This window comes from Gymnogyps californianus, chromosome 2 (assembly GCF_018139145.2).
Source record: "Gymnogyps californianus isolate 813 chromosome 2, ASM1813914v2, whole genome shotgun sequence".
NCBI lineage: Eukaryota > Metazoa > Chordata > Aves > Accipitriformes > Cathartidae > Gymnogyps > Gymnogyps californianus.
The window spans coordinates 96178785-96249101 of NC_059472.1; the positions used below are offsets into that span (position 1 = coordinate 96178785).

At 51.1% G+C, this 70317-nt stretch overlaps 2 protein-coding genes across 4 annotated transcripts; one reads left to right on the forward strand and one right to left on the reverse strand.

Annotated features, from left to right (window-relative positions):
* Nucleotides 1-23869: 23869 nt before the first annotated feature.
* On the reverse strand, nt 23870-44507 carry TFAP2A (transcription factor AP-2 alpha). 3 transcript variants are annotated; one of them, XM_050891072.1, is made up of 8 exons: nt 41087-41164; nt 37696-37722; nt 35954-36388; nt 32923-32974; nt 30709-30940; nt 29433-29551; nt 26978-27119; nt 23870-25402 (listed from the first exon to the last, which is right to left on the reverse strand). In XM_050891072.1, the coding sequence occupies exons 1-8, from the start codon at nt 41135-41137 to the stop codon at nt 25114-25116; spliced, it is 1347 nt and encodes a 448-aa protein (XP_050747029.1). In that variant the 5' UTR covers nt 41138-41164; the 3' UTR covers nt 23870-25113. The 3 variants fall into 3 exon arrangements, with proteins under 3 accessions (XP_050747029.1, XP_050747032.1, XP_050747031.1); XM_050891075.1 differs by lacking the exons at nt 37696-37722; nt 41087-41164 and adding an exon at nt 44475-44507; XM_050891074.1 differs by lacking the exon at nt 37696-37722.
* Nucleotides 44508-66089: 21582 nt separating this feature from the next.
* Nucleotides 66090-67124, forward strand: LOC127012660 (N-acetyllactosaminide beta-1,6-N-acetylglucosaminyl-transferase-like). Its single transcript, XM_050890893.1, has one exon. It carries the CDS (start codon nt 66090-66092, stop codon nt 67122-67124), a length of 1035 nt encoding a protein of 344 aa, XP_050746850.1.
* The last annotated feature ends 3193 nt before the right edge of the window (nt 67125-70317 follow it).

Here is a 70317-nt window from a genome sequence, read left to right on the forward strand (position 1 = left end):
CCCATGGTATTTGCTTTCACATGCGTGCACTGCTTGGGCCCCTTTTAACAAAAGGCACCCCCAAAGGATGAGTCCTTGGGCACACAGTACACGCCTGGTGGGAGCTGCCATCGTGTAGGCAGCTGAAAGGCAAAGCTTGACATCAAGGTGATCACAAAACACCTTCCTTCTCCTCACAGGGATTTAAGCTCAAGTCAGAGGCAATGGGACTATTATGGAGACGCAGTCCCTGAACTAAAACCCATAGTAATGCCATGGAGACTGTTCTCAATAGAAGCCCCATAGCGATGGCCAAGGAGGATACCTTTCCATCCCAGGTAGGAAAATGTAAAGCACGGTTCAGATATAAATGTCTGGTTGTATTGAGAGCAAGGACTGGGACCCTGGCTCCAATGAAGGGAAAGAGAAAACTTCCCTGGACTTCTGCAGGACCGGCATTTCACCTGAGTGGTTTCTCTCACCTCCAGCAATGTGGTGGTTCTCACATGCTCACGTGCACCTCGGGTGCCTCTTCCCTGCTGTCTCTCCCTTCCTTCCCTCCAGAACCAAGTCTCACTTCCCCCGTGGGTGCCCTCCATCCACCCCCACGCTCTTTCCCTGGCCGGGCACCCCCAGACATTGCTACCAAGCTGCCGGCTGATTGAAGCTTCAGGAATTGAGAGGGAGCAAGGAGGGCAGCAATTCTCTGTCCCTGCCTCTGCTACTCCTTTGCCAAGCAGGTTCAGTGTATTCAATCCTCCAGTTTCTCTAAAGAATCAAGAAGGTGGAATAGGTGCAATGTCAGAAATCAACATCTTGTTTTGGGTACAAGCGTGCCAATAATGACTTTTGTTAATAATTCCAGGGGAATCTGTATTTAGGAAATCTAGCACCCGATACCTTTCAGGAGTATGAGATAATGAGAGGTGAACTGGGTTGTGCAGCCACCAGTGAATGCCAATACCAGCGCACAGTGCCCTGGTCACTGGCCTTCATGACTACAGCTAGTGCAAAGACCAGCTCAGAGGGAACTGAGCCCGGTGAAACTCTGCTTCACTACTGAAGGCACCTGCACTGCACAGCGGTCAGAAATAATGACGTGGATTGCTCACAGAATATGCCTTGGGAGGTACTGATACTTGGTATTTAAGCATATCTAGGTTTCTGTAAGACTTTTTACAGCCAGAATTCTCCAACAAATTACATTTGTATGCTTTGGTTTTATATATGTGTGTCTGTGTCTATTCATTTATCTATTTGTGTATAATACTGCATCTTTGGGAATGACACACTGAATAGATCTAAATCTTGATAGAGATGTAGATACAGATATAGGTATAAGAAACATCTATGAAGAGGTTACCCAACACTGTGACAAGTGATGGCATGCATGCACATCCAGAATCCATGGGGCTGACCCCACAGTCAAACAGATAACTCCCAAGTTTAAAGCTAAGGACAAGTTTAAGTGTTTCTGCATAAAGAATTCAGCCATCACTGAGGCAATCACCTCCATCCCTTTGGAAATAGAGTCACTGAAGACGACAAGAAAAAAAAAAACACAAAGACTTGCACTCTTGCATCATTGGGAAGAAAACCAAGGATTATATCTAAGAAACTAACTAGTAATTTGCTAACATGCTCCCATACATGCGTGCACACACACCAAACTTATTGCTGTTTTACCATAGTTAAAAAAAAAAAAAAAAATTTATGTTCTTCTACTAGCTGTGAGTTACAGGCATTGCTAACTAAACTCATCACCAGCTCTTTGCCTGCTGAACTTTGTGGCTGCTGAGACACGTCACAGACTTGTGAGGGCTCAGCAGCTCAAGCCAGGCGTGAGAGCCACAGAGGCGTATCACACCCTGCAATCCACCCACCCTCTCACCCGCCTCGTGGGCAGCTCGTGCCTTGCCATAGGCGGGCTGAATGAACATTCAAAGCTGTGTTTGCTCCAGAGTGCCCACTATTACGTACCACATTCCCATGCTTCTGTCTAGGACTTCTGGATTCACTAGATTTTATGTAGGGGCACAAAGCTGCCAGTTTCATTGAAAATCCAAAAAGTTCTGCTCAGGCAACACTCCCATGGGGCACCTAGATGCCCAAGCATTTGAAAGTCTTGTGGCTGGGATCATGCTTGCAGGGTCTCCATCAACGCATCTGGTTTGAGGGGGATCCACAAGATGCAGCATAGATGCTGCCCAGTCCCTGCCCATAAAGAAAAATTCATTGATGAGTATCAAGGCATAAAAGAACTGCAGCAGTGCCAAATACCACAGTTTTCTTGCAAACAGCACGGTTAATACTTTCAAAAATAAATCTCAGGCTCAAAATTACGCTCTCAGACTCCAAGCATTTTTCTGTCAAGTCGGAGCTGCTGTGCACAGCTCAGCATTTTGTTAAACCAAGCCACGTACTCAGAGGTGTCTTGATATTTGCTCTCCTTATGGGCCCATTCTAGAAAGCCATGGCTCCCGAAACAGCAGAGGAGAAGGGGAGTGTTGACTCGCTGAAGCAGGGCTCATACTAATTGGATCTCCCAGTAGGTCCCATCCTGTCTGCAGTCTCAGCGTAGTACCTCTGAACAAGGCACTGCTTTAGGAGCCCCGCTTTGCTGAGGCTCCAAGTAGCACTGGTGGCTGCTGCTAACTTTGCTTTAAGCAGAAATTTCACAGAGATCACACATGGGCAAGCAAGTTTAAAAAACAAAACAAAACAAAACAAAAAAAACCCACAGGAGGTAGAACCTGAAAAATTAGGACATTATAGGCAAATAGGGAACACAGGCAGGAGTATTGCACACAAAGGGCAATAAACATATGGAATAAATTAGGGGAGTAGGCAATGGAAGCAAAGCATGTAAATGAGTTCCACAGACACCTAGGTTTGTCACTGGAGAAGGAGGGGATGGGGGAGGAGGATGGAAAAGCAGGAAGGTGGAATTAAAAGGGCCTTTTCCTGTTCCCATGGCCTTTTCTCATGGTTCTTAGACTCTCCGTATGCTTAGGTATTGCTGAAACCCCAGATCAATAAGCAAGTGATGTTTGTAGGTACCGTATGTACAAGCATACCTAGGCACACAGTTTCTCTTGGTTTACATCAAACGCCCAGCCCATCTTTGAAGAATAGTATTAGGGTCTCTGTCACGAATTAAAATGTAAGTGCCTTAATTTCCCTGAAACCTTGAACTCTCAGTTTTACAGTCCTCCTGAGAGGACAGGGGAGAGTATTGAGATATCCAAAAAAAGAGAAAGCAGAAGAGAAAGAAATTCACAAAAGCATGTTCTGACTTGAAAGGGCAAAATACAGTATGCCTATTCATGGGAGGGGAGCAACAGATTTTATAATAATAAAAATAGCTTGGTCACAAGCTGGAGCTGCCAGAGGTAATCTTATAGCACTGGTTTTACTGGCACTTTGATGTCTTACCCAGAATTTAACACTACATTATTCACTAAGAGGTTTGTTCCCACCATGGGACATACAAACATCGCTGCTATTAGCACGAACAGGAGAGCCACATAAACGCAACAGAGAGAATAGCCCCTTGTGCACGTATACTTTTTACGATAATGCTGCGGAGTTAACTCTTGGGTTTTTTTTTTCCCCTTGAGCCCCACTGGGTTCACTTGCGGTGATGGGGTCGTAGCTGCGGCCGGTTTTGGCTCCTGGCCCCGGGCTCCTGCGCCGGGACCGAGGGGACGTCGCCCCATAGGCAGGGCAGAGCAGAGGCGAGACAGAGCTGCCTGCTGCAGCGGAGGAGACGCTAAATATAGGCGGGCTTTCTCCTGGGTTGTGCAGGCATTTTAATTTATCCTGGTGCTAATAAAGCATTTACTGTAGCCCAGGCAGCAGACAGGGCTGGGGAACGGTGGTGGCGGCTGCTGCAGACAGAAAGAGTCGGCCCAGGCTGTGTAAATTGAAGGTTTCACGTGCTCTGCAAAGAGTTTTGTTTGAGTGATATAGAGAGGTAGGACGCCATCACAGACAACCTAATCTGTGGCTCGCACAAGGGGGCCGAGGCTGCCGAACGCCAGGCGAGCCCTTTGCAAAGGGAGCAGCACTTCGGCGTGCAGGACGCTCCTCACCTGCGGCCCTCGCAGGGGCAGCGCTGGCACTGACCGCAAGGCTGGGCCCGTGCCTTCTGCAACGCAGCTGACCGGCGCTTCACACGCTTCAGTTAATGCAAGCCTCGCAGGTGGTACCTGTTTCCACGCATATTCTTACTTTCTTTTGCTACTAGGTGAATTGGGGATAAAACACAGGAGATTTTACAATCCCATTTGAATTGCATCTTTAAAAAGCAAACAGTGCAAAAGTAACACCCACCACCACCACCTTTTAGGCACTGCAAATTCACACATCAAGCGGGAATTAAAGTTGAATAGGAAACCTCTATTCTCACCTTTTGCATTTGCAATATCCTTATATTTGACTTCTGCATGTCTTGAGCAGTGAGTTTATAACTATAGTCTACCTCCTGATATCAGCAGTACGAGCACACAAGACAGGCACGTTGGTGGGATTTAGTTAGAGCAAATTTTATTCATGAGTCCATCCATGGATACAGGCCAAACCTTCTTTGCACCCAATAATCTAAAAGAACAATTACAAGGCACTTGTAGTTTGCTTCCTGAAAATTCACACTCTAGTGCAAACTCTTTCATATCTTCCTTTTATTCTGTATGTCTATACCATGCTTATTTCCCCCAGTGCACTGGAAATCCTGTACCACTCTACAGCAGGGAGCAGAGAAAAGTGGTTTACACCAGAGTTTGCAAGGCAAGAGGCTTGCATTTCTTTCCAGCTCTGTGTGGGGCAGGATGTTTGGCCTTTAACAACTCCTTCAACAACTCGGTGCTTTGATTCCCCTCTCACTAAAGGACTAACATCGGCACTGTCCTGCAAGCCTGAGACGGAGGTGTCGTGCGCTCTAAATGCACACCGCTCATATGGCTTTCGTTCCTGCTGGAACTGCTCTGCTGACGAGTAAAACAGCAAAAGCTCCTGCTTCCTCCGTTCAAGGCTGCTCCTCGCCCCAGATCCCAGATGGCCTGAGATCCCAAGGCCTTTTCCTGCTAACAAGAACTGCCCAAATAGAGGCTAATTTAGGGGTGAGCTGTCTGAGTGGGGTCTGCAAGCCATACATTTCCCAGGGAAATTGCTTCTCTCTTTGTAAGCCCCAGCACTGGTGAAGTTTATCAGCTCTCCTGTCTAACGTATTATTACAGTGGAAGGAGGAGGAGGAGTAGCATGCTGAGCTGTGGTTGGGGTTAATCAAGTATCTCGGTGGACACGTAACCACCTAAAACCTCTGCCCAATCACTATGCAAAATGCCGAGCTAGAGGATCTTTGTTTAGGAGAGGAGAGGATATGTGTGCCTTCTGCTGCCTCAAAAGTAAATAATCATGGAAAACACCATCCTTTTTTCCCTGTCTTCATTTCACACATTATCCTGTCCTGTACTTAACAGTGGATAAGCCCCATCTTAACAGGATTCCTGTTGAAAAATTAATGGATTGACTGTAATACCAAGTAACAATGGAAAGAGAAATTACTTTTTTAGAATAAAAACTCCTTCCTCCTTGGTGGCCACTTCATGATAATTGGCAGAGGAGTCACTTCTGGATATCGTCATACTATTACTAACACATCGCTGTATCTCCAGGTATTGACACTGTTGCAGAAGGTACAGTTAGATGCAACCACAGCTCTACTTTTACAGTCAAGGGACCCATGAAAATCACTAAATTCAGAGCCTGCCAATCTCCTAGCCCCAAGATGTCAAAAGTCCTGGGACCAGGGATACCAGAAAATAACCATAGACCAACACGGAGAGATACAGATTGACACGTTTCAAAGAGGACAGATGTTTGTGTCACCCACTCTACCATCAGTTTTAGGCAAAACCAAAAAGTAGCAAAGTCTCCTGGTAGGGAGACCCCCGTGACATCAGTGGGGCCGTCTAGCTAATTTCCTGGGAGACACACTGGAAAGGAAACAGGAGCAGTTACGGAGCTTGGCCACCTTATGCTCCACAAGTTACGGCCTCAGGTGCCAGGGTGTTGGCAATACCCCCCTGCACCCCAGAAGCACAGAGGGTCCCAGGTGCATGGCTCCAGAAGCAATTTTCTCTCTCCAAGCAGGGCTGTAAGGGGCACGTAAACACTGCAAGCCACCGCTCTCCCCTGACTTGCAGAGTGTCTCCTTGCCTAGCTGACTTATCTGACTCACTCAGAACAAAACTTGGAGAAGAAGGACTCATCATGCCCTCACTTGCCTGGGAGGCTTGCTGAACCATCATCTGAAATGGCCTGATTGCTATGAACAAGGGGAAGCACATTTTGAAGAGGCCTAGGCAGGGATGCCAAGACATATCACGCTGCTCAGCTATGTTCAGAGTCCTTTTGTGGAAGTTCACAGGAGGCGCTTAGGGACAGGACGAAGGGCAACGGTTGAGGAGCCACAGGTCTGTCCATCACTCAGAGGACCCTACAGAAAAGGCCGCCAGGATGCATTCTGCCAGCAAGAATCATGTTGAATACCAGAGACTGGGTCTGGGGGAGGCCATTGAGTTTAGGGACAAACAACCCCTTTGAGGAGCAGCCAGAGAAATGTGACACAGCGGCGGAAGAAATGCAGCAGTAGATGCATGCAACCATTCCCACCCTGGACACTGCCAGGGCGACAGCAAGGAGGGAATCTGAAGTGACAGTACTGCTTTCTCGCTCAACAGGGTGAATCCAGGACACAGGCACAGCTTAAAATGTGACTTCCCCGTCACTTCGGGTTCAAACCTTGGCGTTATTTATAAGCAGAGTTGTGGGGTTTGCTTCCTTTCCTTGAGAATTTTTCCTTGTCATGAATTTTATTGGTAAAACCAGAAGAGAAAGATCTGTTGGTAAGCGTGCAAGGGATGACACGATGCCTCGGCAGCTCAACCTCTTTGTCCAGATCTCCAAATGCCGAGTCCGGGAGCGGCTTTCCTAAAGTGAGGAGTACCCCCTGAACTCAATGGGTGCAGACTGTCCCGTGTATCATCATCTGCAGGATCCAGCTCTCTGCCTAGCATTATTAGATGCTTCCCTGACAAACGTAAGCTTGAACAGCATAGACTCAAAGTACCCTTTTTGTCTTTATTTTCTAACTTATACTTAGAAACAGGCCAGCGAGTATTTTTGGTAAAATTTTCACCTGCTTCCAAGTCAGTTAGGCTGATCTTAAGATAAGGACATAGACACACAGGGATCACATTTTTGAAGCACTGAAGTACCTGAAAGTGCAGAGAGACACCTAGCTGTTTCCCACTGCTCTCAGCGCAGAAGAACTGGGCACAGAGTAGTAAATTTAATCCCAGTACCTCTATACTGGAAAAATATGAAGAACAAACTGTAGATTACAGAAGGGACATGGTGCCTTTCATTTCTCTGAAGTGTCAACAGCTTGCAAATCATGTTTTGCAACTTAATCCACACCAGACAGCCACGTGTGTTGGGGACAATCCTAGTACAGGAGCCTGTACTAATCAGTTGTAATCAATTATATTCCTCAAAGAGACAACAAAAGCATGGTACTTGTGTACCGTGTTATGATCCCATCTCCTCCTACCTATTCCCTATGACAGAAGTAACAGAAGAGAGTGTAGGTCTCCCAGGTCCCAGTCTGGTTCCCAGTCTCCCCACCACCATCACCTCCATCCCCATCCCAGCACACCCATCAAGCCATCAAGCTGGCCAAGAGGTGAATGAGCAGCCCCACTAAAAATGTGCCCATGCAGAACATGCCATGAGTGGTCACACTAATGGAAGTGAAATGTTGACCAGTTTGGGCCCTAAATATGTCAGCATTTATTCTTATGGCTTAACTAATCATTGTGTATAATGTTGGTTATGAAAATTTACACTTCCCAGTGAGTAATGTATAAACCAAGACTCACATGAGGGCAAATTTTTACAAAAAAACAGTAAAATGCTTCAAAATTATACTGGCAGCAGAACTGCAACCAGCATGGCAATTAGACACAATGTTAATCAGATATGAGCAAAATGAACCAGAAGATTATTTTATTAGCCTGGGAAAGATGGTCAAGCTCCTTCCAGCTCTCATCTACCATTTTGTTTAAGGTGATGATGACGATAATTTTATTATTAGATTCAAATTCTTCCTGTTGTTTTTATCTCGAGAGTCCAACTGGCTTTATAATAGGGTAGTTACTTAAGTCACTCTCTCAAGGAATCAACTGTGTACAAAGCTGCTGCTGCACGGAATCGCTTTTATTTTCAAATCCATCTGTCCGTCGCTATTTTTAATGTACTCATCCCGATGAGAACTGCACCCACACCGCCACACCATGCCTCACGCAAAGGGGACTAAGGAAACACACCTCAGCTTCTCCAAAATCAGCATTCTAGGCTGTGAGCTTCACTTAAAGCCTGTTTTCAGGAGACAGGCAGGGCACTGTGGGCACCCTCATAGCTTCCTGCTCAGCTCCTAAATCTCTTGGGCACCCACCACAAAGAAAGCCATCACGGTGTCGGGGCTGCCTCGCAGCACACGGGATGCTTGAAGCCCTGTCTGAAGTAGGGCTTCTCCCCTTGCGAGACCTGATAGCTTATCTTCAATCAGCCCAGTGCAGGAGCCTGCACGCCCTGGAGGGATGCAGAGCAGCGTCCACTCCAGGTGGGGAGCACCCCTGCGATGCCAAATATCGGGGTTCAGCTCCCCCGGGTGCGCTAGCCAAAGACCACAGAGGGATTAAGTAGTGCGAAGCTACACCTGCAAGTGGGAAAACGAGCTACGGCGTCCCTCCCTCTCCCGTCCTGCCAGCGCTCCCTGCAAAGGGCAGTGGGATCGCTCTGCAGGTGTTCACTGAAAGCAGCACATAAATGTTTCAAACGCCGCTGCATAGGTGTCACTCCAAAGCCATAAAGAAAACAGAAGGTGGAGAGCCCCAGCTCAAGCCCTCAAATATCAGATATTCTTCTCCCCCCTATACGATTTTACAGGCTGAGGAGTGATGTTAGCTGAAACCTCCATTTGACAGCTTTTCCTCAAAAACTCAGCATAAAACCAGCCTCAGAAGTGTTAGTGATGGTGCCTGGAGAAGACCTCTTGGATTTACAGGCAGTAATTAATACTTAACCCTTAGCTCCAGTGAGGCAGCTGTGCTGTGGGGTGAGTAGGAGTCACTGTGTTGGTAAACAATAATTGCACTGCACATACAGCCCTGAGCTGAGCACCCTACAATTATGGGGGAAGGTTTCCTGGGCCTCTTGCAAAGGCCCTCAGGTTAGCAAGGTCTCACCAGGCAAGCTGGAAAGACCCTCCTTCTCCCTGCGAGACGCACTCTAAGGCCAGGGCGGCCTGGGCAGCTGAAGACTCTGAGGACAAGGCACAGACAGCACCTAAGAAAGAAGGATCCCTCAGGCCACCCATGTCCTGCTGGTAGCAAGAGTGGGGCTTGCTCTCTGCTATGTCTTTATACACTGAAGTATATATTCAATACCTCGAGGCACTCTGAGTTGGTCCATCAGACCAGTTGAGAGGGGATAAATGGGACATTGAGCTCGGGTGTACTTTACTCCCTGATTGCCATGGGAGGAGAGAAACACTGCTCCCCCCCCCCCGTTTTGACTTCCACCCCAATTAGTACCATCTGTTGGTGTCCTCAACTGCTTTGGCTGAAGGAACTCCACATCACTTGCCACACTGGTGGATGGGAATACCTTGGGTGCAGCCCGAGATGCCTGCAGGCACCCAGTAAGTCTCCTGCAAAGATGGAAAAGGGTCTATGGAGAGCAGCGACACTGGTGAATCTTCACAGAAGACCTGTCTTCTTGACACCTGGCCAAGTCTGGCTCCTCTGGAAATAAAATAAACAAGCGTTAAAAGAGGCTGTCTTCCAAATGAGCCAAGGAAAAGACAGTTTGCCTACTGTTAAATATCAGTAGTACCAGCCAAACACCAACACCAGCAAAACACCACTATGGATATTTATAAGGGGCCAAATCACAAAGTCTTGAAGTCATTCATGAGTCATGGCTGCGAGGGCTTCATCTGACCTCTCTCATACTGCAGGCTGTCGTGTTTTACCACATTACCTCTATATTGAGCCCAGTCACTTGGATTAAACTCAGTCACGTGTTCTGTGCGGGCATCCACTCCTCTGCCAAAATACAGCGAGGAACGGGACCTGCTGCTGCCCTCAGTAGCTTATTCAAGTGGTTAATCGTCTGCATGTGCCTTATCTCGCATTTGAATTTGTCTGGCTCCAGCTTCTGGCCTCCAGTTTTGGAGAAGGTCCCTTCTGTGCGAGGTATTTTCTCCCCGGGGAGGTATTGTCATGCAGGGCACTTGTTGCTCACTGCAGGCTTCCCCTCCCAGCCGGCGGCACCAGCCCCAAAGGCAGAAGCCGAGTCACAACCTGACACTAAGTAAACACCCCGGCTCCATTTGAATGGAAGGGCTCTCCAAGTGGCCTCCAAAAAAAAAAAAAAAATCAAAATAAATAAATAAATAAAAAAGGCTTGCGGGGCTCTGCCGTATTTTTTTTAGTCCCCCTTTGCTGTCTGGGGGACAGAAGGGGAAAGGAGAGGACAAGGGCCCCTCAGCCCCCTTCTCCCAGCCCTTCCAGCCCCGGCCGGGCGCGCGTCCGTCCCACCCGCGACCCTGCGCCGGCTTTCGGCTCCCCTGGGGCTGACGAGCGAATAAGACCTCTGGGGTCTGGCCTCTAAGCTGATAATTGCAGCCCCTTCACTGGCACAAGGCGGCTCTCATGCCATTTTGACCCAAACTATGTCTTCTTTCTGTATATTTTTAATTAGACTCAAGAATGCAGAAAAACCAGCGTGAGATCCTTTCATTCGCCTTTGTTTAATATCTGTTATTATGACATTAAGTGTAGGGTTTTGTTGTGGTGGGGAGTTCAAAATCCCCCTCGGTTCTGCTGCTGTAGCCATGGGTTCGTGTACATTAAAGTGGTCATTTTCGGATTAGCTCTTGCTTTCCCTTTGATGCATATGAAACGCTGAGCCAGTTAGTTGGAGAAGGCATTTTACCTTTTTTTGTTGCCCTTCTTTGCAACCAACGGCAGGGAGAGGACGAAAGCCCCCTGGCTCTCTTAAATCAGAAAGGAATTTCCAAAGGGTTTAAAGCTTTAGTTGCCACTTCTGTCTGGGGTTGCCTGACCAAAAATAGAGCGGGTTTGTTTTCAAAGGAGCAGGCGACGAGGAGCCTCGTATTTGCTGCCGTTGTCGCCGCCGCTTGTGCACCTATTCCCTGGGAATTCAGGAGTCCCGACAGCAGAACCAGAGCTGAGGAGCGGCACAGCTCAAAACTTTTCTCTGGCATACGCATGTTTTAGTGGAGGGAATCAGCATTTTGGGGCAATCAAAGTTGGGGTTTTTTTCCTCGTCTCTTCCTTTTTTTTTTTTTTTTCCTTTTCTTTTTGATTTGGCAGTTAATGGGAAGCAGAATGAAGGTTTGATTGAACAAATGCTAGATTTCACGTACGCTTCACATTACACCGACAGCCCTATGATTTCTTTCCATCTGCGTAAGACCTACACTCTGCACGGTTATTTCTTCGGGATGTCTGATATTTTCTTCCGAGGAGAGAGCATTTTCCAGCCTTCAGCCCTTCGCACCTTAACCATTCATATCATTACAACTAATCCTAAGGGCTCTCGATTAAAATAAAATTGAGTCAATTGGAAAAAAATAGGGGGGAAATGGTTAATTAGAAAAAAAATAAATACACACGCACAGCTTTTCTGCCACCCTAGAGATCATCCCAAATATTCGTGTGAAAGTCGGGCAAGCCGGGGGGAGGGGAGGGATAGAAGGTCGGGGGGGAGGGGGTGTTTATGTCAACACCGCTCGGTGATGGAATAATGCGCCCCAACGTGAAGTCACAGCCGCGGGGCATGTGAAGTCACAGCTTCTCCAGGTGACAGGTGCTGCAGCAATTCAGATGCGAGGGAGCCGCTCCCGCTCCCCTCCCGCCCCCGCCAAAGGCATCAATAACCGGGGAGCGGGGGCTGCCGGGCTGCCCCAGCAAACGCGGCTCCTCTGCTTTACATACAAATAGGGAAGCAGGGCTCATGAAATATTCCTGATCCACCAGAATTATTTTTACCTTGGGAAACCTGCTGCCTTCTTTTTCTTTTTCTTTTTTTTTTTTTAGGCGCTAATACGTGCCTAATCAGCGAGATATGTTTTAATTTAAAAGCCAATAGACTGCAGCTGAACTACGCTACAGAAATCCGATGTAAGGATAATTTGGAGTATTCAAAACCGCTGAGTCAGCGGCGGAGCCCATCTCCATGGCTAGAATATTGTTTCTAACTCCCGCTGCTGTGTTTCGCTTACTGTTATACCGATTGTATCGTGTAATTATTGTTTGTTTTCCAAAAATGTAATTACTTTTTTTTCTTTGTTTCCTTTGCAACGTTAAATCTGCCAAATGCCTGACTAAGGCAGCTCCAGAAAATAAAAATAAAAAAAAAAAAAAAAAGCTAACGAAAGAGGAGGAGGTCTCTTTCTCGCTCTTTAGCCCAAGATTTTCTCTCTCAGGCACCTTCTTGCATCGACGATTTAATAAAAATACCGGCACGTGTAGAACAAAACCTTTGGAAACGCCCAGCCCGGTTTGAGGAAGGCACCGGCTCCCGGGCAACCCCACGCGTTTCTCGGGTGGCTTTCCCTCCTCGCCGCCGGCACGGCGGACGGCGATTCCGCACAGAGCAATCTGCGAGGGAGTTAATAGTAGTAGTAATAATAATAACAACAACAACAACAATAAAGCTGTTGAGCTGTTTCCAGCCTGGCGCTGGGGCCAGGCTGCACGGCGGGACCGGGTGGCCCGGGGCCGGTGGGGTTGGTCTGGGGGAGCCGGGGGGAGGTGGGGGTCCCCTGCGCGCCCGCCTCCCCTCGCCGCAGGCGCATGGCGGGGCACGGAGCCGCTGCCCGCCGGCGGCCGCCGTCCCCCAGGCGGGACGCGGCGGGGATGGGCGGGGATGCCGCCCCGCAGCCAGGAAAACGGGTCCCCGCCCCGGCACCGGCTGCTCGGCGGCAAGTTTGGCTCCCGGGCCGAGGATGAAGGGAGGGTGGAGGATGCTGACCTCCCGCTGAAACGTCGCGTTGCTCTTCTTGGGGCAACTTTAAAGGGTCGGCCCGGCGGAGGGGGGGGGGCGCAGCCCGGGCGCAGAGAGGGTAAGGGGCTGGCGTGCTGAAATGCAGGGCATCCTTCGGCTCTCACAACGCCGGAGACGTCCCGGCGAGAGTCGGAGGAGTAAAATGCCTGGGCTGATGTTCAGCATCGCGCCAGGAGAGGTTACTCGCCTTTCCCTCTTCTTTAATGTAGGATCCGGGAAAAGCGAAACCGTGTGAGATCAGCTCTCCCCATAAATTATATCTGCTTTAGTCAAAACGGTGCAGAAGGGTCAAATCCCCCCCACACCAGCAAACCTCCCCTTGGCTTCCCCGGCGACTTCCCCTGAGCAAGGGCTTGCGGAAAGCACCGGGGGACCGGGCAGCTGAAGGCACTTCTCACCGCACCATCGCCGGATATTGCTGCCGGGCTGATTGTGAAAAGGGGATGGAAAGGGTGGGAAATCTCGCCCTCGCCTTGCCTGGGTAGCAGCATCAGCCGCGGTAACTCCTGTCCTCAGGAGCGTGGGTCTGGGGTTCCTCAGCACAGAGAAACGGATGGTCCCTGAAACCGCAGATTTTATTTCTGGCAAACAATGCTCCCCCAGCCAGCGTTTGTGTGCGAGACAAGTAATTGTGCTCCCTTGCTTAAATAAATCATTGATGGGTGAAATTACACATGCTCACTTAAAATGTAATGTGATTAAGAGATTATGGGATCGCAGTTAATATGTTGCCTCACAGCTTCTGGACCCAATTCCTGACACCAGAAATCTATCAGCTACAACTGTCCCTCCGTGAGGGGAGGCGGCTCCTCCTGCCGCCGGCAGCCGTGAGGGCTGGCCGGGGGGGTGGGGGGGTGTCTCCCGCCTCTGCTCCCCGCGGGGGCCAGAGAAGGTGAGAGGGAGCGTCAGGTTTGCGTTCAAATAAATAAATAACTTGTTGTTGTTGTTGTTGTTGTACGGGGGGGAGGAGGGGGAAAAAAGTTAAATGGAAGGGCAAGAGACGGGGTGGGGGGGAAGCGAGGGGCTGGGGCTGCGCCTGCAAGCTGATTACCTCTCATCTGAAAGCTGCTCCATTTCCTCACACATCGGGTAAGTCCTTTATCATGAGGTGGCACAAGCCCTGCCGGGGGCTATTGGTCGCCCCGAGGAAGGAGCCGGGATGGCAAGCGGGATCCTATCATCAGGCTGCATAATAACCCCGGGCTCGCCACAGCTGCGCTGTGACCCTTTGTGATGGAGCCGATAGCGCTCCCGTGAAATAATGTCCTTCTTTTGGGTGTGAAATCACCATGTTTATTAATTGAGCTAGACATGAGGGTTACCTTTTTCTTTCCAAGCCATGAAAATTTGTGATTCAGGGCAAATGGTTCCCCCTTCCCCCCCCAAGTTGTGTTGCCAAGGGGTTGAGAGAGCAGGACCAGCTGGGGAGAGGAGCTATTTTGGAGGGTCGAGCGGGACCGGGCTCCACGGCAAGTTCAGAGCAGATTCACGCACAGACACCCCACACCTCGCTCAGCCGCAAAAGCAGCCCCCTACTCCGGACAAGCACCGCGGGGAAATGCAAAACGCACCCCAAAAGAAGGGAGGCCGGGTTGGGGAGGAATGCGCACCGCGCAGCCTGCCCGAGCCGCCCCGCGTGGGGATGCGCGGCACCCCGCGCCACGGCCGCGGCGCAGGGTGCGCGCAACCCCACGCAAGCACTGCGGGAGGTGGGTCGTGCCGAAAGAGTACGGCTCTTCTTCTCTCTCCCCACGCACTCTTTTTTCTTTTTTCTTTTTTTTTTTTGCGTTGCAATTAGGCTTGTAACGAGCTTATTGCAGTATGCGTTTCTGGGCCAATAATACTTGTATTTAACCTAATTAAAGCTGACCTTTTAAAAGATCTGAAATATAAACACGCCTTTTTTTTTTTTTTTTCTCCCCCCTCCTTTCCTACTCTGGTTTAGCAATTTAACGTTTGAATCTCTGGGCTGGAACATGCAACCTTTCACCAGAGCACGGAGGGAGGGAAGGAGGGTGGAAAGTAGCAAAAACCTGCAGATGAGGCAGAGGGACTGGGTTTGCCCGAGCATCCGCGACAGGCTTCCAGGTAGGCAGCTACCCCCACCCTCCCCCGCCTCCTGGGGCGAGATTCCCCCCCCTTCCTCATCCTCCTCCGGTGGGCAGGGGGCAGCACGCAGGGAGCAAGCCGGGTGCCCCCCAGGAGTCGAGGTGGGCAACGCTCCCCTGCCCGGGACCCACGCGGGGACACCCAGCTCCCAGGGGGGTGTGGGGAAAGGGAAGCGCTTCTCCCTGCGCGCCGAGCAGCCGCGCGATTTTCAGCCGAGCGCTGCCTTCCGGGGGGCGGGCGCAGCTGCGTGGGGCCCGACACGAGCCTCCCACTGGAGGCAGCGGCACTTCTGCCTGCCTTCCTGCCGCTTCCCAGCCGAGGTGAGGCTGAGGCAAAGCCCCTGAAGTAAGTCGGTAACGAGTGTGTGCATTAATGCCTTTGATACCCATCACACAGGAACTGAACGAGCCTATTTCCCGTGAAAGCCCACCCTCGCAAAATTTCAGAGAGGTTTTTTCCGATCAATGGGAAATTTAAACTTTTTTTTTTTTTAGGGCAAACCCGAATATGCTAATTTTGAAAATTTTTTTATTTTACTTTTTTTTTACTGGGTAATCAAAATTATCCTTGGATATTTTTTTTTCCCGCTGAATGACATTACAAAGAATTTTGTTAAAGCAAGCCAGACTAATTGCTGCCAGAAGAGTCTTTTCATAGAAAAGTCTGGTTTTCATAAGGCAGTTTCTGTGGGTGTTGCGGTTAAATCCAAACCTAGGGGAAAGGGGATTTTTTTTTTTTTTTAAAGGCGATTTTTCTCAGCAGCAGGAAAGACCCACGCTTTAGTTAAAAACTATGCAGGGACTCACGGGGCAAACATTGCGAGGAGAAAACGCCGGCGCACTCCCGAGCCGTCGCATGTTTGCCGGGCGGCTCTCCCCTCTCCCCCCCGCAGCAGCTTCCCCGGTGCTCTCGCCCCCCGCCCCGGTCGGTGTGTCCCGGCAAAGCCCCTCGCAGCTCCCGCCGCAGTTTCGCCCGGGTCGGAGCTCTGCGGGCTCCCTCGGAGCCTGGGGCGGGGAGGATGGAGAGGCGGCGGAGGTGTGAAGTGCGGGCATCCCGGCGGTGCCCCGACACCCCACTCTCTTGGGAAAGCCTCAGTCCTCACCTGCGGCGACCCCAAAGAGTTGATGGGGGAGGCAGGACCCCCCCCCGACCCCCCTACCCGGCCCGCCTGGCAGCCAGCCCAGCTCCCCAGCAGCAGCAAGGCGGGCAGGTTAGCAGGCAGCCCCCCGCCTTAGGGAGCGCAGCGGCCTTCACGGGAAAGGTGGGCCCGGGGTCGGCAGCGGGGCCAGCCCGGGGGGGGGGGCTGGCCCTCATCAGCCATCCCAGGCAGCTGCGCAAAAACAAGAGGTGAGAAAGAGCTAAACAGTCCCGCAAGGATGTAAAGATCGCGCACATCTTTCTCTCCCCCCCCCCCCCCCCCCCCCGCCCCCGAAATTTAAATCTCCCTCGGATAACCATCCTGCCTTCCTCTCCTTTCACTCCCTCGGCTCGGGGCTCCTAGGAGGAATTTTTAACCCCCTTCGCAACATCCACGACCCCGTCGCCTGAAGGCGAAGGGAGGAAAAATAAATAAATAAAAGACGGAGCCCTTCCCTGCCGCGGGGCAGAGCCTGCCCCACGCTGCCCCTCCGAGGGTCCCGAGCCAGCCGGGGAGGGTAGGAGCATCCCCGTCCCTCTCCCGTGCCCAGCGGCTCTGTCCCGCCGGGTTGGGGCTGTCTCCGCCGGGCGAGGGGGGAAAGCCGGGGTGAGGGCAGATTCCTGCAACCCCCCCCCCCCCCCTTCCCCCGGCCACGGAGAGTCGCGGGAGTTTTCCAGCCGCTAATTCCCAGCCCTTGCCCTGTCACCAGCAGCACAACTACCGAGAGGTGAAGGTTTCACACACACCCTCCCAGCCCCGGCGTGCACGGTTTGGCTGGCCGGGCTGGCTACTGGAGCTGCCCCTCTTCACCGCATCAGGGGAAAGAGCTCAGCCACCCGGCGGGATGGCTTTTCTTTTTTTTTTTCTTCCCAGCAACAACAACAACAACATACTCAAACGCCTTTGCAGGCAGAGCAAACTCAGCCCGGTGCTGCTCGGTAGCCCTTTTGTTCCCGATGGGGGGACGGGGGACCCGGCCCGGCCCCGCGGGGCTGCGGGGAGCCCGGTCCTCCCCTCCCTCCTCTCGCCGGAGCGGGGACGTGATAAAAGGAGACAGGGCTCTGAAAGGATTTGATTGAAATGGCGTGTGCCAAGCTGATGGGAGCCAGCGAGGGACAAAGCGCCGAGGAGCCATGGACACTCGAGCAATTATTCCTCCACGCTGAAGGTGGATTAGTGCAATGGAAAGAAGCATATGTTCGGCCTGGGGCGACACTCCCCCTGGCTGGGTTTAGAGAATGAGAGCGGAGAAAGAGGCTGAACCTGGAATATCAACTATCCGGGAGACAGCCCACCCCACCCCCTCTTCTCCCAGCCTCTCCAAAAGTCTCAGGGATGGAGAGATAAATACACACGCCCATAAAGATAAATAGATAGATATGCACATACGCATGAACACCCATAAAGATAGATGTACGCACACCTCCACATACAGCCACATCTCTACACACCCGGCACACAGATAGGCAGGGAGAAAGAGGCTCCCTAGGTGAAAAACCTTCCCGGGTATGACAATGCAAACAAATAAACAGCCGGCCTCCGAGAGGGTCGTAGCAGCAGCCAGTTCTGCTGGAGGCTCCAGTTTCCCCAGCCCTTTCCTAGGAAACTTTCCAAAAGCAGCTGCAGCAAGGGACGGGGTCATCTCCATCCCCCCTACCAGGGGGGACGGTCCAGGCCCTCCTGGAGACACAAGGCAAAAACCTCAACTGCCCCTTTTCCATCTGATTTTCTTCTAAGCGACATCCACCTCCTGCTTTCTCGCCCTTTCCCCAGCTCCCTGAAAAACCCCATCCTTTCCAGCAGGATGGCTGCAAGCTCTCACAAGGGTGCAGGGATGGGGGGAAGCCCCAGCAGCCAGTCTGCCAGCCCCCACCCCAAACACTGTCACCCCAGGAGCAGCCTGCAACCAGGCTTTGTGGCAATAAGACACCCATCAGCTTCTGACCTGGGTCATCTACACCCACACTAAGAGCCACAGGCCCCAAAACCTGGGCATGGATTGCAGGAGCACCTTTTTAGCACTATTACAGTGTAGCTCGTTAGGCCTAATGAGGAAAGGAGTGCTGAGGCCAGGCACAGACCCTGCCTTCCCCCCAGCGCTGCCCCACTGCTCTGCCCCTGCCTGGGCACATCAGCATATGCCCAGTAGCGTGGGGTGTCTGCCCAGCTAGCGTCCAAGCTGCCCTGCTGGCAGGGCAGAGAGAGAACCTCTGTCACAGGAGAGGAATGGCCACAGCATCAGAGGGGAGACAGGACAAGCACAGTCAGCAGCATCCAAGCAGCAAGGGAGAGGGCAAGGAGGACGTGCTGGAGGGAGGGGAGCCTGCCAGCAGGCTTAAAAGGGAGGGAGGGAGAAAGAGAGAAGGAAAGGGAGCACAGCTCTCCCTTTCTCCTGGGAGCTCCGAAAAATGCTCTGCTCTACAACCAGAAACGTGCCCCAAATATTTCACACCTCTGCTTCTTTATCCTCAGCTTTGGGGATCAGGGTGGATCATACACAGAGAGGAGGGGGCTGGCTGTGCCCAAAGCAGCGCCGAGGCAGGAAGTTTTGCAGGATGAACAAGCGGGTAGGAACATAACCAAAAACATCGTGTAGAAGCAATATACATCCCTCAGCCTGCGAGTGTAACTGTACAGCCCACACTCCTGCTAGAAAACAACTCTCTATTCAGAGCCCCTGCATCTGCTTTCAATAGAGTATTACAAAGGGAATTAACTATACCACAGGCAACAACAGCAATGGGGCTTGAGAGCATCTCTGGACGGTGAAGGTCTTCATGTAGATACTGCAGATCTCCTATAGAAACTGGCGGGGGGTGGGGGGTATGCACAGCACACTCGAGCAATGACATGGTGAAATAGCTCGCACTTCACACCCGGCAGTCCTCCACCTTCCTGCTCCAAACACAAGACGATTTCTTCCTCACCTAGGCTATGCTTTTCCAGTTTACCCTCCTCACCCTGGTTTGACGGTGTCTGCGCAAACGAGCTCTCTGACTACGAACACGACAATAACCATGGCGCTTAGAGTAACCTCAGGGCCCTCATTTCGAGAGGGAGGGACTCACATACTTGCACGGAGAAACCACAGGCTTTGGGTGCTGGCACCTGCCTTGCAAAATCAGGGCCTAAAAGAAAAGCACCACTGGGAACCAACGGGTCGCTCCTACCCTGCCAGAAAGCTCTCGGTTAGTCTTAGTCTGATTTCCACACTGCATTCACTCAGTGAAGGTGGTCTAACCACTCCATTGGCTCGATAAGAAATTTTGGCCCCTTGGGCCACCGAAGTTGAACTCAGCATCAGAGAGACATGACCACAGTGGTTGTAAGAGGGAATAAAAGACCACAGATCTGTCACCTTTGTATCTGCAGCACCAGGCACCAGAACGGAGGAGTAACAGTTCAAGGACACAAATCTTTACCGCCATCATAAGCTATATTTCTGTTTACCCTGCCTGAAATACCAGCTGTTTCAGCCACCCACGAAAGCCTAGAAACGTCAACTAGAAGAAGAGAAACAAGGCTATTTTGCTATTCTGAAGCCAGTAAGGCTCCGCTAGTAATGGGTCATGAAAGACTTTTACTTTTCCTCTGTTTCCAATCGCTTGCTTTAAACTACTTATTTGGGGGATTGTGAGGTTACTAAACTAAATATTGCAAATAGAGAGGCTGCAACGTATGCAGAATAAATGATTTAAGAACCGGGCTTGGCTGATTTCTTTTTTCCTCCATATTGGAGATAAAAAGAAGGAACACATTCTAGTAATCCCTGCTCATTTTCATGGCCATTCTTGCACCTGTAACTCAAATAATGAAGCCATTTGTTATTTATATTGCACTTTCCCCTCCATTCTAGATTTCTAATGATCTGACCCTGTTTTATGGCCCTGACAAAGCCTGAAACCGGTGTGGACTTCCAATAATTGAACGATATAGGGAAAAATCTTTAGCTGGAATGAAGCAGATGTTAGCTTCATGCAGTCCCCTAACTTGATTATTCTTTGGACACGTTAGACAAGCATTAGTGATTGATAATGACGCTAATTAACCCCTTTCCTTTCCAAAACAGCAAACCAACGCCAGCAGGATTCTGCAAACACCACGCACAAAGTACGGCGTATATCAGTATCCGTTCAAAGTGGATCAGTGACACAACTTCGTTGCCCAGTGCTCGACAAAAATCTTCTCCCGCCGACACAGAGCGGCCCCAAATCTGCTCTAAGAGTTAACCGCTCCCGCCGCTTGCAGGGGAGGGAGCAGAGACAGAGCCCTTCGATTCAGAAAAGGTGCACGGGACAGAATCAGAGGCACCATTTATTTTTTACACTCCCGACCTTTCGCATTTGATTATCGAGCCGGTTTAAATCACTCTGCCCTGACTAGCTGGGACGGGCTTCATGATGTTGCTCCCCGTCGGAAGGGCGCTTGTTATTTTAGCTACACTTTGCGAATGAGAGGGCTGACGCTCTGGGAATCTGGTCTGGGCTGAGACATGTACGTACCGAGGAGGGAAAGGGAAGTGCACATTCTGGAATTTAAATGCGAGGCAGAAGACGAGTAAACAAACAAGGAGCTGATCTGATTACGCAGCTGAATTTATCATGGACAATAAAGAAATCGCCTTTAAATGTAAGGGTTTGGATAAATGAATACTCCTAGCAAGTGAATAAAATGTATTCAATTAACTAAAAACCTCGTGCACTTCTGAACTGAAGTGGAATCGACTGTAATTGATTTATTTGAAACCAGAGGTTAAGGACTGAATTAGCTAAGTACAACTGGGTATTTCAAGCCACTGACTTCTCAAATGTCAAATCCCTTCTATTTTAAATATTATTTCAGCTGCGGGGCATTGCTGTCCTGATGGCTGTTCCACCAGTTAAATCTCAAATTATATTAATATTCGATTTTTGGAGGGTGGGGTAAATTACGGTACAAAGAGGAGGGCTGTCCTTGTTCACGGTGAAAGAGCACCGAGCTGTATTTTGGTTCACATGTAGGAACTAGCTTAGCATGGCAGCAACGGTCTAATATTCAGCCACCGCTCACCCTCATTTCAGCCAATCTAGGGGAAAAAAATAACAGCAGATTTTTGTTTAGTGTATAAAAGCGTGACCTAGAATTTCACTTGCTGCGCCTTGATCACAACGTTAAAAACGCATCCAAAGAACGCTGAAGTAATTAGCACGTTTTAGTAACTGCATATTGGTCACAGCAGAAGAGGCTGAACCGAAGCTGGTCTGATTTCCATTATCGCCTGTAAAATCCTTCCTTAGAAATAATAGTAATAAAGAAATCTATGCAAGGTCATCTCATTTCTGTTTTCTGGTGGCTTGCTAATGCAGCAGCAGGATACTTAAAATGCGCTCTCCTAGCATAAAGTAGCTAATTATATCTTTAAAACAGTATTTATTATGACCTTATAACGTTCTAGCATAAGACTGCTTTATACATTGCCCAGTACAAAACGATTATATGGGGTACAGGTTTCAAAAAGTAACAAGCATCTGTAAATCCAGATATGAATGAATGGTATTTAATAAGATTGTTTTCGTTTAAAAATGAGTATTTATGTGTTGCTGTAGAAAGAGCAGCAATGTATTGCTGTTTATGAATGCTATTGTGCCTGAGGTTAGGATCCCACACACAATCTGAGATGCAGCCAAGAAAAACAGCCCTGATAGACAATGCTTCACTTCACCTGCTACAATACTGTGCATTTCATTTATGTCAAGAATATGTACAGTTAGGGTTCATTCACCTCATTATTTTGTTACATCTACTTTACAGTTAACCAGTCTCTCTTGGAAATAATAAATAACTGTTTTTAAAGCAATTGCAGCTTTGCATTCAGAAGATCCACTTTCAATTTATAGGAAAAAAATATTCACCATTTTTATAAACTGGCTGGCTCTCGAAAATAGAATTTAGACTCCACCAACTCTCTTTCTGCTTGGCAAGATTGATTTTACACTGCCTTCCATAAGTAGATTACCAAAGCAAAATGAAACATCTTGGGCTTTATCTAATGCTTTGCTTCACCAGCCCTACCAAACGTCAAAATATATGAGCAAATGTTAATTCTCTTTGCAGCTTTATTGTAAATACCTCCCTCTTAACCTCCTCACTTTCTGCCTGAGCAAAAAGGGAAAAAAAAGCAGGGGGGAGAGAGAGACAGAGGCAGGGAGGGAAGGAAAGAGAAAGAGAAAAATCAGCCACCACCACCAAAATATCATCAGCACTTAAAGGAGACCATCTCTTTAAAATGCCTTTACATTCTAAACTGCATTAGCTTCCCTTCCTATGATATCATATAATCCAGCCCGATCCTGACTTCACCTACCCCCTGGGCCAAAGAAAATAGATTCAAAGTCTGAATTCTCACACGTTTTTACAGCCCATCTTCAAGACGAACACTCTGTTGGTTTTTTTTTTAAAGCAAACTTCCCTATTTTACAACTGGTTTCCACGAGAAGAAACTCAAGATAAAAATTTCAGTCCCTTATAAACTGACACAACCATCTCAAAATGTCAATCTGTGCATTCCACTAAAACACGAACCATCAATCAGAAATAATCTGTCTCCTGCAAGATTTCACTAAAGTTCACAACCGTGAGATGATTTTGTTGGCATCGACAACGGAGCTTTTCTTTTTCTTGAGGGGGAGGGAGCACCCGGCTCTGATTCACCAGTATATAATTTTTTTTCATAGCACCTAATTTTCGGTATTTGTTCGGTAATGGTTCTTTTTAAAATGTCCTTCTCGAGATAATGTTTTTTTTAATCTCCGCTCTCCGTTAGGACAACTACATGTACAAAATTTTATAGGCTTATAATTCTGCATGCTACATATAAACATAAATAAAAACCTAGAGGTCAACATAAATAAAATAAAACTTTATTTTTTAAATAAAATTATGTTTTGGTTAAAGAAAAGATAGTGTGTCATTTTGTTAGTAGTACAGACAATTTTTTATCCAAAAGAATACATTGTGCTTTATTGTGTCATTTGTCTGAATACAGACTCAGTGGAATATCTAAATGATACCCTGCTCTGAACTCCAAGTTGAAAGTAAGTTTTTATTATACTTGAGGGAAACAATGGGTTCAGCTGCTTATTGCAAGGAGCAATTGTCAAGGGAGAGTTAAACTCAATTACTGTAACCATACTGAATAAAAAATACTGCCAAGAACAAAAATACGCCTGGGTAAAGACAGCCACTGAATAAAAAAATCGACATAAAGCGTATCAAATATTTATTTATCTGGGCAACAAAGGACTATGATACATTGATAGGCATGGAAACTACTGCCGGCACAACTCAATACAATACAACTATAACTGCTTCCAATATGGCCAGTGGAAATACAGGATACCAGGTGGTCCCGAATGTTTGAAGTTCTTTGGAAAAAAAAAAGAAAAAAAGGAGAAAAAGAAAAACAAAAGAAAGGGGGGGGGGGGAAGGAAAGAAAAGCTAAATCTTGTTTTAAAAGACAATCTTAATTTATTGCTCTGATGGTGCTTTCGGGAGGAGGACAGTGGACGAAAATAACTTCTTCTTTCATTTTCCACAACACATAAGGGTTGTAAAACCACTAACATGTTTAAAAACCTTGCCAGGGTCCAACATCACTTTATTTTATCTTCAATGAGAAACTAAATGTCATACTAATTATATATAAAAATTCATGTTTTTTTATTTGTTCAGCTGCTTCATTGTCGCCTTTAACATGCTACAACAGGGCTAAAAATGATGAATCCCAGAGAAAAACCCCCAAAAAACCTCTGATATCTAAATAAGTACCATGAACCACATGATGAACTAAGAGGGGAAGTTTTAAAACCCACTAAACAAGAGGTAAACGAGATCACCAGATAAATAAAAAAGGCTTAAAACAGACTCACCATATTTACAATTCCCATTAAATTACACATAAATAAATATATACATACATGAACACTGATTCCCTTATATAATAACCGTGAATCGTGTTGCAATAGAAAGTTCAAGTTGGTCGCTTTACCTTGGACAGGAAAAAGTTCTACAACTGAAGATATGACATGGAACTGCTTGTGTTTTGTGTTCAAGTTTATTCACAATACTGATAAAATGTCATCAGTCCTTTTTGCCTTTTGTTTGCTGTTGCTGCTGTACTTTTTTCGCTTTTTTTCATTTTTAATATGGCTACAATCTTAACTGAAGTTTATGTAAGGGAAGGTGGTGATTCAGTCCGGTGAAGCTCATAGAATTTTTTAAGTATTGTTTATTTCTTTTTGGTTTTTTTTTTATTTTTTTTAATATATTTTTAGAAAAAAAAGTCCTTTTCTTTTTTTGTTTTGTTTTTGTTTTTTTTTTTTCCTCCTTTTGTTTTATTTAAAAAAAAGTTCACAAACTCAAGACAGAACTTTTTTTCTTGGCTGGCTCCGTCCCCCTGTTCTGTTCTCTTAGGCTCCAAACCGGGGTAAAACGATGGTGGCAGCGGGGAGAGGGGGGGAAGTTAAGAGGGAGCAAATGGAAATGTGGACGCTGGGAAGGGGTGTGGGGAGAGGGCAGAGCAGTCCTGCAGAGTCAGAGAACAGGACTGGCAGAAGGACGCTCATTCTGTTGCTGTAGCCTGGGGTGCTGGGTGCAGGGGAGAGGGAGGAGGGAGATGAATGGATCGATGGGCTATGAGGGGGAAGGGAGAGGAGTGGGGCGGGCGGGGCGGGGGTGTGGGGGGATCCTCACTTTCGGTGCTTCTCCTCTTTGTCGCCGCCTTTGGTGCTGTTGTCTGTGTGGCTGTTGGGATTGTTGCTGAGGTACATTTTGTCCATGGCCTTGAGCGCCTCGGTGAGATAGTTCTGCAGGGCGGTGACGGCAGCGCACACCGCCGGGCTCCCAAAGCCGTGCGAGATGAGGTTGAAGTGGGTCAGGCAGCTCTGGATGCCCGGCTCCAAAATGGGGTTGGGCCGCGAGTTCCCCAGGGGAGATCGGTCCTGAGCCAGCAGGTCGGTGAACTCTTTACAGATCTGTCTGTAGCACAAATGGAGCAGAGAGACAGAGGGAGGGAGGCAGGGAGGGAGGGGAAGAGAGAGGGAGAGAAATGAACCATCACCGGCGGCAGCAAAGCCTGTGCGTGCTCCCTGGTAGATTACACAAGCCCCTGGATCAAGGGGGCTGCTGCCCGCCAGCGCACACGCGCTCTCTCGCCTCTCCCTCTCCTCTCTACACATCCTTCCCTCTAATTCTCACCCTTCCCCAGCACGCACAAACCTCTTCCCTTCACCTTGCATGCGCACACGACTGCGCGCACACATCATGCCCCGGCCCCAACCAACGCACAGCCAAATAACAGGCACGCAGATACACGCACCTCCCGCCTACCCCCGCTGATCCCCGTATTGCAGCCCCCCACACCCTCCCCACAAACACACATCCCTGCCCAGCTGGGTTTTGGAGCAGGCACGCAGTTTAAAGTTCCCCAGCAGGGCGGAAGGGAATAGATGGGGTGCAATATCCAAAGGGAGGCTCAGGGATTTATCCACATCTTGGAAGATGCTTTTTTTTTTTGGAACTGGAGAGAGGCGCGGGCCTCTTCCTTCACAAGGCTAAAACACGCCTTGTGTGTCGGGAAGAAAGAGCGAGGGCAGAGAGGGGAATCGAGGCTTTAAATTAGGGTATTCTGAAACATTTATATATGTACATCTGTATCTCCAAATCCAAAGGGACCTTCCCACAGAGGGGAAGGCTGACGCTAACTGGGGTCTGGAAATTTCCTTCCAGGGAGGTGGGAAGAGAGGATACGAGGGCACGGTGCAGAAGTTAAGTTATATCATCCACTCGCTGCACAAATGGTTGGGGAAATAACACACCTTATAGCAAGAGAGCTCAGAGGCGTGTTGAAACAGTTTGTATTCTAAAATCCGCGTTAATGTCTTCCAGCCATAAAGCAGCTCCCATCTTCTGCCTGCGCCCTCTGGCACTGTGCCCTTTGGTGACACCTCCATTGGTAATTAAGGGCTACTAAACAACCCTTTTAATTTCCAGCAAACATATCAAAACAATCATTTTCTTTTCACGCACCACCTGGAAGTCTAGGCAGTCCCACCAATGATAAACTCCGCTAGCGTTTTAACTGCGTACAGATTGTCATTTAAAATATATTTTTAATATCCCTATATTCACTAAGTAACAGAGCTGCTTAGGCAGAAAGAACCATTGCCGATTTTAATGAACTGAAATCAGTTTAATGTGCCAGTTTTATTTTACTGTCAATGGGAAGCCTTCCCCTTCTACCTAAATTGATAAGCTAAGTGAAAAGGCCCGGAAAATGTTTTGCTCTGAAGAATTACTGCTTTTTCTTTAACTAAACATCCACCCACAATTTTCATGACTCGCTTTCAAGGTAATCTGCACAAACTGACTTGATGGAAACCAAGCTGGGTTACAGAGTTCTCCTATAGCAGGAGGGCAAATACACCCCCTCACAATTTGCAAAACCATCAGCCACTGGCTATGTGGCAAACGCTCACAAATAAAAGCCCCAAACCCGCGTTTGTCACCCTCCCCTCACTTCTGAGCAACACGCCAGAAAGGTAAATGTCTTACTTTGTAGCTAGAAGCATGTTTTTTCTTGTGACTTGCTCGTTTGGATCGGAATGTTGTCGGTTGAGAAATTCAGCTACTGCTTTGGCAGGAAATTCTGTCTCACAAACGTACCCAAAATCTCTAGCGAGATGTACTGCTTCTCCTGAAAAGGGAGGCACGAGTGGCGATGGGAGGGAAACACACAGCTCATCAGTACACATCGCACGGGAGGCAAAAATCCATTAGAAAAAAAAGCACTACATTCTACTTGGGCTTTTCTTCTAAAAGGCTTGGACTTTTTTTTTTTTTTTTTTAAAAGGTAGGGTAAGAAATGCTAATCACATCTTATCTTGCAGGAGTTTTCTTTGCTTCAGTCGAGGGCAATGCAAATGTGTATTTTCATGACAATCGTTACAAGTGAAATCTCGCATAAGAATTTTTTAAAGTTTACATTGACTAACAGATACTTTTAGACAGGCAGGCTCCATCCACCTAGAATGTGTGCTTAGATTTACATATCCATACCTATCCACAGCCATTTACGTGCATTTCATTCACAGCTATTTACTCTGGAAATGTTTGTTTGCCTCAGCCTCGTCTCTATATTCTTTTGCAATGCATCAATGATTAATATTGATCATAATTACTCCTAGAGCTCTTCTAAATAAAATGCATTAAACAGCTAAGTGTTTAAAATTTAACTTGATCGCATATAATTATATGTTCACCCCCAAACGATTAACCATGAGAATTTTAGGGTCGTTCCACCGAGTCTGTCTGTTTTGTTGATTTTCAAATCTTTGGTTTTAATTTCCTGAACCAGTTGGTTTTTACTGCAGGGCTTCCTGCCATTAGCTCTAGCTCCGGAAGAACGCATGCGCCAATTAGAGCTTCAAAGCCTCAGTCCAGTGAGCTTGTTTCCATAAAATGGAGCGGATCATAAACAATAACAGTACTCTAGAAACTGCCTCATCACTACAGGACTCAAAGCCCCAGCAATGTTTATACTATCATCCCCCCAAAATTAGCCACCATCGCTAAGTTATCTGGAGATCCGGCCTCTGGTTTTGTTTTTTTTTTTAAAAATCATTCTTTTAAAGCCACTGTATGTGAAAGCCAAACAGAACAATAGATTACCATAAAACCTTCTCCATATTCATTAACATCACAAATAATGTTAAGTATCTACCAAATCTAGACTTTTTACAAGTTTTCCCCTTGTGATTTTTTACTACAGCGCATCGATGCAATTGCAAAGTCTTTTCAAAAACATGAAGACGCAGTAATTTTCACCCAGTGTAAATATAGCGCTGCCACTAATCCTGATGTTTAAAAAAATGAAGCCTGGCATTGCACAGCGCTTCCTTCCCCGTCCCTTTGAACATGAAACATTTCTCACAGAATGCGAAGCGACAACAAAACAGAGCAACAAATTCCCTCCTACACAACCAAACTTAAGCTAAACCTGCACAGTCTGGGCTGAGCTTAAAAGCATTTTGCAGACTGAACCGGTCTAAAATGCAGTCGAACCCATAAGTGAGGGCAAGGGAGAAGGATCTATTTGCTGGCCTTGAGCTTACTTTGTGCCAGTCAGCGTGACACAGCAACTGCTTCAAAGCTAAATGACTGCAACCTCTTGAGCTTCCCACCTCCCGGTTCTGACAGCGCAGGGCATCCCAAGGTGTTAAAAGTAAGTTGCACCTTTTCTGGCCAGAGCAAAATAGAGGAGAACGATATAGCCAAGGGAACATATGTTCTGAAAATGAGAACCAAAAGGGAGTCGGGAGGGTGGGGGTGCAACTCTTGAGGCTTTCAGGACACCATTAATTCATGGCTGAGGTCAAGGATTCCCAAATTAATTCAGGAAGTAATGGTCACGCATTTCTCAAATGCAGATGTCAGAAGACTTAAATGATTTACTGTTATGTGGCTGTGGGCTGGGAGGGAGAACAAACTTAAAGTAGCTGCAGTTTCTGACATTTAAAATTGCTTGGTTGTCCACCTGTGGCAGAAGGACGCCAGTGAAGCATTAGAGGCTCTGCTCCCCGTAACTTCCAACTCTACACTCAGGGGTCTGTTACGGGGCTGAGCGCACAGCCCCCTTTTGCAGGGATCCTTCCCATGCTGCTCCCAATGAGATCTGCTTACTCTGGGGAGGGATTACTCACTTGAACAAGAGAGCAAGATGGGGCCCTGAAAACGTCTAGCTCAGAGACTTAAAAGCAAATAAATGGTAGAATGCAATGCTGAGTCTGCAGGACTCACGCAAGCCCGTTTCAGGTTAAAACAAAAAGCAAAAGCACACAATTAACTTTTTTTTCCTGAGGCATAGAAAATAACGCCCTTCCAATTTCCAACAAGCAGCACTGACTTGGGGGGGGGGGGGAACCCAACCCAAGACCAAGTCTTCTCCCATTAGGCAAAAGCAACAGGCACATTTTCCAAACAAGCCCTCCCGGCTCTTTGAGTCACTTACCCTCCACGAGCGACGTGAGCAAGGTAACGTTAGCAGCTTTACGCCTCCCGGCTGGCAGGTTTAATCCTATTTTGTCCAGTTTCTCCCTCAGAGATCTCCCTCCGTTTTTAGACTTTGCCCTGCTCCGCACAGAAAGGCATTGAGAAACAAAGCTGCTGAGGGACACCCAGTCCCGCTTTGGCTCCTGCCTACAGATCGCCCCGATACATTGCCTTCCCGTGGAGGGTAGTAAAGGGTTTGGGGGGGGGGGACAGACATGGTTGGGGGGGGCTGAAGAGCAAGTGCTGCTGAAAGCTGAGTCTCAGACATAGGGATGGGGCTTTGGATGGCTCCACGTCTAGTGAACGGGGGCCCTCACTAAGGTCTGGATCAGCCCCCAGGCTGGTGGGGAGCTCCAGGCATGTCATGGCCAGGGCTGGACCCCTGAGGCAGCCACCTGAGCTCCCAAGGCACCATGGACCCAGGGGCAGTTTCTCCCCACAGCCCACGGGCAGCAGCCCAGGCGTTATGGGAGGAGGCCGATTTGTAATGTCAGCAGCCCCCGTTACCACCATGGAGCACCGCTGCCCTCACACTAATCCCTACGTGGCCCATCAGCGGCTTTTCGGCAGAGCCGGACCGAGGAGGTGGGAGCTGGCTTAATTAATCCTGGATGTTATTCCCTGCCCGGGCGCTGCCTAATTGCCTGGGTGAGGTCGCAGGCCCAGGGCGGCGGGCGGCAGGGTGGGTGCCCGCGGCGGGGCGCCCGCCAGTAACCTCCTGGCTCCCGGGGGGGATGGTGGGGAGGGTGGGGGAAGTCATCGCCCTGAGGGGACAGCGTGGCCCGGGGACACACACACACACACACACACACACACACGTGCGCTCTGTTGGGCCCCCTGCCCTCGGCACAGGCCGCCCGAAGCGGGGCGCGGGGGCCATGCAAGGCCGCGCGTTGCCATGGCTACAGCGCCTCCCCCCCCCCCCCCCCCCCCCGCCTCGCAGCGCTGCCCCGACGGCCGCGCGCGCCCCGACCCCTAGCGGCGGGCGCCGCGCGCCCCCGCCGCCCCGCTTCGGCTCCCCCCCCCCCCCCCCCCCCCCCCCCCCCCCCCCCCCCCCCCCCCCCCCCCCCCCCTCCTCCTCCTCCTCCTCTTCTCTTCCTCCTCCTTCCTTCCTCCTTCCCTCCCTCCCGCCCGCCCGGCACGGCACGGCCGGCACGGCCCGGCGCGGCCCGGCAGCAGCGGGCGTTATTCGCCGCCGCCGCCACCCCGCCTCCTGCGTTCCCCCCGCCCCTCACCTCCGGAGCACTCCGCCCAGCAGGGAGGCGTTGAGGCACTCGGGCGGCGAGAGGCGTCTCTGCACTTCCGCCACCGTGACCTTGTACTTGGAGGTGGAGCTGAGCAGCGAGAGGCGGCCCGGCACCGAGCAGAAGACCTCGTTGGGGTTCACCACCCCGCCGAAGAGCGTGTCCTTGTTGATGGGGATGGAGGAGACGGCGTTGTTGTTAGACTTGGAGAGGGACACGGGGCCTGCAGGGAGGGAGGAGCAGGGAGGTGAGGGTGAGGAGCGGGCGGGGAGCCGGGGCAGGGGGAGGCCACCGCCGCCGCCGCCGCCGCCGGCGGGCACCCGAGCCGCTCGCTGCGGCCGGCCCCGGCCCCGCACCGCCTACGGGGCAGCGGGGGCAGGCGAGGGCGGGGCTGCGGCGGGGGCACCCCTCCGCTCGCCGGGAGGAGCAGGGAGAGAGCGGGGCAACCCTCGACCCGCAGCAAAGAAATCGAAAAATAAACCCGGCGGCCCCCCGCGGTTCCCGCCCGCCCCCCTCCCACCCCCCCCCCACCAGCCCGCACGCCGTCGGGGGGCCGATGGCTGTTCGTTGAAGCACGTCAGTGCCGGCCGTGTTAGACGTCACGGGCCAGGCCGGCCCGCAACCGGCGCCGCCGGCTGCCTTGCCCGCGGAGGGCAGGCAGTGCCCGGGGGAGCGACACCGCCGGCGGGCCGGGCGTCGGCGCAGCGCAGAGATAACGCGCTCGGGTGCCGGCAGGCTCCCCCGGGGACGGCGCCGTCAGCCGCCGGTCAGCCCGCCCCGCTGCCGCTCCAGCGCACAACTTTCGACGTGGGAAAACCGTAACGCGGCGAGGAGCCGGCAGCCGTGTGTCCCGGCGGCCAGCGCCGGTCGCTCCCCGAAATAACGCCTGGTGCCTCCCCGGGCGGGCCGCCCCCTGCCCGGCGGCGGCTGGCGGGGAGGCGCCGGGCCGGGGCGCCGTTCGGCATGCGGTGCCCGCCGGCTTCGGGTCCCGGCCGGGTCCGCCGCGGGCGTGCGGTCGCCTTCCCTTTCTCCTCCGCCCTACCCCGCTACTCTTCGCGGGCGCAGTCCAACCGAGCGGGGGGCTCTCTCCGTTTTGGATAGATCACTTGTGACATTAATAGCTCAGGGAAGGCTAATAGATACAACAGGAGTTAAACGAACTCTTGAGATTACTAATAAAAGAGCCAATTATCATGTCGACTTGGAAAGAGCATCTCTTAAGATTTATCCCTTGCACATCTAATTTGACGTGACAAAGGCTTTACAGAAGACGGGGGCGGGGGGGGGAATGAAACTTTGAGCTCGCTGGCTGTACAGCGTTTAGGGTTAGAGAGGAGAGCAGCTCTGTTCAGCACCTTGCTCCGGTGGCAGCCGGGGTACCCAAATTCCGGGCGGCTGCAAAGCCGTGGCACCCCTCAGAGCAGGCAGGAGCTAGCTACGCCTTCAGCCCCGCGAGTTTTACTCCAACAGCAGCTCCCTGCACAGGATCCAAACGCAAACCGATCGCTTTCCACCGAGAACCTCCTTTGCCAACTGCCCTGTGCCACCTCTCCCAATCCTTCGGCCGTCCGAAGAAAGACGGGAGAAGAAAACTGAGTGAAAAACGCGCCATAAATATTTTGCACGGTTTGGGGACCAGCTTCCAAGCAATTCAATTCCAAGTGAAGCAAGCGCACAAAGCCGACGAAAACCAAAACGCCCTGACGGACAGACATCGGTTTCCAGAAACTCGCCCCTTCTTCTCCAACAGCCCACCTCATCACCGCCGTGAATTTAAATAAGAAAACCCGAAGAAGGAGGAACAACGCTTTCTCTTTCACAGCCCAGTTTACCAACAACGATTAAGCCCCGCCGCTCAGCCAGATGCATGGGGCAAACCATGAAACCGAATTGTTCGCTAATGCACTAAATTACCGGCTCGGATTTTCTAGATCATCTGCTAACATTTTTCCTCGTTAACGACAACAATAATTAAAATACCCGGCAAACGTGGCCATTTAAGAGGGCGGATTTCAACGCGCATCGCCCGTTTTCTTTCTCTGCCTCCAACCTTTTGGCCAACAGTACGTGCCGGAGGAAGGAGCCCGGGGCCGGGGGACCGGGGGGGGGGGGGAAGGGGGGGCGGGGGGAGGCCGGGTAAGTCCTCCCTGCGAGCAGTCCCCAGCCTGTGACGACATGTTTGGTATGCGCAAGGAAACGGCTTACCTTTCTTAATTACAGTTTGATCTGGGATGTTAATACCGGGGTCTTCTACGTGCTGCAACAAAAGGAACAGGCAGGGATGTAAATGCACGACCACAACAAAAGGCAGGGAGGGCTGGAGTGGGATGGGGTGCGGGAGAAGTTGTGTGTCCCCCCCCTCCCCGGGCACGGTGCGGGGAAGGAGGGAAACGGTGCGGGGAGGGAAACAACAGATCCCGCGGGGGGGGGGGAAGACGGGATTTGGGGGGCATTTCCTTTACCGGGAAGAATCCTGCATCCCTCCCCGCTCTTCCCCCGTTCCCCAAGAAACAGCAAAAAATAATAAATCACCCCCACACCCCCGGGGCTTGCCCGGCCGAGCCCGATACCCGAGTGGCCTCCAGCTTCTGCCGGGCTCCCTCCTCCCTTCCCTTCCTTTCCCTTCCCTCCCCTCCCGGGAAGCAGCCCCGGCCCGGCCCGGCCCGGCCCTTCCCCGCCGCTGCGCCCGCTCCCGCGCCCGCGGGAGGGAAAGCACAAAGGAGCGGGGACCGGTGCGGTGCCGGGGGGGGGCCCCACGCACCCCGCGCGGCCCCGGACTCCCCCACTATTGTCCCCTCGCAGGTTCCGCGGTCGCGGCTACAGCTGGGGTTCGCACAGTGGAGTCACGACGTGATTAGAAAGTCAAATGAAATCATGTTTTCTAATTCCAAAAACTGACAGGCAATATAATGTCTGGCTGTGTTTACAAATTAACACCAGTGCTGCTGAGATAGAAGATTTCGCAATCGTTACAAAACCCAGGCATTACCATTTAAAAAACTATTACTTCCTTCTCTAGTCTTTGTCCAACAATAATACTGATTCTAACATTTTCCATTCTGTCTTGGATTTATGCTCCTGTTAATTGTGCCTGATCTCAATGATTCCGGGTGGATGGTACTAAGTTGCTTTATTACAGGTTTTATTATACTCAATGCTCTCATTTGTAACTTGCCTAAAGTGCTTCTGGATTTAAGTATAATTAAATTGAGAAATGTTCAGAAATGACTACTGCTGCAGTTCTTGTGTTTTAACTATATGGGGAAATATGATCCCTTTATGCATGCACCCTAAACCCATAAAGTAAATGTAGTGTGGCATAATACTTTTATTTGTGTTATTTCTACACATATTCCATACAGGGAGGACTGTTAAGTTTAAAATCCCACAGAGATATTTATGATTAAATAATTTTCACCGTCTACTTGATTTTCTTAAATATTTAGCGGTCGTTTTTATTAAAGGTTAACTGTTGCAGCAATGGAAAAATTTAAAAACGACCTTTTCCCGACCCAGATTTCTGTAAAGGATTTTTTTTTTTTTTTTGCATAACTAGATAAAATACTCTTAAAAGATACATCCTCTTATTTTTACGCTTTCCTTCATGCAGCCTGCTGATTCAGTTTTACAGAGGGAAAAAAAAAATTGGCTGGGCTGGTTTAAGGATTTAAACCAGATGGCATTTGGTTTTCACGAAGTATAGCAATGCTATTAATTCATAGATCTGCAGAGAAGGCTTCCCGAATCAGCCCACTGCCATGGAGCACAATTGAGGAGAGGCAGAATTCAAGAGAACATTTTAGGTCATGTTCCTCCTGCAGCAGTCAGGGGCTTGCAGTCAACAAATTAGTTTATGCTTACTATTGCCTCCATGTTATTTTATATCAAGTTTAAAGAATCGACCTGCTTTTAACGGATCCAAATTGCTTACTAAATCCTCCACTTTGGGAAACGTATGCGTTTATTGCGAAACTGCTAAACATAACCAGCAATTTTCTGTGGCTAATTTAGCCAGATGAGGGCTGTAATAAATTCACTATTTTCCCTGAGTATAATTTACAAAAGATTTCAAAATGACCCCCCAAAATAGGTAAGTTCATCTGAACATTATCCTTGCAACACGAAACTGTACTCATTAAACTGTCAGCGAATATATTGTTGTAATATTTGATCCTGTAATTTGGGATGGCATTTCAGCAAAAATCACATCCAGATACCACAGTTCCCTCCTCCTCTTTCCTCCTGCAAGTCAGGCAGCTTCAGTCCCTCAGCACGAGCTCTGTGAGCTTTAATAAATTTATTGCCATGTTCTAATTCCATTTTCGGGGAGAAACCCCGAAAGATGAACTTTGATCACGACCTATCACATTGCATAAGGCCACTTCCCTAACTGAACAATAGCCCTGGCTTGCTTTGTAAATAGCCCGTGCGCTAATGTCATGCTTAATTAGAAATCATTTTTTAAATCTGTATTTATCGATAACAGAATTAGGTCCCCCAAATAATGCATCCTCCAATAGGCTCCCAACATTTAATTTAATATAGGGTGTAGCAGGTCTGGCTCGAATTTGATAACCTATAGCTAATGATTTATGAGGTCATCCCTTTGCACCGCTGCTAAAAGAAGGCGGCAGCGTTTCAGTATACCTCTTCCCTGATTTGTCAATTAATTCCTTTGGAGAAGAGGATCTGCCCATACCGTCTTACAACTTTCGATGTCGTTATCCCATATGCCAATTCTGTAATCACGGGAAACAGATTTTTCCTTCTGAGGCCACTTTCACCCACTTTTTTTTTTTTTTTTCCTTCCCCCTTTACGTTTGCCTGGGAGGACATTTAATGAGATCTCGCGTTTCAGACTCATGTTTTTCCCAAGGCAGCGAGAAATCCCCAAATGCACGGCCCTGTGGTGATATTATATATTCTTCCAATCGTAACAGCTTATTGTCATTGAGAAGGAAAGATATTGTTAACGATGACAGTAATTTGATTTATTTATATTTTAGCGGGCGCGTTAGCGGGGAGGCGTCGCGCAGGGACGAGCTGCGAGAACCTATTGTTCTAGGTGGGGGCTTCGCCTTTCCCGGGGGGGTGTGTTTGTCATCTTCCCTTCCCCCCCTCCCCCCTTTTTTTTGGGGGGGGGGTGTCCCCCTCCCTCCCCCCGAAGTTCGGCTCCCACGGGGAGGCGGACGGGGGAGAGGGGCGAGCGGGCCCCGGGGCGGCCCCCTTTGCTTACCGGCACGTCCTCGATGGCGTGGGGGATGGAGTGGAGGGGCAGGTCGGCCAGCCCCGAGCCCAGCCCGTGCGGGGCGTGCAGCAGGTCGTCGTGCCGCCGGTAGTCCCTGCGTGGGTCGAGCCCCGAGAGCTGGTGGGGCAAACCCCGGTGCGTGTGGAGTAGCCCCGTCTCCTGGCTCTGCCTCTGTCCCGGCCATCCTGGGTGCTGGGGCTGCGGCTGGGCATGGAGGGGGTTGAGGCTGTAGGGGTCGTTCACGTGGGAGTAGGGGTCCTGAGACTGGGGGTAGATGGGCTGGTAAGGGGGGGGGAAGTAGGGGGGCTGGAAGTCGGCGTTGGGGGTGTGGGAGAGCGGCGGGGCGCTGGTGTAGGGAGACTGACCCACGGTCCCCAACTGGGGTAGCCGGGCTGTCCCGTTGCTGGTACTGTCGTGGCGCTCCTGAGGTGGGGAGGAGGGGGGGGGGGAGCGGCGGGGGGGGGGGGGGGGGGGGGGGGAGGGGGGAGGAGGGGGAAGGGGAAGGAGGGGGGAGAAAAGAAAAACAAAGATAAAATCAAACTGTTTCTCCTCAAAATCGGCTTGCGAATTTCACCTATCGGGCAAAGATGGGCAATTCGTCCGCTCCGAGGCGGAGAAGAGCAGATCTGGGGATTTCTCTGCCTCTGATTTCCCTTCGCACACAATTAAGAGGCAGTCTCGCTTTTTAAATAATAATAATAACGCCAATAATGATAACAGCAATAATAGCAATAATTATAACAGGACTGCTTATAATAATTAATAAAACATTGCGGCGATACAGCGTGGATTCCCAACAGATCGCGCCCCGGCATTTCAGGAGCAGGTATTTCCCGCAAATAAAAAGAATAATTCATAATCGGGCATTATTAAAATAATAATTCTACCACGACCCAAAATCTTCCCACTGGCCCTGGACAGAACCGAGACAAAATACTGTCGCTGGGATTACCGATAACGCATCCCAAGAAAACCCTGGAAAATCCAAGCCCACTGCCATTTTGTTAGCAGAAGACGCCGAAACAGGCTCTAAACAAACCCGTCGTTCCCCCCGCGAGTTTTACAAATGTTTCAAGGCGAAGGCACTGCCACGGTCCCCCACCTACGGGGAGAGCCGCCCCGGTGCCCGGCCCAGCTCCCCGCTCGCCAGCGGGCGATTTCGGAGCGGAGGGGGGGGGGGGGGGCGCGGCGGCGGCGGCCAGGGCGCCGGGGAAGCGGAGGAATGTGCCGGGCAGCCGGGGGGAGCGCCGCCCCGAGCCCCGCCGCCCCGACGGGCGAGCGGCACCGAAATGCGCCCGAGCGTTTCGGTAAGGCTCTGCCGGCTCCCGCAGCCGGGCAGAACAGCCGACAGGTATGTCCGGGGAAAAAGGCATGGCCTCCACGGAGGAGGAGGATTCAAGGGAAAGAGCCACGATCCCGAAAAAGGGAAACGAGAAAGCTGAAAATATCCCGTTTGCAGGTGGCAAGGTGAAGAAATCGAAGCGGTAGGTCCAAGCAAAGCCTTTTGCCGTTCGCTCGAAGCAGACACAAAAAAAAAAAGGGGGGGGGGGGAGGGAGAAAGAGAGAAGGGCGGGGGGGGAAGGTAAACCACCGAATTTATAAAAATGAAGGAAAGGAAAAAAAGCCCTCTCCGGAAAGCTGGGTGCGAAACCCCGACCGCCACCGCCGACAACAATAGCAACACCCGGCACACACCAGACCCCCTCCAAGAGAAACGTGAAGCAACTCACCATAGCCGAAAAACTGTGTACTAACATCTGCGAAGAGTCGGGGGTTACAAGTCAAGGCAGAAATAAAAAAAAGGCAGAGGAAAGGGACCGGCGAAGCGCGCAGCCCCCGGCGGAGCCCCGCGGGTGCGGGCGCGGCGCGGGCGCGGAGGGAGCGCGGCCGGAGCCCGGTGCTAGGCGCGGGCGGCGGGACCGGGGCGCCGGGGCTGCTCCTGCACCGCGGGCGCGCCACTATAATCCATCAGAACTTGCACCGATCTCTGCTGCCCTTCATCGGGTGTTGCCAAGGCGAGCTCTCTATCCTGGCGTGGTGTGAGGAGTCAAAGTTGGTTGCTTTTTTTTTTTTTTTTCTTTTTTTTGTTTTGCGCTTTTTTTTTGCCTTTTTTTTGGTTTTGTTTTTAGCGTGTGTGTGTTTGTTTCTTAATCCTTTTTTTTTTTCCTCTGTCTCTTTCTTTCTTTTTCTCCTTTGACTTAGCTGCTGCTTCACTTGAGCTCCTAATAACAGATCTGCTGCCTTCCTGGAGACTCCTAATAGCAGATATTCATGACTATTAATATTACACGAACACTTAATAAGGGAAGAATGGCTGGAAATCGAGCGTGAAGCGAGAAGGCAACTCAAGGCAGAGCCTGTTCTAAATGACGTCCATTGAATGAAGAATCAGTGTATCTAATCAGAGATGGGGGAGAGGGAGAGGGAGAGAGAGACAAAAAGGGAGAGAGAGGGAGCGGGAGAGAGAGAGGGGGGACATGCTGCTGCGTCTGACGAATCACAGGAAAGGGGCAACATTTTAAAAGGTTGCAGGGCATGCAAAAGTGAAAGAGAAAGAGATCCGGAGAGAGGGAGAGGGTGGGAGCCAGGAGGGGGGTGCGGAGGAGGGGGGGGGGGAGGTGGGAGAGACGGGCAGAAGGAGAGAGGGGAGGGGGCGCGGGATCCCCCCTTCCTCCCCTTCCCTTCCCTTCGCTTCCCTTCCCCTCCCTTCCCCCCTGCCGCCGCCTCCCCCTGCCCCCAGCCCCGCGGTCCTTCGCGGGCGCACCTCGGGCTGCGGCTGCTGCGCGTAGCCGGCCTCAAAGCCCAGGGAGAAGAGCGGCTGCTGGCTCCCCGCTTGGCTCTTGCCGCCCTCGGCCGCGCCGCTGCCGCCGCCTTTGCGCGGGGTGGGCTCCGCGGGGCCGCCCGCCGCCGCCGCCCCGTCCATGCCTCGACGGCGCCCCGCCGAGGGGCTCCCCGCGCCGCTGCCCCCGCGGCGGCCGCCCCGCGCCGCCGAGCCGGCTCGCCTCCGTGCCCCGCGTCCCGGAAACCGGCTGGGAAAGTTTTTTTGGGTGTCTCCCCTTCTGGGTGTCAGCCGCCCTCCTCCTCCTCCTCCTCCGGTTCGAGCCCAGCGCCGAGGCCGGCGGGCGCCCGGGGCGGGGGGGCTGGGGAGCCCAAGGAGCATCCGCCGGGCTCCCCGCGGCCCCCCTCTCGGAGGATCCGGGAAAAGACGGGGGGAAAAGGCAGGAGGCGGCGAGGCGGGGAGGGAAGGAGGGCGGGAGGGACGCAGGGGGGGAGAGGGAGCCGGGAAAAGAGGCAAGGCGAGCGCTTCTCCCGGCCCAGACAAGCCGGGGCTCCGGCGCAACCCGTCGGACTGGCTGTGCAACTCCCAAACAACTCCCTCAAACAGGCACCGCTCCACTCTCCGCCGCCGCGCCGCTGCCCCGCCGCAGCCTCCGCGCCGCCGGCGCCCGGCCCTGCGCTCCGCCCGCCCGCTCCCGGCCCCCCGGGCGCAGAGCGCGGCTTGCCGGGCTTTTATTCCGCTTTTCTTTTCGGTTTTTTTTTTTTTTTTCCTTCCCCCCCCCCCCCCTTCCTCTTTTAAAGGCAGGTCCTGTCCCCGTCAGGGTACAGCCACCCTCTTCTCTATCTACAAGTCACCTCGCATCCGCTCCCGCGGAGAACGCGGAGCGCCAACCGCACACGCACGCACGAAAGCCGGCGGGCTCCGGCGGAGCGGCCGCTGCTCCCTCCGTGTTTGGTAGCACCTCGGTGCAAAGTCCCATTAGCGCAAGGCAACAAAAGCCATTTGCGATGAAATCCACACGCTCGCACGTGTGCACACTTGAACACCGATCCTGGGGGGAGGGAGGGGAAGAGACACGCTTTCCTCCAGAAATCCAGCTGAGGCATATACATATTATTTTTTTTCCGGCTTAAAAAAAAAAAAACAAACACCACCCCTGGCACCTCGTTCCTAGAAATCAAGCGTCCGCCGGCGAGTGGATCTAAGAGCTCAGCTCCCGCACCGGGAGACAGCTTTATCCCAAACTCCTCGATCCGGGACTAAAGCACCAAATCACTTAGTCGGCGGTGAGTCTGGCGAGTCCTCGGTCCCTTTCCTAAGCTACAGCATCGCCCAAAGCAGCGGCAGGGTCAGATGGGAGCGTGGCCCCCCCTTCGCCCCAGACATGCATGTCGGCAAGGCTCCGCCGAGGCTGGGGGGACCTTCCCGCGTGGGTCACGACCAAATAACTGCGTTCATTTGCAAAGTGGAGTCCTTTATTGCGCGGTTTAAACGCACTGCATAGGCAACTTTTGCGAAACGGGTGACAATAGTATTCGTTGGCTTGAGACTAGGCATGGGTCCTGGGCATCGCTCTTCTTTTTCCTCTTCTTCTCCTTTTGGTCAGATTAAAAGACACTCGCCTCTTTCTAAAAATATGGACGCACACACAGACACATAGAGAGATGCGCGCACACAGTCTGTGCTGAGCGGCTCCAAAACCGAATCAGGTGGATTTTATTTTTTTTCAAGAGGTTAAAATATTATTGCTCAAAGCCGTGGGAGTGTGGCCCTGAAAATTAGGAGGCTGGGGGAACACCGCTCCCAAACCCGTGATTTCAGTTCGGCAGCTGACCCCTGCAAATTTGCGCAGCTCGGTGTAATCAACCCGCAGCTACAACGAAAAGGCTGAATTTAAGCGTCGGTCCTGAGCCAATTTATTGGGATGCCTCGGGTACCTGGCGTGTAAGAATAATTCTCTTCCCTTTGTCTCTTTGCCCTTTCATTCATTCATTCATCCATCCATCCGTCCGTCCACTCATTCAGCCATCCATCCATCCATCCATCCATATGGATGAGTGTAGCATCCTACGGAGCCTTATCTACGGAGGATCTACCTATAGACCAGACTGCTGCTGGATCCTGTTTTGCCTCTCCTCATACACTTCCGACAAAGCCGGGTTTCCTCAAGCCCCGAAGTTCCTGGGGAAGGACCCCAGCCCCTCTCTGGCTGCAGGACCGCAAGGAAGCCTGGCGAAGGAGCAGAAGTTTTCCTAAACGAAATTGAGAGACGGAGGGATGCTGCAGGCTCCCGCTCGCAGCTGCGGGGCCGGGGCTCTGCCCCAGCCGGGGGAAGCGCTTACCTCACATTCCTCATACTTGATATTATCCGTCAGTTTCCAAAGCATTTTCATGGATTGGCGTGAGAGAGAGAGAGAGAGGATTTGGTTCTCCCTGCCTTTCCCTACGGTGGCGGAGCCGGGGCGGCGTGGGGAGCGCGGCTGGCGGAGGCTGTGCAGCGCTCCCGTCCGCGCTCGGAGATCTCCCTCTAATGGTGGAAACTTTTCCCTTTTCCAGCTCTTTACCCACAGCCTAATCGCCTCATTAGCATATCAACAACAGCCCAATTGCTCGCCAGCACAACAACCTGCAGCGATGGACACAGGTAGAAAGGACCCACGAGCAAAACAAAAAAAAACAAAAAGGAAAAAAAAGAAAAAAAAAAAAAAAGGAAGGGGGAAAAAAAAAAAAAAAAAGGCTTTCTCCAACCCGCCGAGCCCCGGCGCGGGGGGGCAGCGGGCCCTGCCTGCCTGCCTGCCTGCCTGCGGGCGGGCGAGCGGGGCCCGCCGGCCGCCGCTCCCCCCGCGCCTCTGCCTGCCAGCGGGGAGGAAAGTGGCCAGCAAAATCAAAGAGGCGACCGTCCCTTCATCTGCAGAGAATTTGGGGCTAGCCTTGAAGCCACCCCCTGTTTTGGTCCCCCCCCCCCCCTTTTTTTTTTCCACGGGGTTTAAAGAAACCAAAACGAGGAGAAACGAGACTCGGGTCTTGCTCTAACGAGGTTATTGTCTGCGGAGGCTTCTGTTGCCCTCTGGATTTGATTTGATCTTTCTGGTGGATATTTGAAAAGCTTCTTTCTTTTGCAAACTATTTTGTTCCTCTCGGCCCTGTTGGCTATTGGTCTTCAAAAAAACCCCAAACAAACCCAACATAACCTCCCAGATAGAAGTGGGCAAGCGGTAATGTGAATGCAGCAGGAGCCAAAAAGTCTTTTGCAAGCACTTGAGCAAAAGGACGAAACAATAACCATAATAAAACTTTGGTACTTTCTTAGGTGGAGCGCTTCGTTTGCCTAACAATGTGCCGCTAAGCGAGCGCTCAGCCCGCCCTCCTGGGGGGTTGCTTTTCCACCCTTCTCCTCTTTTATTCCCCCGGGTGCCCAGCCTTGATCCATCCACCGAAAGGCTTCGTTTCCCCCGATTTTCTTCTTCTTTTTTTTTTTTTTTTTTCCTTTCGCTGATCCCGCGCCGCTCCTAACGGCGAGGCATCCTCCTCTCCGTGGGGCCGGCGTGTCGGGCCTGGCGCGGCTCCCCACGCCCGCCGGGCCCCCAGGCGTCCCCCGGAGCCGGGCATCCCCACGCCGGGAGGGGGTGGGGGGAGGGGGAGGACGGGGCCGAGCACTTGGCTGCCCTGCCGCTCCCCGAAACTTCCCTCTGCCAACCGCAAAACCTGCCCTGTCGGCCTGGGACACCCTCCCGGGGCCACCCCCCCGACATCGGGGGAAAATGTACTGCCTCCAGGTGCGTGCGGCCCCCCCCCCCCCACTCCGCGGGGGAGCCGCAGTGGGCCCTCGGGGGGGCCGGCATACGCATCCCCAAGGCCGGGAAGGGCGGCAAAGCCTCCAGGCTCCCGGGCCTGCTCCTTCACACACACATCTACATCCCCAAAACGGATTATTATTTTTTTTTTTGTTCTTTCCCCTTCCCCCCCCCCTCCTCCACCCCCGATGCTCTTTTTCACCAGCGCTTTTGTCTGCAAGTGGCAGGAGAGTAAATTGTTGTTTTTACTCCCATTGAGGTTCAAATGGAGCTGGCAGATTAAGCCTAGTTAATGCCCCGGGGGGGGGGGGGGGGGATGAGAAAAAGAGGAGGGGAGGAGGGTAACGAAGGGGCCCATCGGCCCTTAGCGCCGTCCTGGCGGAGCCGGGCCGGCCGGGACAGCCTCCCACCCGGGACAGCCTCCCACCCGCGGCCGCCCATGACTCCCGTGGGCCAAAGGCCAAACGCCCGGCCCTTGTCCCTCCTCTCCCCCAGCCCCGGGCCGGCTGGGGTGCAGAGGTAGGAGGGGAGGAGGCGGCTTTCCCCAAGAGACCCGCACGGGGCAGCGGGAGGCGGCTCCTGCGCGCCCCGCGGCGGGTCTGCCCGGCCCGGCCCGGCCCCTCCGGCCGGGCACGGCGGGGAGCGGGGAGGGGGGGGACGGGACTCCGCAGCGCCGGGGAGCGGGAGCAAGGAGGGCCGGGGTGTAAGGAAAAGTCGGGAATAGATTTCAAGGCAGATAGCCCGTAAGTGCGATTACAGAAGAGTTGACTTTAGTGGAAAAAAAAAAAAAATTAAAAATCCTCTTTTGATCGCTTCTCCACACCGACCTGATGAAAAAGGTGCCAGTTCTAACCGTAAAAATAATTAAAAAAATATTTTTTGTTTACTGCGTTTTCTTCCTCTTTTTCTTTTGTTTCTTTTTTTGCAAACGAATTACTGCTACTCTAAAAAAAAAAAAAAAAATTAAATAAGGCAGTCCGGAGAAAGACTTAGTCGAGAGATTTGAAAAGTTGGGAGCAGAAAAAGAAGCTAGGCTCCCATCTTGAACTGGACTGTCCTGGGAAAAAAACCCTCGTTTTCGGTAATAAAAGCCTGGTGTTTGAGCAGGACGGTTCGTCTTCCCTTTTATTAGCCGGCAAACCGCGGCGACCCGGCCCGAGCGGACGGACACCCGGGCGCTGCAGGCATTTCCAAGTGCCTCCCGGTTTGGGAGCCGCCGTCACTCCACACGTGTCGGCTCGCCCGTGGTGCGGGTGGGTCCCCCCGGGTCCGCGGGGCTGGGCGAGGCCCCGGCGGGCCGCGTTCTCCCCGCCTGGCCGCTTTCGCTGGTGGGTGCTGCTTTTCCCTTCAGCCCATCCCCGCGGGAGCGCTTTCCACGGGCGCTCCCGCCGCGTCTACTGCCGGGTGGGAGCCGGCAGCGTTATTTTTCCACGGGACGGGCTCGGGTGGGAGCTCACAGCGACGTTTCAGTCCCCGCGGCCCGTCCCCGAAGCGCGGCGGGCCCACGCAGCGCGGCCCCGGGCCACGCCGGCGGGTGCGGGCCCTACCCCGCGTGGGGAGGCCCGCCGCGCTCCGGGGGCAGCCCCAGGGCTCCGCGGCGGGACGGCCGCCACCAGCCCCGGGCAGAGGGACGGCGGGCGGGCACACGCCGCCCTTCGCCGGCCCACGCTGCCGGGCAGCTCACCCCCGGGCCATCCTCGCCGACGGCGGAGCAGCCCTCGCCCCGGCCCCGGCCCCGGCCCGCCGCTCTCCATCTGTTGCGGCCGGGCCTCGCCGGTGGCCGGCGGCAGCTCCCAGCACGGGGAGCCGCAAAATCGCCAACCCCGGCGCCAGGTTTGCCCCCAGCTCCCTCCCGGCCCGTCACCTTTACCGCTCCAGCCCTGCCTCCCGTCCCAAAGTAACAATAAACCCCCACAGGGCAGGAGGGTCGCCTTACCTGCCAGTCCCCCATTTTGGCAAGGATAGACATCCTGGCTGCGGGCTCCGGATCCCCAGGTCCCTGCTGGTCATGGACTGCGAGGGCAAGCCACCCGCCCGGGATGCCTGTGGGTAAATCCTCCCCTTACCTGCGCCGGGACTCTCTCACCTGGCCATAAAGAGCTGGGTGCTCCCTGCCCGCGCCTGCGCGCTGCCTCCGCGCTGCCTGCGCGCTGCCCCCCGCCACCACACTCCCACGGCGCCCGGCCCGGCCCCGCGGCCCCCCGGGGGTGCACCGCCGCCAGCCCCCGGGGAGCCTCCCGGGCATGCCCCGGGCGCGCTGCGGCCGCCGGGCAGCTGCCCACTTCGCCGCCCCGCTGCTCCCCCAACTCCGAGCGGGGGGCGGCTCTGCCTCCCCGGGTGCCTGCGGCCCGGGTGGGGACGGGCGAGCCCCCCATCCTCACCTCCCCCGGGGGGCCGGTAGGTTTCCTCGGGGGCGAGTTGCCAGCGAGTGCGTGCTCGTAGCAGTAATAATAATAATAATAATAATAATAATAATAAATACTAGCAGCCCCAAAAGACAAAACACCGGGGGGGCTGAACTAGCCCAAGTGGCTAATGGAGGCGCTGCAAGTCGCCGGGGGAGTCCAGGGGGAAACAAAGAGCCCCCCAAGTGCAGACGGTCTTGCCAGCCCGTGGTACGCGGGCCAAGGCGGGGGGGCGGGCGGCAGCGGCCGGGGGGATGCAGCACCCGGGGTGGCAGCACCCGGCGGGCCCGGGTCTGGCCCGCTGGGCTGCGCGGGAGCGGCGCGGGGTGAGGGATGCTGCGGTCCCCGGGGGGGAAGCCGGCCCGCGACAGTCTGTGGCCCTTGGACCTCTCGATGTCCGCACCCCTTGTCCCCGCCCGTGTTTTTTTCCCTCGGGATTAAAGTGCCGAAGTGCCCTGGAAAGTTGCCAGAGTGTAGCGCAGGTCTGATTTCACACCCCGAAAGAGGGGGAGCACGGCCCCTGCCTCATCTCCGGGGGCTGGCACAGGGGGAGTGGGGGGGAAGCAGTACTCCAGCTACAGGACTTTGGGGAGAGATGCAATTAATTTCCACTCCGCAGTTGCACAGCAAGCGCTTTGCATTTCAGAGACAGGGGAACGTCGCATCGTGTCCCAGGGGTGGGTCACTTTGAGGCTTCCTAAAAGCCGGGGCGCGTTGCCCCCCACCTATGAGGCTGTGCTGGGTCGGGTCCTGGGGTCCTCGGCTGGTCTCAGCCTCCAGTAGAGGGGAGGGGAACGCACCCCCTTGCCCCACCCTAAGAGCCTGGGGACAAGGACCTTGCAGAAGGGAGGTCAGGCCCTCTCTCCAGGCAGGTGGGAAGGGGGAGGCGAGAGCCGGCACCCGCAGCCATTCGGCCCCGGGGGAGAGCCGGGACCGCGGGCACTTGAAGCCCCGGCTCCTGCAGTGCCACGGGGCTCCGCTTCCCACCCCTCCGCCCCAGCGAGCCGGGGTCGGCGACGACCGGGCCCCCTCCGCGGGGACCGGCGGCTCCTGCGCGGCGGCGGGGCGCGGTCAATGGGCCGTGCGAGGCGCGCTTCACACCGCCGCTCCCAGCGCCTGCCCGCGGTGTACAGTTAGCGTCAAATTACAGTAATTAGCCGGGCACCGGAATTTAATTACCCAGCCCTGCCCCTTCCCCACCCCCCCGGTCCCGGGGAGGCTCCTGCTCGGGGAAGACGCAGAGAAAAGACAGCCCCGTGCAAAATGGGAGAGGGATGGAGAAGATGCGCGAAGATTTCGTGGCTCCGCGACTCTGCCGCCTCTCCTTTCCCCGCTTCCCGGCCGCCCTCCCCCTCCGAGCCCTCTCCAGGAGACGGCGATTTTGGCCCCGTAACGATTATTTAAAATGCTACTTTTTATTATTATTATTATTATTATTATTTTACGGGGAGGGGTGGGGAATTAATCCGATTTGAAGCTGGCCTTCGGCGAAACGTTCCCGGTGAACTTGGGTGCCGCGTTTCTGTTGTCGTCCCGGTGGGATCCTTCCCTTCTCCCTGCCTCCATCGCTCCCCACGCAGGGTTAAATCTCCCCGGTGAGGACCCGGCTCCCGCAGCCCGGCTCTGCCCCGCGGTACTTGGCAGAGAGGCGGCCCCAGCACAGCCCGCCTGCGGGCCGGGAGCCGGGCTTTTGGGGCTACGGGGCAGCCCTGGCTCGCATCGGGCTCATCCCTGCGCTCTTTTTTTAGCCCAGGGGAGGAGGGCATGGGCTGGGCGTGCTGCAGAGCCCGGGGTTGTGAGGTCCTTTTCCGCTCCCTGGGGCGTTTGGTGACCGCATTTCGGGGGTTAATTCAGCTTCCCTGGCCCGGGCGTTTAGAGGACTCCTCTCCCTCGCAGCCTTGAGGGCTAATCCGGCACGCAAAGGTGTAGGGGACTGAAGCCACCGCACCCTGGGCTGCTGTCATCCCTGAAGTGCCAGTTCTGGGTGTCTTCCTCGTCCTGCCTGCCCTGCCGCCTGCCTCCTCCCCGTGCGAAGGGAAGATGAGGCTGAGGAAACTTCTCTCCCCAGACAAAACAGTCTCTTTTAAAGCAGACACATGCAGCCTTTCCCCCCCTTGTCACACCGGCTGGTTCACAGCTCGGCAGTGATTTCGGCAGGTGGATCAGAGGGAGTCACCGCGGAGCTCCATCCCGTCTGATTTATTTCTGATGGACACGCCGCGTCCCTCCCCGTGTGTCACAGCGCGGGCAGCAGACGGGGCAAAGCCCTGCCCGCTCCCCTTCCCCTCCGCCGGCAGCACCCTTTTGGCTAAACTCCGCCACGCATCTCTTCCCAGCCAGGAAGGGGGGAAAAGATGCTCTTGGGGGGGCTTTCCCCTGCCCGGCTTCGAGTTTCCCCAGCCGGTCTGCGTTACCGACGGGTCCTTGCACCCCTGAGCCGGGAGTATCCCCACCTGCCCGGCCCCCAGCTGCCGACCAGATCTTTCCTTCTCCCTCCTGCCTGTGCTGCCTGCCCCCTCGGCGAGCCCTCAAGGGCGGTGGGATGAACCCGGCTCCCGATGCTCTGCGGGGAGTTTATGGTTGATTATCCCTCGCACTGTTGCTTCTCCCTTCCCCAGTGCCGCCCGGCTGGGGAGAGGCTCGGCGCGGCTGATTTCCACCGGCTCGCTGTCACATAAATCCTTTTTTTTTTTTTTTTTTTTTTAATTCATTTTTGGCAGTGGCCGGCCTGCGCCCGTGGGGCCACTTGCAGCCCAGCCAGCGCCAGGGCCGGCAGAGGCGCAGCTCCGCGCCGCCCCGGGGCTGCGGCCGGCAGCACGGTGGGCTTGCTCGCCGGCGGGGTGGGGAGGGAGCCTCCCCCGTCCTCTGCCCAGGCTGAACTCCTGGCGTCCGTGTTTTCGGAGGGAGAAAGGAGAGCTTCAGGTTGGTGTGGGTCTGCCTCGGCTTTACGGGAGTTGGGGGGAAGCGGGGCAGCGGCTGCCTCCGGGATGAGGGTCGCCTCTGCCCTGGGGACGAGGCGTCTTCCCGGGAGCACCTTGGAGCAGAGGCGGGAGCAGAAGGAAAGAGGCAAAAACCGGCAGGACATAAAAAACCCAACCCCCCCAAACCCTACAAAATAAAGACAAAAAGGCAAAAAAGAAGAAGAAAATAGACACTCCCCACCCTTCCTCGCCTCGCACTTTGCGGTCCAATATGATTCAATTAGTTTTGGGAGGCCGGTGCTGGAGAAGCGGAGGTGCTGCGTCTCGGGTGTTAGCGGAGAGGTCTTTCCTCGGTTGATTTGGGGGTTAGTGTCTTGTTTTTATGCCCTGCTGCGGGGGAGCCGGCTCCCGGGGTGGAGCAGCCTCAACCTTCTCGCCGGTGGATCCGGGGAAGCCCTTCCCATGCGCGACTTGGGATGGTGTGAAGGAGAGGAAAGAAAGGATAAGAGAAGAAATCCGTCTGCGTCCACCTGCGAGTGGCCTGCCCACGGTGCTCTCTCCCGGCTGTTCATTTTAGCGAAGTTTCTTTTCCTTCAAGCCCGTTTCCCACGGGAGAGAAGCTCACTGAGCGCAACAGGTCGCTTCAGCCGCTCCCGGGACCTCACGAAACCAATGCCCCTTCCCTCCCGCTCCCCCCGTCGCGACTTTGCTGCGGGACACGCTTTGGAGGAAGATGTGGGGCGTCCCGCCTGCGGGGCGTCACGCGTGGAGCAGGTGCGGGACTGGGCGCGGAGCCGGCGCCAGGACACGGCGTGGCCGGCGCCCCTGAGCAGCCCCCACGGAGGAGCAGGAGGAGGAGGAGGAGGAGGATGATGAGGAGGAGGATGTCCCGGAGGATGTGCCCTGAGTACGGCACTGCGGTACCTCTCCGCGTGTCCTCTGCTGCCCCCCGCCCGCCCAGAGACCCCCGGGGCCCCCGGCCCGGCGTTTGAAGCCCCAAAGTGTTGTCAGGGGGCTGATCAGTTTGGAGATGAGCTCTGCATATAAATAGCTATTTTTTTTTTTTTCAATGCCAAATGAAGGGACAGGAAGGGTGCCTGAGTGCAACTTTTTGGAAGCGAGATAAAACCTTTGGGGGGGGGGGGAGAAAAAGTAAAGTTTTTCCAAGGAGCATGTGGGTCTCACCTTCTCCTTTAATATTTATTTGCTAAACTAACTACACTAAAGCAACTGAACAAGCAAAACCGGGAAGTAATTGAGAGTTATAACTGAGTGCACACTGCGGTACCAATGCAATCCAGCTACTGAGGACTGGCTGGTGTTTGCATGAGCAACCACATGGTACGAATTCCCATGCTGTAGACGTCCTAGGGAAATGTGACAGGTACATTCTGCTTCACCAGATACCTCTTTCTCAACCTAGGCCCTTTAGGGCTAGCTACTGTCATTGCCATCTCCAGAAAACGAGCTCCTAAAAAGATCATCCCTATGAACAAAGCATCGGTGGGGTAAAACCCTGTGCTTCAGCTTTTTTGGGTTGCTCAGGGAGCAGTTGTATGGTCTCAAACACAAATGTTTGTGAAGAATTTGTCCTTTTTGTAAAGCACAATAAATCCACTCTAAAGCCACCAAGCACTTCTGTCTTTAGAAAAAGAAATCTATCCACTGTAAGCATGTCAAGATCTGATTATTTGTTTACTCCAACCTGGCCACTTTTTCTGTTGTACATTTCATTTCCTAAACAGAAAAAGCCACCCAGTTTTAAGAAAATAGTTGCATTTGCAGCTCGGACATAAAATTGGAGTATTTTCTGGGCAATTCTGACTGCTCGCTCACGTGTCCTCCAAAAAAGCTTTTGCATTTGAAACACAGGCAACTATTTTGCCAGCACTCTCATAGCTGCAGTAGATTGCAGTTTTACTGACCATGCCACCCCAAAATAATTACAAATAAGTTTTATTTGACATTTATTTTTAATTTTTCATCAATAAAATTGTCAGATGAAATCCAGAAAACAGTACACTGCCTAAGGTCCTTCAACATGACCTGCCTGATCAAAGCATTATTGCTAATATAAATGTTCTAGGAAGGGCTGCTTTCCTTTAGGTGAAGCTTCACTGCCTTCACTCTCCCCCTGCCCTAAAATCCACTGATGCAACTGCACATATCCATGCAACTGCACATATCCTGAGTACGAAACACAAAGTTACGCTCTAGCTTTAAGTTTTGCTTGGATTAAGATTTCGAAACTGAGCCCATAATAAGATATGCCATAAAACCTCAAACAACCCTCCTCCCCCAAGGATATTTATCTTACACATTTAATTGCCCAGTAAAATAAATTCTGTATGTGTACACTTATATGGGAAGGATTTTGATCTGGTAATTTCGGTGTATCTTCTGATCTGTAGCAGCTTAGAATGAGTCTGTACTAACATCCTTAGAAACTGTGGAGAAGCAGAAACTGTGCCCTGCTAAATAACGCCTATTCAGCTGCTAAATATTTACATATAGGCAGGAATGAACTTCCCTTGTAATGCTATCTCTTAACTATATATTAGCATTCAAGAAGAAAAACAAATGAAAGTCATTTAAGCATAGGCCAAATCCCTGCTTCTGCTAAAGCAAATAACAGAGCTCCACTGACTTGCACGGAGCAGAATGGGGCTCCTTCATGTTACCTTCATGTCATATTAACACTGTCGTTTTTATAATGACTTCCCTCTCAAAGCACTCGCTACTGTATAATAAGCTTCAACAAACCCTCGAGAGGTGCAGTGTTATTAGTTTATCTGCTTTACAGATAAGTAAACTGATGCAAGGGGAAGATAAGGAATTTCCCCAAGGTCTTGCAGCTGGTTTGCTGGAGATCAAGGGAAGGAAAGGAAAGGAAAGGAAACCAAGAATTGGGACTGAACTAACCACCAGACCAGTATCCACTCCTCCTACTGCTGCTGACAATGTGTCCCATAGCCAGGAAAGCAATATTAAGAGGAGCAGCAGGTGATCAGGATCTCTATAAAACAGGTAATTTCCAGTCAGGTGCCTAATTGTGCTCTTTAATAGCTAAACTTGGGCTCCCACGTTTGAAACTCTCAGCTTCTCTGATGATACTTTGGTGTTGCATCCATCCCGGCATGATATGATATATTGGAAGTGGAATTTCATTCTTTAGTGCATTGAATAAAACACTCTAATAATTCCAAGACATTTAAAAAAACAAAGCCTGGTATTACCCACAGCAGAGTTTAAATAAAACCTGCTTTGATATGTCTATGCTAACATTAGAACTGCTGTCTGCAAGGCATATATTTTAAAGTGTCGAATAATTACAAAAAGCCGTATTACTGGAAAATGACTGTTGGAGGCTCTGATGTCCAAAACAATATTAATCTGCACAAAAAACCTCTAAGTGATTCTTTTTAACAAGAAACTTCCAAAGCTGTAGTCTTTAATCTAGCCCAGCTTGCATGCAGCTGCAATACATTTAGCCTTTAACATCAGCTCTAGCCATTGTCCTAGCACATGCCTACACCCCACGACACTTTATGGTATTAAAAGCAATGCTGTATGGCTAGAGCAACTTGTCACTAAGATATATCACTCAGTGGAGAGCAAAACAAAACAAAGCAGTGAACAGCATGGCTTTTTTTCCATGGCAGCCTATACTATGGGTCTAGTTTGCTTGGCTCAGTTGTGTTTATGTGGTGTTTTATACCAACATGTCCTGCCTGCCTCCCTGACAACTATGGAGTAAAACCTCTGGAGGTGAGTGAAAGAGCAGGCCATGCACTGGATAATCCAGTATAATCATTCCATATAGCCATTGAAGGAATACCAACCCGCTATATGTATAATCTAATGGCAGTCAAGAGCTGATGTAATCGCCCTTACGCTAGCCTCCTCCCTATGTCAAAGGGAAACGAGGGTGCGGCTGGAGGATGGAGGTTACAGCTGACATGCACCCACGTTACAGCTGTCCTGGGGATTTGCACCTTGGTGTCCATTACAGCAGCTGCAGACACCACCACGCCAGATTCAGCTCATAAGGACAAACCGACTGGACAGAGATTCAGACCGTCATCATCACACCTGGGAAAGCAAACAGTTACCCTGACACTGGACAGCAAACTTTTTATTTTCCGAAGAGTGGTATTATCCTACTGATACAATGGAGCTTTTCCAAATTTAGCTAGGAAATTTGTTCAGGGCAAGTTTGGGGCCACACTTGTGAGTGCTGTATGAGAAGGACAAAGCGATGCATCAGCCTCCCACGGGAGTTAGGCCCCCCACACCTGAGCACACACCATCCCTCCTTTGGCAGCAGCTCCTTAGGACTCCCCTTGGGAGAGGCGCAGGGTTATCAGCAGCCAGCAGCCACCTAGCCTGTTTACACCAGGCAAGTTTAAGCGATTGCGAAGCCCCAGCGCGTTTGCAAATGAAATCAGGCCCGGGCTGATAAGCTGCTCTCTTAACGCTACCCGCTCCGGAGCAGAGCCCTCCGACTTCACGGAGTGAGGAGCCTGCCCAGAGAGGAGCTGTGCAGAAAAAGGCTCAGGCTTAGGTTTCTTTTCCTAAGTCTTTGGCGCCCCTGTGTGTCTCCTTTTTGGGAAATCCAGTGGCAGAACAACCCCAGACTTTTCTTCCTTTAACCTAGCACCAGAAACACCGCGCTTGAACGTGGGAGAGCTCTGCAAGGGCAGCCTGGACAACCCTACCCAACAGCCTGATCCTAATTTGAGCTGTGCAATTTCCCCTCCTTACCTGTCTTCCTTTATATGCCGGAATTGCCCTCTTTGGCAACTTTATCCGAAGTGACTAATGTTTTTAAAGCACTGCTTCCTGGAGTCATGACATTTATCATCATCTTTTCTACATCCCTGTATCTCCCAGTATGCATGAGGTGCAGACTGGAAAGAGCCTTAAAGACAAGAAGTAAAAATAAAGCATTTGAAGTATCTTAGGCTCTCAAGGGGTCAGATTTACAAACTGGACAGGCAGCACAGTACTTGTGGAAAATACACGTCTATACCTCTGCATTAGGATTGCAATATAAGCCCCTGTGTTCTTCAGAAGTGAAGGCAGAAGCAGAGGAAATTCAGCATAAAAACTTGGGAAAATCCTAAGAGGAACTGTAAATATTTTTCTGTGAGGTAGGTAGCATTATTTATCCCATATCTTCATGATAACTGGGACACAAAGGAATGAAGTGAGTTGCCTAAGGGTACAGGGATATAGTGAGACAGCTGGACAAAGAGGAAGGAAACCCAGACAGCCTGACTTCTGGCGAGATTTACTCTGTCGGAGGTCCAGGTAGAAATGGGCTCGGCAGAAGTGAGTCTCCTAAGTCTTTGCCCCCTTTCCTGTCTTCCAGCTGTGAGTACTTATTTCAAAACATGTAAGAGATGTGCATGTCTGAGGGGTGCGGTGTTTATTTGGGGCATTCAGAAAACACACACACACACACTCTGCAAAGTGTCACTGGAAAAATATGGCATGCAAATGCAGACAGGCTATCACTTGCCCAGAGTCAGCATCACCTGCTTTGCACGTAACCTCACTAACCTGGAACAGGCCCTCCTCTCCTGACACCCTTCCCTGCCTTTAGACAGATGGCCTCAGCTGTAGGCGATGTAGATGTAGGCCTGCCCTGTCCTATATTTATGGGTGGGTGGTTGCCCTGCCTTTGTTTCCCACCTGGAGTGCTTATTATTCCTTTCACCAGCTCTTCCATGACAACCTCTCTTGTCGAAGGTAAATCTGGCCCCTAAGGCCACAGCTCCCCACACCAGGGGAAGCTGTCCCAAAAGGCATCTCTCACCTCCCTCCCCCTCATTTCTTGTTCTGTTTCCACCCTTCCCCTCCCCTCACACAGTATCAGGTTGCCCCACCAAAGCTCTTGGTAAGGCACACTGCTGAAGTCAAGCAGCCAGCTTAAAAATAACCCTGGAGAAAAAAGGAAGGAGGTGTTTAAATCAGGGGACTTGTCCCATGTAAGGACCCAAGACGTCTGCCTTAGCTGCCTGCTTCCCTGCTGGATATGGGCATGTCTTAATCCCTGCCTGGTCTTGCATGCTGTGGGTTGTGTTTCAAAACTTGAGAATAAGCTACTTCTTAATCTTCTTTTAGACCCATTAAGGAACCTGAGCTTTGTTAATAGTCCAGTGCTCATGTGGAGCCTCCCCAGGAGGAAAGCCTTTCCCAGTGTTCCTACGAATCCCGCTCCTGGCAGCACAAACGGTGGGAGGATGTTCTTCATCTTAACGGGGTGAAGCTCTTTTGCGTACCTCCATTTTGTGCTCTTCCTGCACAGAGGGAAAGCGGTGCTTCTTCATTTTGGAAGGCCAGTATTGGTTGCAAAAGCTGGTGGCTAATCGAGTGGGTGACTGCGGGGTCAAACTCAACCCTACGATCGCATGAAATTGATTTCCAGTGCAGGAAAAAGGTTTCTATATTTTCCCCCTACAACAGGGCCCATTAGCTAAATAGGGGATCTATCCCGCTTGTGAGGGAGCACGGCACAAATACACCTCCTAAGGGCTGTGAGCCCCAACTGCCTACACTAATGGGTCATGTGTTGGCTTGCTCGGTTTACAGGCTGTTGATTGAGCATAAGAATTTAGAGTAGGAACAAAAAATTGTCCCATAAATAGGCTGGCTGCATTTTAAACTAAATTAGCCCCACAGTGGATGGCCTCCTCTACTGAATTACAGCATGACTGAGCCTGTGTTGGGGATTGAAAGGGATTCATGTGGCTGGTTAAGAGCAGCATTATTAAGATTATTATTGGGGGCTGGATCAGGCCCAATATGAATGCAATTATTCAGGACCTTTGAGCTACAATTATGTGTGACAGAAGAAGCCTAAGCAGCTGATGGCAGAGAGTATTTGGCCTTTACAGCCATGTAACTCATATACAAGCAGACAGGGCTTAGGGCACTGACAGACGGGTTGTGGTGAAGCTTGCTGTGCTGGTTGAAGATGTTTCCATCTCCAGCCGCTCACTCCAATAAAAAAGCTGGCAGAAGGGAATTGGTTCCTGAGTCTCAGTCGCTCCAGCGAAAAGCTCAGCACCTCAGGCTGTGGTTTCACACCACGGAGAGTTCAATGACAATAGCAGCCTTAAGGGATTCACGCCCTCTTCCTCAGCCTCCTGTCAACTTTTTGCAGACCTGCCGGACCGATTCAGTTCATTAAAGGGAAAAAAAAAAGGGGGGGGGGGGGGGGATTACCTTCCCCTCCAAATTTAAGCAGATCAGTTCCTGAGTCTGATTATAGTCTGGCCCAAGCTCTCCAGCCTGTGGAGTTGAAGGTGTAGGATGAGGACAGCCACCAATTTGGAAACCAGGGCCTTACCTTAAGCTGCTGCTGAGGGTGTTTTTTTTCCTGCCTCCCTTCCATTCCTGTGCCTGGAAAGCGGCTTGGCTCCTGCTGGAGAGGCTGCCCGCAGCCCTCCTTGGAGGACGGGAGCACTCGCCGTCGCAGGCAATCTCTTCTGGCTGGACTGTGCCCTGCAAGCAAGGAGACAGAAAGCAGGTATGAAATCAGAGTGGAAGCAGCGTGGAAAAGAGTGTTTGGAACAGCATGAAATTTCGCATGCATTTTCATCTCCAAGTTCGTCCCAGCCGGGTTTACACACAGCAGAAAACACTGCCTCTTTATAATGGGTGACTACCTACAATTTGTTGGAACTGAGCTGTTGCTAAACACATGGAGTAGCGATGTATTAACACATTGTAAAAGGCTGTTTGATCACCATGGGATTCCAGATGAGCCAACAACAGAAAATAAGCCGTGATTCACAAATGACTCATTTCAGCATTTCTCTTTGATGCAGCAGTTCAAGCAAGCCCTGTCTATGCACATTCAAATGAGTTCACTGAATAGTCATTGAGCCCAGCAATGCCATGCTTACAAAGTCGTTTTTACAAAGTGTAAGTACAGTTTTTAAGTATAAAAATTGGGCAATTTCTAGCAAGCCGTGCCAGTGCGTGGCTCTTAGTCACTCCTGCCGGCAACCCCTTCTTACGCTTAAAACCTCGACATCAAATATTAGTTTTCCATGATTCAAGTCCTCCAAATGTGGGGGTCCTGAGAAATCACCGCCCCCCCCGCCGTGAGTCGTGCATCTCCTGTCAGGCTGGAAGTAACAGCAAAGGGTGAGATGTCCCAGCGGGACGCGTTTCCCACGGACTCGGCACGACGGTGCCCGCTCCTGCCTTGCCCCTGCCCGTCCCCTGCCCGTCTGCTGGCGCTGCGAACCCTCCTCCTCCTCCTCCTCCTCACACCGGTCTCCGCTACCGGCCGCGAAACCTCGGCCATATTTTAGTCAGCATTGCCATCCAGCGGCACAGGGGACAAATGACAGCGGAGAGGCTTGCGGGTGGGAGGGGGAGACCTTCTTCGTTAGTTTAATCGCTACACCCGGCGACGGTGCGGCTCGACAGGTTGGCCCAAACTTGGGCAGCAACCTAACGGTTGGATGTAATATACCATTTTTGGATGTAATATATAATTTATTGATAGCTTGCAACATCGCTGTTTAGTACCAGCTTGCTGTTAACCGGGATGTTGTGGAGAAGGCGGTGAACATTTAGTGTAACCAGGGGATGGTGTGCTAACTGAGGGGTACCTGGCCCGTTTCAGAAAATGGCTGCCGGTGGATCCTAAATCCTGCCTGTATTTGGAGTTGTTTTTTGGTTTTTTTTTTCCTCTGGTGTAAGCTCTCAGTGCTTTAGTAGGCAGAAGTTTGCTTTATTATTGCTCTATAGATTGCAGAGCTGAGCAAATTACAAATGGTCTCTAATGCACTCAGTCTGGCCATAGAATTTTTTTCTGAGATGGTGCTAGCCAGGATGCTCCCCAAAACCTCAAGCATTAAGTAACCAGTGCAGAAGACTATTGGTAAAAATAATCTGCAAAAGTATAGGGTCATTCTTTTCCCAATAAATCTTGCGATATTTACATCAATCTGATCTGGGCTTTGGAACATATCTGTCACCCACCTGCTCTTCATGGCTTGGCCATGCTGCCATTTCTTGTTGCCCAGAGGGAAATCCTCTGAATCAGCTGGGTCGCAAAGGACCAAAGCCCACCCCAAAGTAGCCAATGACAGTCATTTTCCACTACTAATTGGATGAAAAAACCCAGAAAACAACTGCTTGGGTTTAAGTGGTTGCATAAGAAGAGTCAAAAGGACTGTTTTTGTTTTGCAAAAGCTGGGTAGACGGGACAGCACAGAGGTTACTCTGCAAGCCCCAATACAGCTACTGGCTCCACGTCATGAAGCAGGTCCTGCTGCCACCGCGGAGAGTATCACCACAGGACAGAAAGTGCTGGCTGGTGAATGCCAAGGACAGACTGCTTGGGGACAGTATGGTGGCCTGCAACAGTTTTGCCACAAAGAGCTGATACACAACCCCAGCATCTATGCAACTGAAACCAGGGTGGCATACGTGATACTTAAGACCAGGCAGCCAACAGGAAGAGGACCCCCCTCCTGGTGTCCCCATGGAAGCAGTCAGGTACCAGCAGAAAGTGAGAACCTGCAGAGGCTTCAGCCATAGCTCCCCAAATGGCTATGTAGTTTTTCACATTGGTGCGGCAACAGCAGGACTGGCTGAAGGAAGAGAGAGCAAGAACCCACCTTTGCAAGAGAAAGGTAAAGCAGGGGGCTATCGACAGACATGGTGTGCTTTTAGACCCAATTGAATAGGATGTAAAACACCACAAATTTCATGCTGTACACACAGCGGCATCACTAGAGCTCAGTCCCTGAGCAGGCTGGATATTAAATTGATCAAACTGGTAATGAAAGTGGGAATTACTCCATCTCAGCCGACACAAGGCAGGTGACCTTATTAAAAAATATGCCAGTGTATTTAATGGGGTAGGGCAGTTTCTTGGGGAATTCATGATTAATGTGGCTATAACTCTGGAGATCCCACAGCTAATGCCCCTGGAAAAAGTCTTACTTCCACTATGAAATGGCCTGGCTGAAATTTTTGAGATGGGACTGTCTGAATACAGGCGTGTGAATTCAGCCACTATTTTCTGACAGAGAAGCCAAGTCATTCAAGAACTGCTGCATTGATTAGAGGACATGGTGGCCTCATGCTGGATGTGGCAAGCTGGGTATGTAAAAGACCTTAGAGCCTGCTGAGGGATGCAATGTGCCTCTCTGTGGTCTGTTCAGGCTAACCACCAGGAGCAACTCAAACTCCCACACTGTTTGTTTAGTCATCACTGAAACAACAGAAGCCACTGTCCGAGACACTGACTGCATGTAATGTCCTGAGCTGGAGAAACCTGTCTCCTGACTTGGAGAAACCTCAGTATCCACTGACAACCAACAGCCTGGAGCAGGGCAGTGTTTGCAGCTGTCTTGAGCTATATGCATGTATATGAAAAGGATCTGAGAGTGAGAAAAGCAACTGTCTGTGCACCTCTGAGAGGGAGCAGGAGCTTAGGGGGGTCATAACGTCCCAGCCCAGTATTGTGTCCCCAGCAGGTGCTGAGGCCTACGGAAGAGCAAAGGAGCAGGGCAAACAAATGTGGCACTTCTGGCACCCTTCCAGCCTCCAACCATTTGCAGACCATGGTCTTGTGAGATGGACATAGTTGCTGTGTATCCAAGAACGGTCCTCTCTCATGACCTTGCCCAGTCACTTGAACACAGCCCACACAGAGACAGAACAAGCAGAGGCTTAGGAGTAAAGCTGCCTGTTTTCTTCCGGTTGCTGTAGGTGCGGGGAAAAGAGGCCTTTGTGCACATTCTTTGCAAATAAAAAGGAGTACAGCAAAAACTAACCTAAATATAGGCTTGGGGTTCAGGCCAAGGAGCGTTATCAGTGTGAGCAACAGGCAAGGAGCTGTAAGTAGTTCTCAAACAGAGAAATTGAGCCAAACTGGAAGAAAAGAAACAAACACTTGCAGAATTTTGAGACTGCAGAGTGCAATTGCAGTTCAAGGCGGGATCCAGGCATGCTGCAAAAGGAAGGTCCCAGAAAGCACTGTGAAATAACCCGTCATGGGACAGAAAACCCGTGCCAGGGTACCAGCTGCCAGGTAGGTATGGTAAATGGGGAACCCAATAAGAAAACCCTGGCCTGGGAGCAGCAGCTTAGCAGGAAGGGACCAGACAAGATGAGGCTGGCTGCAGGAGCTGAGGAATGCGATGTTGTGCAAGGCAGGAGATTTCCAGTAGTTTTCTAGCCTGTTTACAACCTGCCAGTGACCCAATATGGGGAGACTAGATTGTCCCAGCTTCAGTAATGCCATCAGGGTCTGTCTTCGACCCCATGGCGACCGCTGATTGCAGCCACTGCCCTTCCCGTAAGAGAGCCATAAAAAAATTTTGCATAAGCAGTAGAACAAGGGACCAAAACATAAGCATGAGCCTCCACCCAACGCAAAAGCAAACAGGAAGGTGCTTGGCAATTTGAAACACCCGGGACTGGAGTTTGAGGCTTTTGCTGAGCACCATTTTGGGTTTGCATACATCAGCAGCTCTGGAAGATAATCAGGAAAAAGACATAGAGATCGATGTGAAAACTTGATAGAATCTGAAGCAGGGCTCCTTCTGAAAAGGGTGATACTCGTTATTTGGTGTGGGTGGCAAGGACAGGGGAAAAAAAAAGACTGTCTTCACAGTAGGACAGTGGCAATTTTAAGCGCAAGTTTGGGGCTTATGCAATGTGAGGCAGATGGCTCACCAACACAGATTGCTTTGCCCAGACTGTTGGTTATACAAAGAGGAGACCTTGGCACACAGTAAAGCCTCCAAAGGGAAAACGAGGCAACAGAAGTTGAAAATCTTAGGCCAAACCTTAAGAAAAACATTGTACTTTGGACTACAAATGGCGGCATTTCCGCTGGTGGGAAGAAAACTGCAGCTGCGCAGTTCTGGCCAACTTCTCCCCATCTGGCAGCCAGCATTTGTCACTCGTCACAAGTTACTTCTGCCAGTGGCTTGTCATTACTCACTAAGAACCTCGCAGGCTCTAATGGTCATGGATGTCTAATATTATCTCCCGAGCAGACCTGGAGTGCAGCGTGATGGGGACACTTTTAATCCTAAAGCCCTTTGGGAGACTCCGGAGCCCTACAAACCAGGTGGTACCTCACCGCTGCTCACAGCCTGGTGGGGTGGGAAAGAGATTTTTTTCAAGGCAAGTCCTGGCTTGGTTCTACCTGAACCTAATAAAAAGTCTGTCCCAGCCAGGAAGGCTTTAAGGCCAACAGACAACCTACCACAGCCCTCTGAAAGAGGATCCTGATAATTCACTGAAAGAAAACTAAGCAAAGAGATGGAACAGGCGTCAAGCTAATTCATGTTCTGATGAGAAAAGACGTGAGAGGTGAAATATCTGTCAATAGGTAAACAGTTACAGATTTATAATTTATTAAATGATTTTTCTTTATGCTTAGGATGAATCACAAAAGTATCATACAAATGCTTTTCCTTCTAGAGTGGTCCAGGACTATCCTGAGCTTATTAAAATTGCAACACTAATGGTAATTAGCAGGGATGACGAGCATATTTCTAAGTGATGACAAAGTCCTTTTGTTAACAGTTCCTAGATGTAATAGGATCCCTAGCCCAGCTACAGTCAAGCTAAGAGATACTGTAATACAGACAATCATAGGAAAGAGAGCTGGAAAAGACTTAGAAAATTATCAGGTCTGGACCAGTATGACCTGCAAAACCGCTGAAAAAGCTATGCCTAACCTGCTCCTGAAAGCCATCAGCGGGAAAATTCCAGCCTCTCCAGACAATCTAATCCACATCTAACTATTTATCACTACAAAGCTTCCCTAATGTCTGATCTTCACCTCTCCTGATGTTATCTAAGATGATTAGTTCTTGTCCTATGCACAGAGAACATGGAGAAACAGCTACTCCCTTTCTATTTGCATCAGGATTTGCTTCTGGTTTTGCTTTTTTACATATTTAAAAGCTTTCTGGCTATTTCCTTTTTTTTAAATGACAAAATAACCATATATTTTTCCGTCATTCCTGACAGGTGATTTTTTCTAGATCCCCATGGACTCTCTGCTCATTTCATACCTGGCACAAGTTATATTGCCAGAATAAAAAGCACGATAATGCTAAACGTTTAGTGGAGCCATTAGAAATAAAAAGAGTGAGCCATGTGGCTGCTGTAGGCAGTGGCTAGCCTTGCTTGGCAGAGCACGTCACTCCCAACCTGCAGATGGAGTTGCTTTACTCCTCTAGCTGCTAAGGCACCTGCAGCTGGGAACAGGCCCTTGGCCACGCAGAGACCCGGCTGCAGGGACACTGCCCTGACCTGGCACCTCCCTGAGGGTCTGACACCAGCTGCCCCACTTCACCCACTGAGGGAAACACCTTGGGTTCATGTTCATAGAGTTAGCAAGTGCCCACATGTTTGCAAAATCCAGTGTAAGCTACCTTTGGACACTCCTCCAGTGCAAATAATAGCTGCACGTGTACATTTGTACTTTACTGTATGCTAATGCATACATTAATCTGCAGTAAGAAAACAGATCTCTCTCCATGCCTTGACTACACCAGTGTCACCTATAAAATCCAGTCATATTTAACAGAAGAAAACCAACTTCACCACCACAGCCTGCCCGTCCTCTATTAGGACATGTTTAATTACGTCTTGCTTTCTCTGCGCAGGAGGATAAATGAGCAGGGAAGAGAACGCTGTGCTGTTGCTCCTGAGCAGCTGATGAGGAGTAGTTTGCACAGAGGTGAATACGTGTCCCTGTTGGAAATTAATTGGAGAAGGGAGCAGTAGAGTGCTCTGCTTTGGACCAGTAGCAAGTCTGACTTGCAAAATGCACTCTGCTAGAGACTAGGCAGCTTACCTATTCCTGAAACCTTTCTATCCAAAAGTCTACCACAAATGCAGACGAGCAGTGAAGTTCCTGCAGTGTAAGAGGCTCTGTGTCTGGACCTTGAGAGCACCGCAAGACAAAAGTGGATGAGATGGTGTATTGTCTGGCCCCTGCTGTTTGTGCAGACAGATGTGCTCACTGACTGTGTACAATTAGATTACTCGACGATTTTACTGGACCATGTGAGCTGAGCTAGCGTTTGCCTTGATGTGTCATTTCATCTCTCCTCCCATTTGCTGCCAGTGCTGCTGCGTTGTGACTGTCCGGTGTCAGTGCATCTGCCTGGGAGCTCCTGTTTCAGGTAGGCTTGTATTTTCTTCTCTTTGAATAGCCAGATGATTGCTGGCTGGGAAGTGCAGGAATGCCAGGGACTGCTCTGAACATGAAAAAGGGGAGGGCAGAGGAGAAGAGATAGCAATAAACTTTAACTGCTCCTGCACTCAGACTCTGCTTTCTCTTTCCTTGTGGTATACAGTGCATATAGACCTTCCAGCTCAGGTGGGGCACGTAAGGCACGTGTTAGAGAAGATTGCTGCCAGGCAGGGCTGCTCCAAAAGGAGAGTTTTGGGGAGACTGTGCACATTGCATGACATCCCAGAGCAGCGCAAGACCAAGGAAGTTTCATCTTGGTGCGAGAAGCTGTGAGGGATGAGGAGATCCTTTACTTGGGCACAAAACAGTGGACAGTGGCTACCTGCACCTCCTAACCAGAAAAACCACACTGAGGAGAAATTGTTTGCTCACAACAGCCTCACTGTGATTTTAACAACGGTGCCAATTCAAACTGACAGCTTTGCACGCAAGGGTCACGAAAAGGAATGTCATTATACAGATGGTTTTGTCCTAACAATAGAATACAAAATGCCAAGTGACTCCAAATAGATGTGAAATGCATAACGTTTGTCACTACTGACCGAGGCCAAACAGGAACTCAAACCCGATGTGCAAAGCCTGTGCATCTTGCTTTTTAATTAGCTAACAAATTAGCTGAAACCAATTACCTATATTTATTAAGACCAGGAGCAGTTTACTGAGTACTAACTGTATTCTTAAGATAATATCCTCGTTGACTGGAAAGGTTTGTTCTCGTTCATCCACAGGGAAGCCATTTCAATCGCTAATCCTACTGGGGAGTGTGTTTCCACTACAGGAGCCTCATCAAAAGCTCCTTTCATGCTAAAACAAGAATTGCTACAATGCAGGTCCAGGGAACAATAGAAGGGAGCGGCACTGCAAGTCTCAGTCAGCAACAGTTTTATTTCTACCAGCTCAGACCCCTCTTACACAGCCTCTGTCAAATAGCATGGTAAATTTGATCTTCTATTATCTTTTTGTCCAGTAACTCTGTTTTTGCACCCAAAATATGTGAGGTCCAATACAATCCACAACAGGAGAAGCCACGGGCATCATGAGGTCTCCTGCCACCTTGCTGCTTTTTCACTGCCATTTGCCTTAATATGGTTCAGATTTACATCTAGATTTGGCTGCTCCTTGCATCTGAACTTCAAATGAGTCTGTAAAATCGACAACGCACCAATACCTGAGAAAGAATTTTTCCATTGAGCTGGTTCATGGGACTCGTACACTGTATTTCTTAGTTTTGCTGCTCTCCCCCCCGCCCCATGATTTCTGCCTATAATCCAAGGCATGGATCTTATTTCACAAAGATCAGCACAAGGTAGAACAAGTAAAAGAGAGCTTGGTTTTCCACAGCAATCATTTGCAGGTATGTTTTCAGGTTTTTAACTAACTGTGCCAGAGAACTGAGGCACCAGGATTAAGAAGTAGCACCAAGCATGCAGCCTTCTTTCCCTGAAGGCTAGTAGTACCAAAGGATCGTGGTTAGTCTGGATTGCTGCAAGGGTGTTGCAGCAATGTCTGTGCAAGAAAAAAAACCCCAACAAAACACACCAAGGAAAAGTTAAATCTTGCATTTCACTCCTATGATGAGCAGGCCTATCTCTTGTTTTCTGCATGTCGCTTACGTTTGCTATGGACCATGCTAGTAATGCAAACTTCCACACCTAAGAGAAAACAGTCTCCTTAGATAGATATCTATCTTTTTTATATATATTTTAAGTTCTTAAAAGTTTTCCTAGCTGTGTAGCAGGTTACACAGTGCCTAAAATAGTTTAAAAAGCACCTGACCAGGCAGTTTCAAAGGCATCTAAATGCCTTGGAGGATCTCAGCCTTTGGTACTTTGGAAAAGCTACCTGTGCTCTCTGCCCCCAACTGAGACTCCCCCAAGGAAATCCTGACTCCTGCAGGAATGCTGGCACCTGCCCCCGGTTTTCCTCCTTCCACAATTTCCTCACTCCAGCTGGATGGAGGTCTCATGTTAAGACCATAGCACAGGGGAAAAAATGGTCGTGCAGCCACCTGGCTCAGTGAGCAGGTGGGAAGACGTTGAACTCAATGGTCTATGGAGCACACAGAGGAGAGCAAGAGGCTGCTGGCCTTATCGTCACCTGTGGTCATGGCAGTTTGCGTTACTGAGGTGTCAGGTGGTTGAGTGGTGTTCACTCCTGGATATAATTCACTGTAACAATCAAATTAGGAAGGAGCAGTGGTTTGAAGCACTCTGGGCAGGTCTGTACTCCCTAGGACAGCGTTCACCCGTAACCGAGCTGGGACATGTTTTCCCCTCATGGCGGTGTTTGCTGTGCATTTCTTTGCTAGACTTGAGACCACTTGCTAGTGGTCTCAGCCCAGTGTCTGCTCATCTCTCTGAATCCTCTTTTAACAAGCTGCACTGTTGGGCTGTGGCAGCATTTTCCAGATGACTTCTCAGCAGCATCAGGTAAGTCTCCGTTACTCCCTAGGACTTTGCACACCTCCGTTCCAGCCCCTCAGCTCCACTGGAGCCGTCCTCCTTCCGAAGGCGCTGGCGTCCATGAAGAAAGCTGCACTGGATCTCCAGCATGACCACAGATATCCCTACCTGTCCCTGCTGACTCCCTGGTGAGGAGCGTCTCTGCTGCTTGCCATCACCAGGTAAGCTTGACTGCCAGGTCTGTCCTGCACCGGTGCCCCTCTTGGGGGACATTCTGGCCACAAGTCCTTACAAAGTTTCTCCAGTGCTCCTCTCCTCATTACAGGTTGTGACTCTACCTGATGGGCTGAAGCCACTGCCTGCAGCCTTCAATGTTTGAACAGAGAATCCCAGAGACTGTTTGGGGCCAGGACAGGAGGAAAGTGCAGTTTCTGGGAGGGACCTGCCAGCACCTGAGGTGACTTGTCTGCATGAGTTGGAAGGTAGGTGATGGTATTTCTGCCTCTGCAGCATGCTGGACTGCCCAATCAAAACATTTATTGGCATAAACTCAGATCATTGCCTCAGCATTACTTCTCATTGGAGCAAAAGGATGTGATGTTGGAAAAAGTTTATATGCCCCAAACGTGCTGTCTCATGGCAGGAGATCCACATGAAGAGACCCACAGTTGGAAGAGAGAGAGTTACCAAGTATTTCGCTTTAGTCAGAGCCACGCCACAAGCTCTCATTGCATAAGCATGTTATACCAAATGCATGCACGACTCTTAGAAACAAGAATGTCTCATCAGAAAGCCTAAGGTTAGCTTAAGTAGTTTAAATAGTAGGTTTCACTAACCCAGTTTCTTGTGATGGATGAAAGCCTGGAGCTCGTCACAACTCATCCATGACACTTAGCAGAAACTGTTTGGCAGATTTCAAATTTACAAATGAAGAAAACATTGCTGGAAAAACCTGATGGCTCTGATATAACTCTACACAGACGCAAAAAAGATTCTCCCACTTCTTATATCTGAGTGTTGGTGGCCTTACATGGTAGCATGGTGTGCTGAACAAGGCTTTCATAATTCTGAAGCAGTGATGACTGGTACACTTGGGTGGTTAAAAAAAAAGTTCATATAAGTAAAAAAATAGAATTATACAAGAGGTAAATGTGAGATTTTCCTGTCACAGGGTGCATGCACAGGAAGTCATACAGCTGTATGATACATGCAGGAAGTGGGTAGGAAGCAGTTAAAGTGAATTCAGGGACACCATGAAATATGTACTGCCGGCTCTTCGTTGCCAAGCAAGTAATTATGCTGTACGTCTGTTTAATCTTCAGGATGCAGGTTGCAACTTCCGTCTGCAAGTTGTTTGCTACTTATGCTGCTTCCACATCGACAATGGCTATGAAAATATTAATATTGAAAGTAAGGATGGCAGCTGCATACTACACATCAGATGGACGCATCCATTCTTCAGCAGGAAGCAAGCGCAGCCAGCAAAACAAGAAAAACAAGCTGTTTGTGGTGTCTGATCTGATCTCTTTGCAATATTTCAAGTGAGACTCTTTCTGAGCAGCAATGAATACACTCAGATATTGCTTCTTTGCTGTCCTGATTCTCAGCGTTTCACTTCCATTTGTTTTCTATGCTGTTAATTTGCACGCACAAAAATCTCTTAGGAGGCTGAACTTCTCGGTGACTTCAACTTTAGCAGAAGCCTGTAAAGCACTTGTTGAAGATCAGGCGCCCTTTCTGAAGGAAAACGCTTTAGAAACGTCATTCAGAGGATCCAGTTGCACGGAATACATCACACAGAACCACTACATCACCCGCGCCCTCTCTGCTGAGGAGGCCGCCTTCCCTATTGCCTACATCATGACGCTGCACAAGGAGTTCGAGACCTTCGAGCGGCTCTTCAGGGCAGTGTACATGCCCCAAAACGTCTACTGCGTCCACGTGGACGCCAAGGCGCCGGCCCCCTTCCAGCGGGCGGTGCGGCGCCTGGTGGGCTGCTTCCCCAACGCCTTCCTCGCCTCCCGGGCAGAGCGAGTGGTCTACGGCGGCATCTCCCGCCTCCGGGCTGACCTCCACTGCATGAGGGACCTGCTGGCCTCGGCCGTGCCCTGGCGCTACCTGCTCAACACCTGTGGCCAGGACTTCCCCTTGAAGACCAACCGGGAGATCGTCCGGCTGCTGAAGGGCCTCAGGGGGAAGAACGTCACCCCCGGGGTGCTGCCGCCCCCCCACATCACTGCCCGCACCAAGTATGTGCACAGGGAGCAATTATACTCTTTCTTTTCTTTCATGCTGTGGACATTTGTGCGCAAGGCGCCGCCGCCGCACAACCTGACCATCTACTTTGGCTCCGCGTACGTGGCCGTCACCCGGCCCTTTGTGGAGTTCGTGCTGCGGGACCAGCGCGCCATCGATCTGCTGGCCTGGTCCGAGGACACCTACAGCCCCGATGAGCACTTCTGGGTGACGCTCAACAGGATCCCGGGTGAGTACGCCTTCACTTTTGTTTACTGTAGATACACACGTGCACACACAGGTGCGCACATACACTCACAGACACAGAGACGTGTATCTGAGGTTGATTTTGACAAAGCCTAGATGAAAAATTTAATCAGATCATAACAGATATAAAAGGCTGATCTATCAAATAAGCTTCCTTGCCCTTTTCGACCATTGAGGGAGAGATGACTGCACCGTGCAGGATGTGCATCATCGTTCTGCGTCTGAGCAGGAAGAAGCCCAGGGGATCTAAGTTCAAGTTGAAATCCTTGGACATTTCAGCTGATTTAAGCCTCTTACCTGTAAAAATTGAGATGAAGAAAAGAGAAGGAATAAAGATTAAAATATGTAAGCTACGTAAGTGTTGTAGTGAAGGTATTTGATGAACAAGATGTTCATTTTGCTAGGGGGAATCTCATTTTTCCACAAATAGAAGTAATTTCCTCCCTCCCTATCTATTACTCCAGAACCGGAAAATCTGAATTCAGGCCAGAATCTGCTTCTAGTCTTCACGTGCTTTTCTGTGGGCACACACACATGCACACACACCAGCTCTCCGGTAACATCAGCAAAAAACCCATGTACCCATAACTACTGCCTAAACTCCATTGTACAAGGTCAAGGATTTGCTCAGAGAAACAGAATCAGAGCCAGGATTTTCATCTTTACCTTATGTATTTACAATTAATTTTACCTTGTTCATACGACTGGGAAAGGGTCAGAAGATGCACAGGACTTCTCCCCCATGCACGTTGCTTTTAGGAGCACCTGGTAGGACTTCACTGCTCCCGACTCCCTAGAGCTTCACAGCAGCCCAAAGCAGGGATATGAGGAATGGAAGCAAGGATAAATTTCTTCTCCTGTCTTTTTTTTTCTTTCCACCCTCTCCCTACTGTAACTTGTGGGAAACGAAAACAGGGAGCAGTAACAGAGAGGCAGAGCTGTGTTGGGTTTGTGTAGCAGGGGAGGGGCTGCAGGGGTGGCTCCTGTGAGAAGCTGCTAGAAGCTTCCCCGGCTCCCAAACTCGGACCTGCCTCTGGCCAAGGCTGAGCCCATCAGCAACGGTGGTAGCGCCTCTGGGATAGCATATTGAAGAAGGGGAAAAGACTGCTGAGGTGGAGAGAAGGAAGAAGAAGAGCTACAGGGAAGAGAGGAGTGGGATGTGAGAGAAACTACCATGCAGACACCGAGGTCAGTGAAGAAGGAGAGTGAGGAGGTGCACCGGAGCAGAGATTCCCCTGACAGCCCGTGGTGAGAGGGCAGGCTGTCCCCCCGCAGCCCATGGAGGTTAACGGTGGAGCAGAGATTCCCCTGCAGCCTGTGGAGGACCCCACGCCGGAGCAGGTGGCTGGGCCTGGAGGAGGCCGTGACTCCGTGGGGAAGCCCACGCTGGAGCAGTTCATGGAGGACTCCCGTGGGAAGGACTCACGTTGGAGAAGCTCATGGAGGGCTGACGTCTGTGAGAGGGACCCCACGCTGGAGCAGGGGAAGAGTGTGAGGAGTCCTCCCCCCGAAGAGGAAGGAGTGGCAGAAACAACGTGTGACGAACTGACCGCAACCCCCGTTCCCGCCTCCCTGCGCTGCTGGGGGTGAGGAGGTAGAGATATCCGGGGCAAAGCTGAGCCCAGGAAGAAGGCAGGGGTGAGGGGAAGGTGTGTTTTTTAAGGTGGTTCTATTTCTCATTATACTACTCTGATTTGATTGGTAGCGCATTAAATTGATTTCTTTTTTCCCCAAGTCGATTCTGTTTTGCCCGTGACCATAACTGGTGAGTGATCCCTCCCTGGCCTTGTCTCTACTCACGAGCCTTTTTGTTGTATTTTTTCCTCCCCATCCTGCCGGGGGGGAGGAGTGAGCGAGCGGCTGCATGGTGCTTTGTTGCCGGCTGGGCCTACACCACGACAAGAGCATGTCTACTTTAACCTAAGCACCAGACTGTGGATCCATTTTGCAAGGCCAGCCTGCTTTCAAATTATCACATAACTCTCTCTGAGGATAGTGCTTGCTCTTCTGAAAACTATATTTTACAATTGGCATACACAAGATGCACAAGTGATTACTGATGGAGATATTTATGGTATAATCATCAGCATATATTATTTGTAGCTAGTTGACTTTTCCAGGAAGTTGGTTGCTGTGATCTTATTGGATTGTCCATTGCCTCAGAAGCAATAAACATGGGACCAGATATGTTCTCCACAATCAGAAAGCTTTAGGTGGTTGCCATTTGTTGTACTGCACTGTGTAGCTTACATAGGCTGTGTATTTAATTGTTTATTTCCATGATCATCACCGTATGCTTTCCAGTGTTGCACATTGACATAACATTTTTTTGTGCTTGTTCTCTTTGTATCTGAAAGATGCAATATTTCCACAGCAGATATGCTTCCTTCCTCTTCCCTGTTTTCCCTGCCATCACTTTAGGGTGCCTGGCCAAAAGTGGCCATGCAGCTCTGACAGATGTAACCAGCGGCTGCTGTTGTCCAGGATTTTGAATCCAAACTTGTAAGTGTAGCACAGGGTGTCAGACACTCACCTGAAGGTACCCAAGTCAGATCCACAGCTCTGAGCTCCTCTGGGGTAAGAAGTCATCCCTCTCAGTGCATGGGGTGTTAGCCTGAGCGTCAGTTCCTGGCTCTAACAAAAACCTCTTGTCCAAGTTTGACCAAGCCACTTCCTTTGAGCTTTTTAGGCATATCAAAGGGAGATAATGGTGTCAGACAGTGGTCCAGCTGTTAGAACAAATAGTTGGAGGCCTCCAGGCAAGCAAAGAGATCATTTAAGGACCAGTTTGGATGGACAGCATATCATGAAAGAACTAAACCAAACACATATTTGTAGTTTCAGACAGCCATGATAATCTCAGTTCAGGTAAAAGATAAAAAAAGACTGTTTGGTCCCCAAATCTAAAAACAGCATGCTTATTACCCAGAGTCATGCAATGAAGACCAAGATTTTTTTTTTAGCCCCCTAAAGGCTAAAGACTTTCAATTCTCATTCAGTTGGTTTTCAAATAACAATCTTAACTTACCTTTGGTTTTTATCTCAGGCCACTTATCTTCCACGTGACCCCTGTGTGACAGAAAGTTCTTGAAAGTCACTTTACAGATAAGGAAGAGAAGCATGGGGAAATTAAGGGAAAGTATTTGCAAAGTATGTAGACCTGAAGTGACTGGCCCTAAATCCCTTCCCCTAGGTCTCACAAGAAGCACGCACCACCACAGTGCAGGTTAGCGGCCACGTCCCAGGCCAGCAGTGTAACCACTGGGCCACCTTTCTCCTCTCTACTTGT

What these genes read in the sequence shown, in the direction of transcription:
- TFAP2A (XM_050891072.1), bottom strand. Translation starts at nt 41,137, where the DNA reads ATGAAAATGCTTTGGAAACTGACGGATAATATCAAGTATGAGGAATGT. An exon ending in TCAAGTATGAGGAATGTGAG is followed by an intron (nt 37,723 to 41,086) that starts GTAAGCGCTTCC and finishes GACTCTTCGCAG; the next exon opens with ATGTTAGTACACAGTTTTTC. An exon ending in ACGCCATCGAGGACGTGCCG is followed by an intron (nt 32,975 to 35,953) that starts GTAAGCAAAGGG and finishes CTTTTGTTGCAG; the next exon opens with CACGTAGAAGACCCCGGTAT.
- LOC127012660 (XM_050890893.1), top strand. Translation starts at nt 66,090, where the DNA reads ATGAATACACTCAGATATTGCTTCTTTGCTGTCCTGATTCTCAGCGTT.